Below are 72,089 nucleotides of genomic sequence, written 5' to 3' on the forward strand. Positions count from 1 at the left end.
GTCTGATAACCTCTTTGTCCTGACACCATCTCCCTTTCCTGGCCAGCTAAGGAGGACACTAGGGCTAAATGCACAAAATGTTCCTATACATATTTTATTCAAAAGTCTCCCATGTGCCTGATTGTGGAACCTGTCCTCCTGGAATCATGGGTCAAAGTACATAGTGGTTACTCTAGGAGCTGCTTGAAGTTTTTTAGTGAACACATTATTTGATGAGCCAGGTGAGCACTGGCTAACTGCATTGACCTCATTCTTGAACCTGGTTGAAAACCAGGATAAGTTAGTTGCAACAGGGGCAACAGTTCATTTGCATGGCTATCCAACCAAGTTGTTATTTACACTGGAGGCTGCAGAACTTTAGGTGAGGGTTTTCATAAGATTCCATTCACAGAGTGATATCAAAAGTTATGCTTTCTTCTCTTTAATCAAAGTACTTTTCTCAGAGCATGCATCCTTTCCAGCATATACAATATTAAATTCCAGTGGGGACACATTTTCAATCAACTTGAGGGGTTTAAGGATGGCAGAAGATACAGTTTTGTTCAGAAGTTCATGCGCCGGTGAGCAATGGTGGAAGTGAGTAACTATTGTAATACGTTTAGTTATCCAGGACTGCACTAACTCAAGAAATGAAATTGGCTTCATTTGTATTCCACCCATCCTGTTTTGCAGGAGGAAAAATGAGGTTTGACTTGAGTTCAAGAGTCTGACAGGCAGTCACACTTAAGTGCTTAAGCTGTGCAGCAGAATAGATCAGAATTGTTATATTTGCATCTGGACAGGTAGTGGTGGAAGCAGAGAAACATGTGAAACCTTCCTCTTTTGTATTCTACAAACCTGGGTGAATAATACTAAGAAAAAGTCATCTGTTGCTGAAAAGGAAGGTCTACAGAAAGGATAAGGGTGGAAACTTTCAATATTTAGGAACAGAGTACTTGAAAAATGTTTAACAGAAAAAATAAATGGCTTTTTCTTCACTCTTACTATCGCTTTAATAGCATTTGATGCCACCTTGCTGTGAGTCCTGGATGACCTGCTCTCTGCCTTGCAGGCCTTTTCCACCTGGCCTGGGAGGACAGGGCCCTGACTGACTCCAGCTACAAAAAGCTGAGGTAGCTGAACAGATGCTTGGTATTGTTTACGGGGGTTCATTGGGGGTTTCTGATGCTGTTTTTATTGCCCTAACTGTTCAATAATAACAATAAGTATGGTTCTATTACTCTGCAGAAAGTTCCGGTACAACCTTTCCTTGCATATTTCAATTTCTCTCTGATCTGCAAGACCTGGAAAACTGATAATCATAAATTACAGTCTGATCAGCTAACCTGTGCAAGGCTTGACCATACTGACTGGATCTCACAGATCTTATCTTACCATAATAGTAGATAATAGTTACCATAAATACCAAAATAATTTATAACGGCATCTGCAGCCAAGTCACCTGTCCACTTCTTAGCACTGGCAACCTGCCATCTTCAAATTGGCTACCTAAATGCTGATTTAAAGCAGATTCTACTCTAGAAGAATACTTAGAACGGCCAAGCGACTGGCACTGTGAACAAAGCTGTTAAGACAGCATCAGTTTTAAAGCAGTTCTGAAAAGACTTTGATTTTCAAATGTGTCACTTACATTTATCCTTTTTTAAAAAAGTAAACTGGAGTACTTTTAACCTCAGCTTTTTGATTACAGTGGTACCTCAGGTTACGAACAGAATCTGTTCTGGAGGTCCATTCGTAACCGGAAACCGCTCATAACATGAGGCGCGCTTTCGCTAATGGCATCTCCCGCCGCGTGCAGGCCTCTGGCACGCAACTTCCGCTCGCATCCTGGGGCAAAGTTCGCAACCAGGAGCGGCTACTTCCGAGTTAGTGGAGCTCATAACCCGCAGCGTGCACAACCAGAGTTGTTCGCAAGCAGAGGTACCACTGTAATCCTGCAATGCACGGAGAATACTGTTAAAATAGCATATTAATTATTAGATGCATTGTTTCCAATGCATTGTGCAATTCAGCAACTCTCCATCACAGCCCCCGCATACTATCATTGTTATTAAACCCACCAGCTGCCCAACTCAGAAAAGTCTATTTTCATTCTGTGGGTAACATGTATCCCAGTCCTTCCTGGAAACTCAGCTTAGTCACAGAGCAACGTGGCAGATTGTTCATTAGCATTCCCATGTGTCCATAGCAGATACAGTAACACAGACAAGATCTGTGTGAAACAAAGAATCTAATACAACATCCCACTACTCGGTTAGCAGATAAATACTTTTAAAAGGCCTTGAAACCAAGATTGCTATCAAATTCTCCTCTAGCACATATCAGGGCTGTATTTAGAAGGTTTGTGTTGAATAGTGTGTGTGCGCTTTCAAGGGCACTCATCAGAATCTGCAATGAGCTCTAGAAGGTGCTGGTACAGTTTCCCAAAATTGTGAGATTCTACTTCCAACACTGGCACTGGAGAATGCCTATAGGTTAAACAAATGGATGAAAGGAACCAGTGTAGGGTTTTAGTTAGAGTGCTGGACTAGGGCCTGGGAAACAAGGGTTTGAATTCTCATTCAGCCACCAAACTCAGTGAGTGACCTTGAGCCAGTCACAGTCTCTCAGCCTAACCTACCTCACAGGGTTGTTGTGAGGATAAAAACAGGGAGAGGGAGAACTATATACACCATTTTGAGCTCTTTGGAAGAAAAGTGGGTTAGAAATGTAAATAACTAAATCTTAGGCCACAATCAAATATGGCTAAAATAATAGGCTTAATAATATACACATCTGTGATATACTGTGTGCAAGTGTTGAATTGCAGTGGCTGTTATGGATAGCCATTTGTTCAGTGGTTGCTTACTGCAGTGTACCTTCACAGTAAACCAGTAGTCAGTACCATTCAGACACACCATTCAGAGGAACATTTTCATTCCATTAGGGTCCCTACTGCCTATTGGAAACATAGAAGAGGCACCATCTTCTTTGGTTGATTGAGGGGGCCTGGTGTGATATCCTGACACCACAAGGAGCCAGGGTGCAGATCTGAACACCCTCTAAACATTGAGGGGCCCTGGGCCCCTAAAAAAAAACTTGGGGGGGGGACAACAAAACTGCCTTGGCCTCCAAGAGCCGGCACCTATGAAACATAGGGATGCAGGGTTCTGGTAAATCTGTTACAAAGACATTGTCAGATGTAACAGACACCAAGTTAATCACGGGGTTACATGGGCACAACAGGATAGTTGTTTTAACTATCTCTGGCATACTTCTCAGTTTTGCACCCACTCATCTGTTGGTTTCTGCTTCCTCACTGAGCAGCGACTGCATGTCACAAGACATTGTTTTGCATTCCACAGTCCAAGTTACTGTTGGGTTCCCATGGGAATGGGAGACTGGATGTGACGTACACTGGTTTCCTGTTTTTCAGTGTTCTCTCGGTTTCTTTGTTAGAGACGGGTGTTGCTTCTCTGCCGTCACAGAGGCAGGATGGATGTCTGTATGCTCTCAGCATAGCTTGTAAATAAACTTCAGAATGTAGCACCCACACCCACTGATGAAGGTCCTGATTCTGAGTCTGAGTCTGAATCAGATGATTCAGAGGATTTCAAGAGTGCGAAAGCCTCTATGAGACCCTCTGAAGGCTCTGATCAAGAATTGGAGGAACCGACTAAGGTACTTTCAAGAATGTATAACTTGCTGCTTAAATGGAACACTCAGGATGAGACAGTCAAATCAGCCATGATAAAATGGGCTCAGGATATTGGGTATAACATCATGTTTGAGGACTGGGAAAGGTTATGGACCACCGGAATGAAATTCACGGCATGTAATGCCTTGAAAGAAAATATTATGAAAATGATATATAGGTGGTACATGACCCCAGTCAAGCTTGCAAAAATATATCACCTGTCTGATAATAAATGTTGGAAATGTAAGGAGGCTGAAGGGACATTCTTTCACCTCTGGTGGACCTGTCCAAAAGTGAAGGCCTTCTGGGAAATGATTTATAATGAGTTAAAAAAGGTATTTAAGTATACCTTTCTTAAGAAACCAGAGGCCTTCCTCTTGGGCATTGTTGGCCAGAAAGTGTTAAAGAAGGATAGAACTTTCTTTATGTATGCAACTACAGCAGCAAGAATACTTATCGCAAAATATTGGAAGACACAAGATTTGCCCACACTGGAAGAGTGGCAGACGCAATTGATGGACTACATGGAACTGGCTGAAATGACTGGCAGAATCCGAGATTTGGGAGAAGAAACAACGGAAGAGGAATGGAAAAAATTTAAGGACTATTTACAAAAACAATATAAGTTGTATGAATGTTAAAAATTTACACGATTCGGAAACTATAGCTTCAGCAATTAAAACTGGGAAATAGGAAATTATATTTTAAGTAAGAAAAGGTTAAAATCTAAGGTAATACTATGTTTAGTTTAAGATATAAGTAATTGATGAAAAGTATGCTAAAATTAGAGGTATAGTATTTGAAAAGTACAAAATAAGGTATGAAACAAGGTAATAATTTGCTGATATCTTTATTATAAAGAATGCAGGGTAAGGGAGATGTGAGGAAGTCCAGTTGGTTATATAAAAAAAAATGTGTTGAATGGTTGGTTTTTATTCTTTATTCTTTTTTTCTTTTTTCTGTTCTTTTACTTTTTTCTTCATTGTATGTTTCTAACTTTGTATTTGAAAACTTAATAAAATATTTATTTTAAAAAAAAAGAATTGGAGGAACCATTGTTCACAATAGGTCACTTTTCTCCTAAGAAAGAAGAGGAGAGTGTTGAAGACCTACGGCTAATTCGCAGGTCACAAAGAGCAACGAAAGGTAGACCTCCAAAGAGATTTGCTGATGAATTTGCCAAAACAGCAGTGGCAGCTGTTAAAAGCTCCAAGAAGGTATTTGAACCTTCAAGTTTCCAAGAAATCCAGGATTTGGATTCAAAGGATGCTGAGCCATGGTTAAATGCCATGAAGGCTGAGCTTGATTCCTTAGAGAGGAACAAAACATGGGAGCTAGTTCCAGTAGTTCCAGGAATGAAACTACTTGGAAGCAAATGGGTCTTCAAAACGAAGACAGATCAGAATGGCAAGATAGTCAGACACAAAGCCAGATTGGTAGCCAGAGGTTTTTCACAGGTACCAGGTGAAGACTATCACGAGACCTACTCACCCACCATGAGGTATGAGAGCATTAGGCTTATGTTCAAGCTTGCTGCAGAGGAGAATCTACACGTTTCTCACCACGATGTGAATACAGCATTTTTGTACGGATCTCTAGGTGAATCTCTTTATATGCTTCCACCTGATGGTGTACAGGTAAAACAGAGATTTGTTTGTGCTCTGAAGAAGTCCCTTTATGGTCTCAAACAAAGTGCACAGTGCTGGCACACTAAACTCACTGAGGTATTGTTTTCTCTAGGTTTTCAGCAAAGGAAAGCTGATCCATGTGTATTTGTCAAAGAGGAAGGGCAAAAGAAGCTGTTTTGCTTATTTTATGTTGATGATATTCTGTTCTTTTGGAAAGATCTCAAAATGTACAATAACGCCCTAGCTCAACTGAAAGAGCACTTTGACATGAAAGATCTTGGTGAGGTAACCAACTACCTATCTCTGGAAATAGAGAGAGATCAAGATGGTAACATTCTAGTACACCAGTCACACCGATGACAACAGGTTATCAGGTAGATGACACTGAAGAAGCATTTTCTGACACTACACTGTACAGAAGTGTGCTAGGCAAACTAAACTTCATTGCCAGATGTTCAAGACCTGACATTGCTGTTAGCTGTAATTTGCTAAGCAGACAAGTCAACAATCCTACTGTTAAGGACTGGAAAGCTCTGAAATGCATAGCTCGCTATTTGAAAGGCACTATGCATTACAGACTGAGATTTAACAATCAGAAATCTGGTGGTCTTGAGATATTTGCAGATGCAAGTTTTGGAAGTGACACTACAGACAGGAAAAGTACGTCTGGAGTTTGCTACATGTACAATCAGGGTCTATTTGATTGGTCATGCAAGAAGCAAACAACAGTTAGCTTAAGTACTTGTGCAGCTGAACTGAATGCACTGTCTTATTCACTTAAGGATTGTGAATGGTTGTTACAATTGTGCAAAGACATGAAAATTCCTGTCAAATGTCCAATCCAGGTTTATCAAGACAACAAAGCATGTTTGGCTTTGCTGAATTCTGAAGGTTGTAAGCAAAGCACAAAGCACTTGCAATTGAAACTGCAACATGCTAGGGAATGTGTTCAGAAGGGACTCGTAACAGTGTCCTATATGCCAGGTAGTGAAATTCCTGCTGATGTATTGTCCAAGGTTGTATCAAGGGATCTACACTGTACCTATGTACAGAAGTTGGGTTTGTACTGATATTGTACGAACATGCTGCCCAGTGATGTTCACAGAAAGGGGGAGGATGTTGGTTTCTGCTTCCTCACTGAGCAGCGGATGCATGTCACAAGACATTGTTTTGCATTCCACAGTCCAAGTTACTGTTGGGTTCCCACGGGAATGGGAGACTGGATGTGACGTACACTGGTTTCCTGTTTTTCAGTGTTCTCTCGGTTTCTTTGTTAGAGACGGGTGTTGCTTCTCTGCCCTCACAGAGGCAGGATGGATGTCTGTATGCTCTCAGCATAGCTTGTAAATAAACTTCAGAATGTAGCACATTTACCTGCTTATCCTTCTGCTGTGTGACGACGCTCTGCTTGGGCTCAAGATAAGACGAGCCTGTATCAGCTTCAGATGGGCTGAAGCTGGTCAAAATCTCACATCATCTTGATACCCTGTGGGGGAGAACCACCTACACCACCCTAAATCTGGTGGCTTTGGGTGGTATCCAACTAATGTGTCCCATCAGCGCAAGGATTTGTGCTTGTGCAACAAAATTCATTCCCTCTCCTTTCACTGCAGTCCCCTAAATATGTTCTACAGGTTCTCCAATCACCCCAAGCAAATTTTGATTGGGCACACAATGGGAGAAGATGGGGGGGAAGTTCCATTGTGCAACCATAAATCCTACTTTATTTCTGGTATACGGTGTAGAAAGTAATTTGTGACAAGCAAGGGAAGTGACCTTTGCAAGTGTAGAAGATAACAGGAAATGGTCTATAAAACTATAAGTAATGATTTTTTTTTAAAAAAAAAACTCAGTTAAGAATTGGTATGATATGGGGGTGGGGGAGCCTTGGGTTAAACGTCCTTGCATTCAAATATTTATTATTATTATGAAATATTAGGCATCTGGGACACACATTTACCTGGGAGTAAGCCCTATTGAACACAATAGGATTTACTTCTAAGTAAGCATGCATAGGACTGGGCAGTGAAACTCCAGATCTTTTCCTGCAGTATGAAATATACATAAGCTAGTGGTAGCCTTCCTTATCCGTTGGTGTGATTTGATACTGGCAAACACTAACAATTTGTATCACAGGTTTCAGCATATGGTTGATTTTGAGCAAAAAATTATATGATGCGATTAAAAAACCTGGAAAGTAAAGATAATATCCCCCCCCCCCTAGTGATGAGCTCAGGAATGCACTTCTAAACAAATCATCACAGATCATTTTGATTCTTAAACTCACCAAGTAGCATCAATTAATGTCACATAGGTGTCATTTTCTGCAGCTACCCACCAATTCCCATTTTCTTAAAGTGCAAAGCAGACGCTGACTCTTAATAATTTGTTGACTTTGCAAATCTGCATAACCATAGCCTACTAAGTCAGTCTGGTGGCATTTCTAATTCAAGTACCGTGGAGCAGAAAAGCAATTTGCTGTTATAGGACGTGGGTGGGAAAAGCAAGGAAGCGTGTTGTCTGATAGAGCTGAGAAACATTTGTAAGTGAAGAGTTAAATGTCTACATTTACCATTGAATAAGTCTTTCTCCCCCCCCCCCCCATGCACATCTCTTAAATAGGGCTCAGAATGGCACATTACAAATCTGTTACCTGTTTGGATCCCCATGTAGCCAAGACTGCATTGTAATGCACTTCAAGGGAGAAAATTACTGCAGTTTGCCAGTTGGGGAGACAAGGCTGTTTTTCTGTCCTGTTTTACTGTATACTTTTTAGCTTGTTAGCCCTGAATAAGTGGGCAAAAGCTTTGGAGAAATGTGTCCAATATCCTGTGCTTTTGATTCTAGCCCATTCTGGCTAATAAATTCAAGACGGCTGAGGGGCTAATAAATGTGTCCAAGAAGCAGTTATGCCTTTGACACTAAAAAGAGGCCATAATATGTGCGGTGGGCCTTTTCCATTTCAGTTCCTGCCCTATGAAATGCCTTGCCAAGCAAGGTCCATCAAGTCCCTTCATTATACTTCAGAAGATGGAGAACCCATGGCCCTGCACTACAAATTCATCCCTTGCTTTGGGCATGCTGGCTAAGGCTGATGGGAGGTGGAGTCTTACAACATCTGGAGAGTCATGGGTTCCCCATCCCTGCTATTGTACAGCACAGAAGGGCACATGGTTGCAAACAGGTAGTTCCTCTTATGCTATGACTTTTTCCACAGGAGGAGTAATGGAAGGAGTAGTATCACACCTGGGATTTCCAAAGCAATGCTTGTGTCTGCTGAGTGATTTAAAAGCATTTCTGGCATCTCTCACACCTGCCCTGGGAATTACTGCAGAGCCATCTAACTGGAAATGTTAGGCACAAATTTATTTCTGCCCCAGTGTTTCTTTTTCAAGCCAAATTCAACATAGTGGTGGGGTTTAGTTGATAGATATTGGCTCCAGGGGAGTGTTCGGGTCTCTTGAGGGATACTTTTGAGACCTGACAGCTTGAACTTCATGGTTTTCCTTGCTAAGTGAGCTGCAGTCTTCATGCTAATAGATTAAACTGTAGTACTTTTTTGTCAGGTGCTTGTTTTCACTGTAAAACCTCCTGTAAACTGGAGGAAATGAAATTGCTAGCTGCTGCACACAGATAGACTAGGTCATCACCTATTGAATTTCTAGATCAGGTAGGTAATTTTCTAATCCATAAATTAATTTATATACACATCCCTACATAAATCAAAGGAATAGCTGCCTAATAGTGTCATAAAGCCTATCTGTCGTACACAGAAACTTAAATGCTATTCAACATTTCAGTGACTGTGAGGATCCTGACAGCACATTGTTTCTTTCAAAAACTGTTTAATCCTGCTACATATCTTCTTAAGCCTTTGCAATATGGTGGGCTTTATGACTCAGTAAATATATACATAAGCATGTCCAAAGCTATCACAGATATACAGCTACAAAGTGTGTGTGTGTGATTATTCATGCAAAGCAAGCCATAGAAACGTGTGCATGCATGATTCAGAGGTGAGGATTTCTTTCAATGGTTGTGATGTTCTTTACTGGGGTGTTAACATCTTTTGTGTAAATTAGCTTTGACATCTGAGACATCATGTCATGTTTCTTATCAGGGACACCGGATGTTTGTTGTTTTCCCTGAGATCACTTTTCTCTTCCCCTCTGCAGGAGCTCACTATATGATTGATGAGTTGGCAGGAATAATCAAATGGTGACATTTTTAAGCTCCACAAGAAAACAGTAATTCTTTCAAGTCACACTGCGCTGAAAAAACACTTTCTTAAAAACATTAATCTACTGCTTGCCTTTTGCTCCAAGAAAAGCAATTTGAATATTACTTTAACTCAACTACAACAGGATCTGCAACAGAATCAAAACAAAGCCTTCTTATATCATATGGAAAGAGAGGTACTCTTAAACAGAGTTATATTGAATACCCCTGACATCATGCATGCTTGCTCTGCTACTTGTGATTGGAATCACAGAAATAGAAGACATTAAATGATTCAACTATACATTTTACACATAAGTACCAAATCAACCCTAACCTTCTAGTCACCTTGAAGTAAGAATTAGTTTTAACCATTGACCTTTCTGGGATGCTTCAACAGGTATTGATATTTGCTTCATTGTATTTTTCAGAGTCAACAGCTGCCAGAAAGCCCTATACCTTTTGAGGGGCACACACACACAAAAAGGAAGGAAGAAGCAAAGTAAACTTTCTAATTCATTTGAAAGTTATTGTGGTTATTTAATTTCCATTACTGATATTTCCTTGTGAACTCACTCATGATTCTTCTTCCCAAGGCTGGGACAGAAACAGAGGATTACCTGGGTACCAAATCAATTTGCATCATTTAGGTTGCAGTCCTAGGCCCCATCTGCACTATCTATTTAAAGCAGTATCATACCACTTTAGAGAGTCATGACTTTCCCCAAATAATTATGGGAAATGTAGGATATTTGGGGACTTTCTTTGTGTTTGCCATAACAGTCCAAGGAACATATCCTGCAGCTTTCAGCTTTTTGTTCTAAATATCCAGGTTGAGAACAAATTCACTGAACTAATATAATACGTATTTACATACACAAAATATTGCTGTTTATAGCTATTGATGAAAGAAACTTTAATTAGTTTTGAATGTATATAGTACTATTGAACTTTAATGTCTATCTTTTTAATAAAAAATACTCATATAGTTAAGGATTCTTTTTATGTACCGTGCATAAAAGTTAAAGTGATTTTTCAAAATGGTGCTCAGTATAATGACAGACCCTTTTCCAAACATTGCACAATCTTCCACTGCACAATGATGTTACTGTGCCACATGTCATTGTTAGCTGCTCACTTCTATTTTGTCCCCACACTTCTCTTCTGTCACTTATGGAGCAATCCTGTAACAAGATCTCCCAGGACGAGCAGGTTATGATCCAGTGGTTCTCCAACTGAGCTATGCTGGCATAACTCCCTCATTCAGTCAAAGACACGCCAACATATTCCTCGCATCCCAGCTCAGTCAGGCCCCTGCTACCTGAGCCAAGCCTAGCAGATCTGAAGCTGGTATAAGCCATCAAACATGGGTATTCTGGGGAGTGGAGTGGATGGGACCAGAGAGCAGGGGCTGAGGTTCAATTCTAAGCGCATTCAGCTGAATTACATGACAGTAAGAGCTGTTCAACACTGGAATGAACTACTTTGCAAGGTGGTGGAATCTCCTTCATTGAAGGTTTTTAAACAGAAGGACCTGCCAGGGAATCTTTAATTGTGATTCCTGCAGTGCAAGGGGTTCAACCAGATGACCCTTAGGGTCCCTTTCGACTCTACAGTTCTATGATTCTACGACCTGGAAACCCAGCATAAGTTAAACCAGAAAAAGCTCGCGTAACTCAAACACTATTTTAAAGACTTGTTTTCCCTCTGTGGTATCTCTCTCTGTGGTAAAAGTGGAAAGGGATAAATATCATAATTACGTACCTGATACAAAATATGAATTTGTCAAACTCGTAATGTTCTGATTTATGTCAGGTGCTTTGTAGATGCATGCCCAGAAGTTATTTATTCTATGATGAACAAAAAGCAAGTTATAAAAATGGAACCCAGTTTAATTACTCCAGGAAAAATGGCGCTCCAAACATTACCTTGGTATTTAAGGGAGGGGATTATATAAAGTGAGAACTCTGTAACCATATGTTTGTCAGCTTGCAGGTGTGGAGGTTAAGTAACTTGTTCAAGGTCACCAAGGGAGCTTTAAATCATTTTGGCTGAGCCTAACTGAACATATTTAGGCCTTTCCCCTCATGTCTCAGAGATTAATCTTTGCTGCTTTTACAGAGCCCAAGGTCATTACAAAACATTTTCCGAGACTTATTTAATGAATTGCAAATTGGGGACATTGTTGTATGTTTGAGGTTGAAAGGATCCCTTGCTCATTCATACCTGAACAGCAGCAAGTAGGGACTGCATGAAAAAGAAGGAATGGGAGCTATTTCAAGACACTGTAATGTACAAGTTAATATGAGTAGGGAAATGTCGTTGCAGCAGGTTCAGAATTAAAAGTAATAAGAGCATGAATGTGGTATTTGCTATGGTATGTGTAATTAAACAATGCGTAAGAGATTAGGAGGGAGGAATAGCAAATAGGAGCAAAATGAGAGTCGTCATAGTGGTCCACAGTTAAAAGTAGAAGTTGGCAAATGAGTCCTCTTTTTTGCTCTTCAAAATATGGCAACGCTAGACAATGAAGGACAACAAAAGTGGGTCCTGTAAGCCCGGGTTTCTGCAAAGAGACTAACATTTCAAGGTTGCAAGGATAAACACCCACCACCCATTACTCCATGGTCTGAAGAATTTACCGGCCTTTCTACACTGAATGTATAATTGTGAACCTTGTCTGGATATCTATTTGGGCATAAAGACTGCTTATATTAATATATTTTATTACAGATCTGGGGTAACAGAGTTTTAAGGTTCAAGGACAGTCATAACTGCTAGAGTTAGGGAATGTTAGAAGTTAATGAACATTAGAATTTAGATAACATCTAGAGTATTGCAGGGAAGATGCTAGACGTTTGATGTAAAATGCAGGATAAACCAGAAAATTGCTTGCCTGGGGAGAAGGGCTATGAAGGTGTGATTACCAGGCAATGGCCAGTCATTGACCCTCTGCCTGAGTAGCACTGGATACAACAAACCCAAAGCATGGAGATAGTGTTCCAACAGTGATCTTAGTAACCCTACAGGTAGCTTGCTGTCTTTCTCAGGGTCAAGATAGGACATAAAACTCAATGTATCATTTGGGAAAATGCCAAGTGATACATTTAGATTAATGTCCAGTTTGCTCCTCCAGATCTGACACTTCTGAAACACTGGAACATAAAGGGGGTCTGTTTCTTAGGCACAGGCTTAGGGACCAGGTTGTGGTGTGCTGGCAGATGGGAGGGGAAGAGGCTGTGCTAGATGCAAGAAATACAAGGATTCTGCTCAGCTAACCTCCCCACTGAATTCACAATGCCTGCTAGATACTCACTTTATTTCAGAAGGCTTTTAAACTGAATTCTAAAGTTTTTATCTTTATTATACTAAGTTGCTTGTATACCACTTAGAGACAATTGTAATTAAGAGGTATATAAAGTTGTCTAAATACAATAAAGTGACCATTTGTTTTAACAGGTGTCTGGTATTCTTCCTATAACTAATGTGTACAAACTGAGGACTTTAACAAGGGGCAGTGCATCCATGCAGAGGCACTTAAAAGGTTGTTGTCTTTTAACATTTGGTATCTTTAGCAACAATTCTATTTGTCATATTTAATTCTTGACTGAGAAGACTAGACAGTCATTGCTTCCACATTTTACGTTACTTTTTATCAAAATAAATGGAAACATTTATCTTTTCAAGGGAATATGTCACATTAACTTGTAAAATTATAATGGTGCCTTATCAAAATAATAATATAGCTTCTGGTAATGTATCACTCATTTCTGTTATTGTTGGCCCTGAAAGAGCCTTTTTATAAGTTCATTTATTTCATAACTTCCTAATGGTCCCTTAATAAATAGTTATACTCTACCCTTAGGGCTTAAGATCAATCATTAAAATGCCTGGTATTATTAGAGGTAATAACCAAATGTCACCATTTTGTGGGTGGATTTCTGTAATGGTCACATTTTTAGATTTATAGCGGTAATGAGCTATTAGGGACCCATCTATTTTCTCTTTAACGTCCTGGATGTGAAACTCGATGAAAGTTAAAGAGGGTTCAGAATGAATAAAAACAGAACTTTAAACTTACATTACCTAATCACCCTTTGCTTGTGCAAATAACAAAAAATGGAACTTAAGTCTCATGTAAGTGTTTAGAATCAAAGGCGGAGATTCAAAATGGCATGCCTATTGTGATCAGTTGGTCTTGGTAGCACATTTGCTGGATTGTGCTCAGAGTTTTAGGACATCAGGATTCAGGATGTGCAGTATGTGTAGTAAAACATCCCACCCACCACTGATATGGAAGCCACGGGTCAAATTTCATTTTTGGAGTTTGGCAACAGGAACAGAGGATACACAGGATACATTCAGCTGTGGAAACTATTGTGTTTGTTTTCCTGGTTATAATGCCAGCATTTCTGTCCTAGCTTCTAACATTCCTCTTACAATGCATTACCTATTGCGTTATAGAACTGTATATTTTTGATGGATATACCTCTATGTATGCACTTTCAATTTCATTCATACCAGTGGGTAGGATTTGACACAACAGTAGACAGCACTGAACACCCCTACACACACTATTTATGTGTTTGTGTGCATGATTCACCAATGAAAGCAGCGAGGGGGGGCTGCATGGCAAGTATACCATCCCCAATTTCATCCCACAATTTTCCAGATTAACAGGTTTGCAAACAGATTTTTTCAAGGAGCAATTAACATGGAAATGAGCACTAAACTTCCACTAAGATTTCCAGAAGTGGCCTTTATGTCAAGATCACATTAAACATGAAAGTGATCAGATAAGGAAACATTGGGGAAACGGAATAAAGTGCTGTCTGAATGCAACAACACTCTCCACACCTAACTACTCAGTAAGCTATTGGTACCATAAATGAAATGCTCAGTTTAGCTAGGACTCCGTACAATAACATTGAGGCAATGGGTCATCCAACCATAGATAGATTTAAACCTTTGGTATTCCTTCACATAAAATGTCAAAGGTCTAAACAGTCACCCATGCCCTGTGAATACAGTCATATGAAGGAAGCTCTACTACAGCAGCACACCAGCAACAGCCAACTTAACAACTAACACTAAACAATGTTTGGGGGGAAATGAAGCTTTTTCCAGTTTTTGTTACAAAAAAAAATTGGGGGGGAATAGATTTTCCCATATTTCAACCATTTTATGTTCCTGATTCTTTTCTTTTTCTAGTCTTTTGGAGGTGACAGCCATTTTGTGTTGGACCACATCACTGGTGGAGCCATTTTGTGACCCAAAAAGGTTGGCACATTGATATAAGCAATGAAGAGATGCATGCCACTGAATGGTGAAGGAAAAGGAGGAACTTGTACAGCATGTTCAATGTTGTGATCAAAATCATTAGGTGAAAAAGTTAATGGCTTCCCTTTTAGCTACTCATAATGATGACTGGGTAATAACTAAGATAGAAAACTAATAAATGTTCATAGGAAGAAACATATTTCTTCAAAAAATACATGAAACACCTCTCTTTTTCTCTTGAAAGTTAAAGATTTACTTGCTCTATTCAAGGCTAATTGTTTCAGTCAGATTGGTGTAATAGGTTCTTTGTCTCAAAAAGTTATTTATTTTCCCCAGGGCACAACTTTATTAGATCCAAGGTTTTATTCTGATTTAAACCTGATTTAAAGAGCTATTAAGGCTTATCGCAAGATAATTTATACACAGTTGTGAAAATGCATCCATGCAAGAGGTTTCATATGATGAATGAAGTAGGCACGATTTAACTTTGGAAAAAAGCCAAATATAAAACTTCTCCTTCAGAAAAGTCTAAGGGTTGATGCAGAAATTACAGCTGATCCACAAGACTCACTCAGACTTGCAATATGTCACCAAACAGAAAAGAATTCATATGCAGCAGCTGACAAACAGTTATCAGGTGAATTCCACTGCAATGCTATAGATTTTTTTCTTTATCTTGGAAACCGATCCACAATGTGATATGGTAACAGGGGTCTTGTGACTGAGCAAATGCTCAGTTGAAGTAACGTTTGTCAGATTTTGTTTTTAAGTATTTATTTAGGTATTTAACGAAACATAGTCTGTGCCTTTCTAAAAAGGTGTACTGTCCAGTTCTGCAGAGGAAATTAAGACTGCAACATCAGTGAAGTAGATCTCCTCCACCCCCAGCCCCTAAATTGGCGCTTTCCCCAGTAAAGAACTTCCTCTCCCCCACACCCACACCCTATTTTCTCCATTGGGGGATTCTTTAACATATATTGTGTGGAAAAATATTTGCAGATCTTTGTGGGAAGCCCAATATGCAAAATGCTCACCCTGTAAAATTAGCTCCTTGACAAGTTTGTACTGTAGCTAGTATAATCCAAGCACTGGCCCTAAAATAAGTGTCATATGATACTTCTTGGTTCAGTGCTACATGGCATTATTGGAACTCATGGGTTTTGTGAGGTTGCCTATTATTGAAATGATGTGAAAGGTGTGTGGGTTTGTAAGTGTACACATCCCATAACAGTGATGTCAAACAGGATCAAATTGGAGGGAAGGATAGGCTGTAGATGGAAAACACAGTCTTTGGGCAGGAGTGACAGAAGAGGGGACAAGATTCTGAGAAAGCATGAAATTGGATGGATTAAGAACATAAGAGCCCTCCTAGATCAGGCAAAGGGCCTATCTAGTCCAGATCTATTATCACAGCAGCCAACCAGATGCCTAGGAGAATCCCAAAGGCAGGACCTAAGCACAACAGCAATCCTCCCCTTCTCAGAAACTGATATTCAGATGAATACTGACAGTGGGCACAGAACTTAGCCATTGTGTCTCATAGCAACTGAGAGTTTATCAACTTAAACTAGACATTGAATAAGACTCGTGTGGAGCCCTTCCATTCATCCAAGCAGCTAGTATAGTATACATGGGTCTCCCTCCCACACACACACTTAACCTCATAACAACTGTGAAGTAGACTAGGTGGACAGAAAGTGACTAGCACAGATAATGTAATAAGCTAAATGGTCGGGTTGGAATTTAAACCTAAGTCATCCTCGCTCTAGCACAAAGCTTTTATCACAACATTTTTGAGGAATGAAAAAGACTAAGCTTCATTTCCCTCTTCTAAGAAATGTAATTTTACACACACACTGCATTTGGAGATGTAGTCTTAATATTAACTCACTCACATTCCAACATATCCATGGTGATTAAAAAGAACAGGTGCATCTTTGGATTGTTAGCCAAAGTGTCAAGAATCCCCCCCCCCCCCCCCGGCAAAAAAGATGGAGATGGTGTGAGGGCCCAAGCCCAGTAGAGCTGCAGGCAGTAGGCCTAAGGTGTGTTATAGTTCCAGAGGCAATAATTAACTCCCTCATCCCATCAGCATGACTCCCCCCCCCCACTCCTCCTACTTCTTGGGGATTAGGGGAACTTTAATGTTAAATGTTCGGGAAAAGTCAGAAGCCCAAGGCAGTATAAGTTCCTCAGCTACATTTATTCAACATTTGTCAGTGACAACAGCTCACTCACAGGAAAACAAGAACCAAACTGACTGGACAACACAATAATAATGCTGAGCATGAACTGACGGTTGACAGTTGACAGTTGAAAGTGCATGCGCTTACTTGCCATTAGAATGTTCGACTACCAACACTTATACGATTGGGTAGAATGCGCCGTGTAACATAAATTGTGTTAAACCCAATACATAACATGCAGCCTGACTGATTGTCTGACTGATGCTGCAGTCATCTGCAAGGGATTCCCACACGGTGGGGTTGATTTTGCCAGCCTTCATGTCACATTTGCAGACATGTTTATAGTGCGGAGTTGGTCTGCTAACAGATCTGGTACATGACGACATCATTGGGGATCCTGCCACCTTCCATTCTGTGGACACGAACAAGCTAGCTTAGACATCGCTGAGACAACAGTGTGAACATGCTGGGAAGGTGGGCTTAGGAGAGCACATCTTTGTTTAAGACTATTCCTGCCATGTGACAGGGATGTGAACACCTTTCCTCATATGAACTGACCTGGACCCTGCAAACGTCATCTGAGGTCCTTCTGCATGTGCCTTCTCCACAGGAGGGTGGCAACATAGGAATGGGCCTTTTCTGCAGGGGATCATCTCAAAACCACCATCAAAGGAAAGCTTCCATTGATATTCCTGCCTTTCAGGGAGTTGGACTAGATGCCCTTTGAGGTTCCTTCCAAGTCTATGATTCTATGGTTTCACTTGCCCTCCTGCTAGGACACATGTGCACTATAGTCATTTATCATTGTTTGCAATAAAAAGCAGCCTGCCATGCTGTTATTCTACTTTGTACATCTGCATAATGATCAATTACTCATTTACTCCAGAGAACCAATTTTATTTTATTTTATTTTATTTTTTATTTTTTTATTACATTTATATCCCACCTTTCCTCCAAGGAGCTCAAGGTGGTATACATAGCTTCTACCCATTCTATTCCCACAACAACTCTGTGAGGTAGGTTAGGTTGAGAGGCAGTGACTGGCCCAAAGTCACCCAGTGAGCTTCATACCTAAATAGGGATTTGAACCCAGGTCTCCCCCTAAACGCTACATCACAATGATAGCAGCAATATAGTTGTAAACATTATGCCTGAAGGACATCTTAGTGAGTATCCCTTGCTTGGCTGGGAAGAAAATTTATGTTGTGTTCCTTCTGCAACTCTTTGTGCTTAGACTCTTTCAGGTTGTGGTGACTCAGTTGTCAGAAGAGGTCCTATTCTGTGTCACCACAATGAGGCTCACCTGCAGGTAGGAGAACACTTCTTCTTTTGTTCCCACTCCTCTTTTCTCCAGGTTTCCCAAAGTTCACTGTACCTGAGCTGAGAGTCACCTGCATTTCAACTGTGCTGCTTTAGGTAAGTTCACATTCCACCTCTCAGTGGTCTTTGTTCAAAACAATGTTTTTCTGTATTGGTCTCTCCTTTTTCTCATTTTGTTTTCTGCTGGTCTCTTCACAGGTCTCTCCAAAAAGCTCTCCTTAACATCGTAAGGGTTTTTTTTTTTCCTGAGAGAACATTCGTAGAATGTTCCCTCAGATTTTGCTTTTCACCTTGTCGCATTGCTCCAGGAAAAAAACAAAAGACACTGGTGGTCGGCACTCCTGGTTCCCAGGATGGGGTTCAAATCCCTGTGGTGTCCTTACTAACTTCCAATGCAACCATCATGCCCCTCTATTTTTCCCTATATCCCTAACTTCCCAAAATATTAGCATGGGAGGATTTTGGGTAGGGATTTCAGTGAATAAGCTTGGTTCTGAACTCTGCCGAGGCATCAAAGGACCAAGTCAAGCAACCTTTGCACGGTGCCTGCTGCTCTAACGATGCTCCCCTGTGTTGGGATACTGCCAGGGAGACAAAGTCTATCATGGCCCCATGTCGCCTCCGGACGTCCATCAATCTCCCGTAGACACGCAGTATCAGCAATTAGCGACACGAGCTCCAGAAATAGCTTGCCACATTCCAGAGCTGATGCACGCTCTTATCAGCAGATAATGCACAGTGAAAGATGCACGCAGGAGAGCATTATTTATAAGTTTATTCTGTGTTAGTCAGAACAGAGAAAAAACATGACCACCTGCTTCAGCGTTCAGGCACTGAGAGTGAAAACGAAAGCAACAGAAAACATAAACTTCCTGTCAACAGAAATACGCAGACTCTGTGACTCACAAAGCCTGCTCCCTTTTAAGGTGGAACGGAAATATCCTAACACCCTGATGCACCACCGGCTGGATCATGTGGGTGCTGCCTATCCTAGCATCCCAGGTATGTATGTATGTATGTATGTATTTTATTTCTATACGGCTTTATATTTTTAAGAAAAATCTCAAAGCAGTTTACAGAATATTAAAATATCAGTAAAACAATCTGAAGAAAGTCAGATATAGAGTATATTCTGTCAGATTTTAAAAATGAGATGCTGACACGAATGCAAAAGCAGAATGAAAAAGTTGTAGCGGAATTGGGGAAGAACACAAAAATGGTCACAGAAATGTCTAGCAAATTAGAAGCTTTGGACATTTCTGTGTAAAACTTGGAAAAATTGAAAAAGAGAACAAAGAAATTAGAGGGTAACAAGAGATAATAAGGGGGGTATGAGAGGTTTAGCTGGCAGACAGGATCAATTTGAGGATTGTCTCGCGGTCTTAGAGATTAGACAAAAATCTAATGTTCTGCGAATAAGAGGCCTTTCAGAGGCAGGGGGGGAACAGATTCTTTAAAAATACATAGCCAAGACAATTGCGGATTGGTAGGGAGAGGAACAGGAGTATGTTGAAGGATCTATAGACAGTTGCTACAGGGTCCAGTCTAAAGGCTAAGAAACAGCCTGGAGACTGGTAATTTTTAACTCTAAGAAATTGAAGGACGCCATTGTGCAGAACAATTATGAAAAGAGACTCCAGGTAGAGGGAAACCCTGTGGCTATGTTTAGAGAGATACCTCTCCCTGTTTGCTTCAAAACGTCTTGATTAGAGTCAATATTAAATTTGGACAGGAATTCCCAGAAAAAAATTCCTTTACATACAAAGAAAAAAAGATATAGATTGGTAAATGAAGAGTAGGCACAGGAATTCCGGCTAAGACATAGCAGAGATTTTTGACAACCCATACACTCCGCAGGACCCAATGGGAGCAGTAGGAGGGGCAGGGGAAGGAGCAACGGGGGGTGTAGATAATTTAGATAACCAAGACAACACAAAACTTTAGACAAGACTTTAGGGGGGAAGACACAAGCAAACATAACGGCAGACTTAAAGGTACTGAGTTGGAATGTAAACGGTCTAAACAGTAAAGTAAAAAGGAATAATGTCATGAATACACCAGCTCCCAGGGAAGAAGTACAGGCAGAGGGAGAAGGCAGACAGGAAGAGAGGAGGTTAAATGCAGGACTAGATGAGTACAATCAGGAGTCCTGTCTCCTACCCTCAGGAATGTCGACTGGAAACAGCCCTGATGGCAGACAGACAGCCGTTTGCCAGCTGACCATTGGAGTTCAAATTACAGAGATGCATAGCAGCTGCAGCTCGGAGAGGGGGAACGAAGATGGAAGCTCCATGTCTGGGAATGAGGAAGGGGAGGGGGCTGACCCCCTTAGACCCCGCTCTCGTCAAATAGGCGGCCTTCAGGACAGATCACATCACAAGAGGAGGCTGGGCTGCTTTTGGTTTCGCCAGAAGAAGCCTCCTCAGTAGGAACATCTTCACTAAGGGATGGACAGCAGCGTTCACTGCTCCATGAACTCTGTTGGGGTTTTTTTTGCAGTAAATCTTCTTTCTAATTAACCACACTCATTTGTTTCCAAGACTACCTGACAAATAAAATTGAACATATAATTCTCAAACAAGATTTAGATGTAATTTGTCTTCAAGAAACACATATAGCGAGCAAACATAATGGGCAGGTTCCAATATGCCTTCATTACATATCTCTAGGTGCCAGGCAAAAACATTCCTCTTCTCCCAGGCCTTTGGCTCATTAAATAATCTATGACCTTTTCAGCTGGGGAGGTTAGAGCTACTCTGGTATGCATTTTTGTCTTTTTATATTGTAAACCACACTGTGATCTTCGAATGAAGGGCAGTATAGGAAGAAGAAGAAGAAGAAGAAGAAGAAGAAGAAGAAGAAGAAGAAGAAGAAGAAGAAGAAGAAGAATGCTCTGGTGTACATTCACTCTCGGTTTAGACAATGGCTGTCAGGGTTGGGAAGTGTATGATCAAACATTGGGGTGGGTCCAGAAGACTTACGATGAATAGTGTTGCCCTCATGCCAAACACCAGTGGAGGAAGTGGGAAGATCATTTTCAATTATTCCTAATTCCCCATGTATCCCCTGCCCTTGTGACAGGGCCGCCTTTTCCTGGGGGTGCTAGGGGTGCAATACCCCAGGGCGCCAAATTCTGTGGGGTGCCCGCCTCTGAAGCCGCCTAAGCTGTTAACCGCAACCCCTGGGTGATTGCGTTCGATGGCTCATTTCCGTTCTCTATTGCGAAATATCTGCACAATCAACATATCCAGGGGCGCCCCCTAGTGGTGTCTTTCATTTTAGCATGATTGCAAAAATGGAAAGGCGGAGGTATCACAGATTTTTTTACTTTTTTATGTTTGTGGTTCTTGCTGTCCCCCCCCCTCAAAAGCAAAAAACTCTGAGCTGCCCCTCTTAAAAAAAGCTGAACAACTTTGACCTGCCTCCCCTCCCCCCCAAAAATGGGGGCGCTGGGCGAATTTTTGCACCCTGGCGTCGCATATGCTAAAGACTGCGCTGATTATGTCTAAATTGATCTTGCAAGTGCATAGGTTTTCCAAGCTTAAACTCCTACAGAAGTGCGAAAGGATTTCCCTCCCCAACATTATTTTCACATGTGTGGTTTATAGTCACATCTCTTTCAGATACAAACTAGGAAAGGATCCGCTTCATTTACATTTGTGTTTTTTAAAAAAAAAAACAAAAAAACCCATGCCTGCTTACAAAAGGGTGTGATTTGAGACAGTTGTGGATATTTCTTCCTTCCCATGACTAGCTGGCAAACAATTCCTCTTTGCTACACCATGGTTGGTTGGTTTTTTTCCTGAAAGAAAATAATATGTTCCCAGTTGCATATCTCTGCTAGTGCAGTTGCTGTTTGCTTTAAACTATTTTCTTGAATTTCAGTTTTGCCTCATGTTTTCCTTTGGGACTGAGACACAAACAGGTTTGTGTGATTAAAAACCATTTGTATAAAGATAATCCCGGATTAAATTATATCTGATTTCTTCATATCTTATCAGCAGGGATTTAACCAAGTGCCACTCAATAGGATTATCAAAATATTTTAAAGATTCCAGGTATCCTTCATTCAACATCTGTGATGCAGGAGCTGTAAAATCTTCCCCCCTAGTGCTCAGTGCAGAAGCAAATATTTCAAATATAAAATAGATAATAGAATGAAATTAATTCCACACACCCCCCCAAAAAAAGACTTTTGTGTGGTTGTTCTCTGAATATTCTCTGTGAGTGCAAATTTGCTAAGCTATGAACACTTCAGTTGACAGAACCAGACGAGAATTTGCAAAGCCTCTGTATAACTGAAGCCTCTTCAGAATAGCTAAAATCTGAGCAGTACATTATTCAGCATAAAAGAGGTAGGATTAAATTCAACCTCCTCTCCCTCTTCCGTCTATGGTCAATGTAATTTCAACTTGTTTGAAAGGGCTCCACATGAGTATTGCCAACCAAAAAAGGGAAATCCCACAAAATCCCACATTTAACCTGCTTGGGTAAATGATTTTTAAGCAACTGGGAATATGTGCATTACTGATTGTTGCATGTCTGTGGCACTCCTAAATGGAATGGGGCATTTGTGTTATTTGACTGCAAACTGCATCTGCACCTATGTTTTGTGATCTCTGACAATAGCAATCAGTATTTGGGCAGCATATGACATGTAGCAATCAGCAGTTGACAGTTGGCAGCCAGCGTTTCACAGTATCTGACATGTTGTGATGGATAAAACTTGACATGGAATTTTGTTCAGCCATAATCGTGAATGTTTAATTTAGGTGTCAAAATTCAGTTCTACCATTCGAATCACAACATCAAATGTGGATGATCAAATTTTGACAAATGTTGAATTTCAAATTTTCAAAATTGGCTGACTTTTGAAATTTTGCAAGCTACTTCTGCCCTATTTTCAGCAATTCCACACACACTTCCAGTGCAACCCCCATTTCCATTCTGAAGAGAGACTTTTCAGCAGGTATAGTAGAAAAGAAGGGCTCAAGTTGAGAGAGAGAGAGAAAGACATGTTGCATGAGCAGCCTTCCATTCACATATAACATTTGGATATAATTCAGTGAAATGCCATTGTGTTTCTCTGTAACCAATAAAGGGGAAATGGCAAGTCCTGAATACTGATGCTCCGTTTCTACATGATAAATAGAAGGGCAGAGATAAATCCCATTTACAATGCACACAAACTATTTCATAGCCTATAAATGAAATATTGGTCTTCTTCCAACGTAGTTGAGCATGAAAAGTCATGTGTATTTTGCCAAGCAAATAATGTCATATTTCACCACAAAAATAACATCAAAACCTTATATCAAAGCATGCAGAATGTGAAAAGGAAATTCAATAGTCAATGTTTTATAATTTATTATTGCATTTCGTTATATGAAATGCAGCGCTCCTGATAGTAATAGGAAAATGGGGTGCTATTTACAGCTTTATTTCTTCAAGAGTTTCTTTTCAAGCCTTTGATCATAAAAAGCTTCTGATGAAACTATTTTATAACCATATTAAGATGTAATTAAACATTTCAGTTGATCAGCAATGATGGGAATGGGAAAATAATGAAACAATGGATATAATACAATCTGACAAAGGTTAGATATGTACCTTACTCACTGCACGTATGCTGGGAAGCTCTTATGGGCCTCCTGTAAATAGATCTATCTTCTTAAAGAGGCCATCCCACTGATCTAAGATACATTGGCACAATGATTCAGAATTGGCAACATGTCCTTCCTTTATGGGAGTGGTAGTCAGCTGGGTTTTGCTCAAAGTAAGGTAAAGATAAAGGGACTCCTGACCATTAGGTCCAGTTGTGACCGACTCTGGGGTTGCGGCGCTCATCTCGCTTTATTGGCCAAGGGAGCCGGCATACAGCTTCCAGGTCTTGTGGCAAGTATGACTAAGCTGCTTCTGGCGAACCAGAGCAGTGCACGGAAACACCGTTTACCTTCCCACTGGAGCGGTACCTATTTATCTACTTGCACTTTGACGTGCTTTCGAACTGCTAGGTTGGCAGGAGCAGGGACCAAGCAACAGGAGCTCAGCCCATCACGGGTATTCGAATCGCCGACCTTATAATCGGCAAGTCCTAGGCTCTGTGGTTTAACCCACAGTGCCACCCGCATCCCTTTTTTTTGCTCAAAGTAGGTCCACTGAAAGTAATCGTTTTAGGTCCATTAATTTTGGTAGGCCTACTCTGAGTACAACTCAGTTGAATACCACCCCATGGTCTCCCTCAAGCTGTTCCAGATTTAGAAAATACCATAGAAATGGATGCAAGCAAGCTTAGAAATGCAGTTCCTGTCCAAATGCATGACCAATTTGCAGATAAAGATCTTTTCCCACTCTCATCAACAATTACTAAGAATTCAGGTATATTATTATTCAATCTTTCAGAGATTCAGGCTATGATTAAAGCAAATCCTAGCCTCTCATTTCTTCTTATTTAACTGTAATGAGTGATTGACTTGAGTCAGAAGTTTCATATTTTTCTTTGATGTGGGCTATATTACTAAAATATGAAATTTAGGATTAATTTTATTAGACACCCCCCTGCAAGTTTTATAATTAAGGCAAAAGGCAGAGACATGGGGATACAACAGAAAGGTAGTACCAAATGCAGGCATGAATTACAGAGAAACAGCAAGAAATGAGCAAGCTTAGGAATTAAACTGAGTCATTTTTTCCGGAGACCCTGACTTCCAGTGTTCATGCTTTGAATCATTATCATGTAATGAATCGTTATCATGCAATATTAATATGACACATGGCTTTTTTACTTGTTAGGTGATGCAGTATTATAAACTTTTAATTATGGAAAAGGAAATTAAAGTTAATGACTTCTTAATGTAAAAGCCTTTAGTCAGAGAAGGAAGTTGCCATAAATGTTAATAAGTAATTTTTCGAGGCTCATGAGTCATCTAATCGGAAGGGAAGAAAATATACGTATGCATTCATTAAACCCATTTGTTTATAGAAACTCATGAAAGAACGTGGTCTCTACTGAGCCCTGGGAATATACTAAACATTTGGATTTAGCCATGTAATGCTGGTGTATGTATAGAGCTAAATCATACCTGTCTCCAGAATTAGAAACCAGGCAAAATGTTCAATGACGACAAAAGCTGTAAGGGCATTTTCCAGAAGAGCCAGCAGTTTGAGGCTGTTGAAATCCATTATTACAAAGGATTGTCTATGTCAATATCACTGTTAGGGGTTTCTCAGGTTAAGATCTGTGACTGACATCAAATAAAATTCAGAAGCAATCCTTAATGTAAGACATCTGCAATGATATATATAAAATAATAACAATAATAATAATTTATTATTTATACCCCGCCCATCTGGCTGGGTTTCCCCAGCCGCTCTGGGCGGCTTCCAACAAAATATTAAAATACATTAGTCCTTCAGATATTAAAAGCTTCCCTAAAGTCACTGTTCTTTCTGTAAATGTACTTTCCATACCTTTACATTATTCTGTTTTGTTCAAAATGCATCAGTAACATTGTTCAAATAAAAAACTTGGTGTCTCCTTGCCCAGGGCCAGAAATTCAGTATGTGGATGTATTTATCTGAATGGCAAATCATGTTAGCACCAACAATGTGTTCATTTCATTTTTTCAGTGCCAGGGCCTTGAAAAGTTATTATTGTCATGTCTATTGCCTAAGTGTACAGCATTCAAACATATCTATTATATCACTTTTTGACCTTCGAATATATGTATACAACCAGCAAAATGCTTACACCGAATAAAAAAGTAGACAACAGCATCACTTAAAAATGGTACTCATAAGACTACAAATTCATCATATATATATTGTATTGGGCATTGTCTCACAAATATCCAATCCTTGTATCTTGAAGCATCACCACTGGCAAAGTTCAATGCTGCGTTTCAGCTTCCACATGCAACAGAAATAAAAAACAACCTTCGCCTGCAGAATGAGTCCCTGCATGAACTGAGACCATGACAGTCAGATCTGCCAAATACAGCTGACATAACCAGTGCTAAACAAACATCTTAGGCGATCAATCAAAGTGTAGTCAGCAGGAAAGCCCCTGTTCCAGATGCCTAAAATCAAAAGTGAAAACCTAAACATGAGTGGGACGAAACAATTATTTTCAGTTACTGCCAAGTACGATCAGGACTTCGTTGGTTGCTTTCAAAGCTCAGGATGGAGCTTAATATAGATGGCATTCCCTGGGAAAATCTTGATCCACATTGTTGAGAACAATCTTCCACAACCTGCTCCCTTCTAGACGTGGTAGTCCACAACACCTGGAGGGTACCACATTGACCAGCCTTGGTTTAGTGTGATGGGCTACCAGGGTTTACTGATTCTTTGCCAGAACTTGCCCCTTTAAATAGGCCCCAATCTTCACCACCTGAGGGGACTCCACCCATGGGAGATGAAGGGGCCTAGATGCATTGCCTCAGGCAGACCAAAGAGTGGGGAGACAGGGAAGGTATAAAAACTCTCAAAGACAGTGAACAGGCTGGATGGAGAAGCCCCAAGGTGAGGAAGGGGAAAGACTGAACTAGCCAGCCCCCTGAGATGGGAGGGAGCTCAGCCCTCACTCCCATGCCACCTAAGCCCCAGTGGGTACGGCCAGAGAGGGAATTCCAGCATCTTGGGTTGACCCAGCCACTATCCTTCACAGGAAGGCACAGGGTTTCCAGACTTAAGCCTGCCCATGCCAACAGCCGGGAACCAGGGCATCCTTATGCCCTTTTACTGATGGTCTCCCCAACACCCCTGAGGTGACTCTGGGGGAATCTGAGGATTTGGGATTTAGGGTTGCTTTTTTTAGGAAACCCCCCAAGATTGTTGAGATTTTTCAGTTGACTTGCCTAAGAACCAGGACAATGTGCCGCCTTTGTAATGGTAATGTCCAGGATAATCTGGACGTATGGCAGCCCTAGATTTACTCTTGATAACAAGTGTGGCAGAGAGGGAATCAGAAGCCCTGGGGTAAGGGGTTGTGCTAAAGCAGCTATCCCAGGAGAGGCGGCCTACTGAAATACTTTACATGTTGCAGAAAGTCATCTGCTACATGGAATGAAGCAACATCCATGAAACAAAGCCTTATTTATAGTAGACCAGGCATAAATTCATGCCTTCCTTAAGCCCTTAATGAGATAGGGCCCATTGAAGACATGGTATATGCCTCCTTTGATGTGCCCCATTGGCTTGCTTTCGATCAACTCTTTACAATACAGCAGTTATTCTTGTAATTTGAGCTTATTTCAAATAAATACTGTAAGTGGATTTTGATGACAAATGTATACATAAAAACATTTATTTTTCTCAAAAGCAAACACTCTGCCACCCTTAAAAAATCACTCCTATGATAATTCTCAAGACAGGGCTCCCATACAACATGAGAAAATCTCATGAAAATTACTATGAAATTACTATGAGAATTACTATGAAAATTACATAGTAAAATTCCCTAGAACATAAATTTTACTTTCCTTCCTAGAATTAATGGTGCACAGCTTCCTAGCTATATACTCTTACTACAGTCCATTTTATAAGAATTCTGTCGGGGGAATCATTGCAAAATTAAATTGTCCCTTTACAGAAAACATGTTTTGTGTGAATGAGTCCCAAGAGGAGCTATGGAACTTCAGAATGGAGTACAATATTTCTCTGTTGTTTCCAATTTAATTTGGTTCAGAGTTGCTCAGAGAGAAGAGAATTAGATGAATTTCTAGCAGCTGTTCTGTTTTTCAAAACAGCCATGTATCTAAAAGATGAGATAGTGGTGAAAATAGTTGAGCCAAAAGGAAGCTTAGAGAATGTGGCTATAAGTCCTATCCAGGAGCTATTTGGGGGGATTCCAAAAGTGGTCCCGACACAAAAACATTACATCATAGAAGATATGACACTAACTGTTCATTTTCTATTTTATTACAGTGTTGTATTTTAATTGTTCTTGTAAGCCATCCTGAACAATATGGATGTTCTGGAAGGGCAGGATAGAAATATTTTTTAAAAATATATCATGACCTCAACTAGGACGAAAGGCTGTTTCCCCATCAAAAGGTCAACAAGCATTTAAATCTCTGAAGAAGAGATCCTAAATCTGGGGTGCTGAAATCTGTGGGGAAAAGTAACCAAGAAATTAGTGTGGATAGATTTTGACTCGGTATTAACTTTACATCAGCACTATGAAGATAAATAACAAAATCAGTATTATACTTTTGTTCTCTGTTGTATTTCTTTCCAGTTTTAATATATTCCATACCAAAACACTCACTAATAGTCTGTGATAGAAGAGGAATGTGGAATCGCAAGGGAGAAGTTCTCCATGTTCATAAAAAGTGTTGCAAACTAAAATACTCTTTCATTAGTTTACTAGGGGATAACATGTTCCACAGCATAATGTGAACAAGGTCTGAAAAGATGAAAGCAGAGAAGATAAGAAGGCCTCTAAGCTTTGAGAAGATGAGAAGGAAAATCTAGACATTATGTACAAAGGAGCATTAAGTACCCTCAAGGCAAATCTCCAATATATTTTGGATCAAGAATGAAGTACTTAAATGTATGAATTTCGAACACCACAGGGATGATTTGATTTTAAATATGCCTAAATTAAACTTTTAAAAAATCCTATACATGTTTTCTCAGACTTTCTAACCTTTATATTATATTTTAGGATAATTAGCTGGGGGTTCAGGGACTAAGCCAGAAACAACAGCTAGGGATTTAAAAACTCCCGCTGATTGTAATGGGATTAAAATCTAAATCATCTGATTTATATAAAGGATTTCCATAAATTTTCTAGTTGTGTAAAGCAGCTATCCTCCAAAATTAGATTTAGATAGAAATCAAGCATTAGGATGAATATTTAAAGCAGCATTCTCTGCCTCATTTAAAACCAACTTGCTAAAAACTATGATTACGACACACACAAAATTCAATATTTTAAGAAAGAAAGCTTGCCTTCTCAAGTGGTTACTTCATATCCTTTATCCTGTCTCTATGCTACTTTCTCCCGCATATGATGAGGCAAAGAGGGTACTTGAGATACTAAGAGAACTTTCTTTTCTGAGGGATCTTTTATATATATAATGATTCAATGAAGAACCTCTAAGGAGCTTCCAAGGGGAGCCCTGTGTCTTTCATATTCTAGGAAGCACATTCTAGGAAGCATTTTAGTTCATGTGGTGCACTAGTAAGCAGGAATGTTTTAGGAAGTTGGTTTCTTGGAATTCAGGGTCAAAACTACCCCATTTACTCACCTCTTTATTTATTGAAAGCTTTCGTATAAAATTTCAGGGTGATGTACAACTAATTATGTCACAGTACAAACAATATAAACAAATAAAAAAATGCAGCCATCTCTGATTGGCTCTTAGAAATGTCCCTGAGTTAGAAATGTCCCCCTCTCTAGCCACACCTCTTGATGATGGACACTTCCAACTGTCTGAGCTCTAAAATCATAGCCATTTTACCATAAGTCATCATTTGACTGGTCTCCCAGCAGCAACTTCATCAACAAAGTTTTCTAGCAGACTATACAACAGTCACCATTCTGGGCAGCAGCGGAAAGAAGCAGCCACTCACATCTTCAGTCATTCATCTGAACATACAGGAGTTGAAAGAGTTGGGGGCCCATATAAACAATCCACACTCTCAAAGTTTCTATTCATGCATACTGTCATGAATTGAGTCTGTGAAGGTCTGAAGGGTGTTTCTACACATGTTCAGCTGAACACACTAAGAACCCTTGCAGAATCAGGAATCCTTATCAGGATTCTCAATCACATGGAGACTAAGCTCCTCCAGTTGAACATGCATAGAAATCCCCTTCACAGCTAATTCATGAAGGTCTGAGAAGTATTCCCAAACATGGTCACATTGAGAACAGGGCTTGTGTGCACTCCCAACATGCACTCCACATACTTTTAACCCTTGCATGCTCAGGCAAATGTCAAAAGAGTGCTTGAGTCTTTTGAGTATTGGCACAGCGGAAACAAAAATTATCTTAGAGCAGTCATTGCTTTCATTCACTATTTTCCTATGTGGAAAAGGAAAGGCCTCTTTGTCCCGAAACTGAACTGTTAAGTGAAATATATTTGTCATTTGGATGCCCAGGTCTTCCTCTCTGGCATTTCTAACTCATTGTGCAATTTCGACTAGGTCAAAGATCCATCTGCTCCATCAGTTGGAAGGCAATATCTAATAAGAAACCAAAATCTACTTTGTTGCAATTATATTAACGCATTAAATGTTTCAGGACATTATCCTTTTTAATGGCTAATATTAGTTTAGCAATTAATTCTGGAACATATTTCCAACTTGTACTGTATAGGTGGGAACACATTGCAAGCTGTCAAGCAATCAGTGAGAAGATGACACATCCAACTTTTTAGATTGTTATTTAGTTACTGTTCTGGGTAATACTGTACAAAAAAAACCCAAACCTGTCCCATCTCTTTTCCACTGTTTTCCAACATTTAATATGGGGGAAAATGCATCCTGGTGAAATTATAATGGTGAGGTAAGGAATTTTTTTTTGTCATGCTTGCCTAAATTTTGAGGCGACCAAGGGGTGTTTTCATGCATCCTCTCATTCTTCAAATCATCCTAGAAGTGGTATTTCACATTGCCACTTTCCTGTGTGGCAACACTGCAATTAAAGCCCCAGGAAAGACAACCAAAGAATTCCCTCATGGGGGATTTTTTTTGGGGGGGGGGTTGGAGGAAGTGTGGGCAGCCATGGTTTATTTTGGAACCCTTCACACAACATGGAAAATAGAACGCAAATTTCTATGTGACACAAAGGATATGCAGACTGGTGTCCTTTTTTGTGAGTGGGTCCACAGAATATGTGTATTTAGCCCAGAAAATCTTCCGGCACCTGCTGCACAGCCCTCCTCAGCCTCCACTCTGGCCAGTGTAAACCAGCAGGACTTCGCAATCCACCACTACATTCCACCCACCCCAGAACTATAGAAATACTTGAGTGCACATAGCAGTGAAATATTTGTCTCCTTTCCCTCAGTATACTTTTGACCATCTTCCAGTATAAATCTATACACTTTTCCAACTGCATGTTCAGAATATTTATGCTAATACATTCATATTATTCTACAGTAATAAGTACTGATTACAAAAAAGACCCATAAAATGGACATCATGGATAGATTTTATTATACAGTTAACATCTTTTATCATTTGATGTATATCTTTTTCCTTGGGATTAGTTTTTATGTCTACAGACTTATGCTAAAATTGATGACTATAAGTGGTATAATTTACATGGCTATTGATCTAAATTGAAATCAGATTGTTTCCATCCTTTCCATCTGTTTCAGCCCACACACAGCATTGCTTTCTTGCCTTTTAAATCCTGAGATGGTTAATTTTCAAGAATTCTTAAACAAAACAAAGGTCATGTAAGCAAAAAGCATGCAAGCAAAAAGTGGACGTAACTTTAATAGATATGAACACTATATCTAAACCGTTTAAGCAACCACGGTGCCACAGTTGATGAATGTTTATTGAACATTCACCCTGATTTGTGTGTGAAGAGGTTAAACAATTAGTGTCAAGCAAGAGTTATCCCACACTTTCCAGTGCATTTTCCCAACACTTTCCTTACCAAAAAAAGGGCTCTTTTTAGGGGGAGGGTTTGTTACACTAGAGCTCAAAATCTAATTGTACAACCTGAACTGGTTGATCTATGATTAAAGGCCACTTGGAAATGGTAACAGTCTAGAAGCACCCTGTAGTCATGAGCAGAAGACAAAGACCTGAATGAGCTGGGACCAAGGTATCTCTGAAATCTCAGGAATCACATTCTCTCATGCAAACCCGTTGGAAATCCTGTTTCCAAAGCCTTTGTTGTGATGGATCAGTCCTCCCCAACCTGGTGTCCTCTAGTTGTGTTGAACTTCAGCTCCCATCACCCCTGACTGTTGGAAATGTTTGGCTAGAGCTGATGGGAGCTGCAGTCCAAAATATCTGGAAGGCATCAAGTTGGACAAGGCTGTCAAACAGAATACAAAAAAAAAAAAACCTGCCCTCTTGCAGGTCAAACAATTTGCCATCCTGTTACTGTTGCCTATTTTGACTGGCAACAAAAACATTATTATGTTGTAAGCCAGGCATAGGCAAACTTGGCCCTCCAGATCTTTTGGGACTACAACTCCCATCATCCCTAGCTAACAGGACCAGTGGTCAGGGATGATGGGAGTTGTAGTCCCAAAACATCTGGAGAGCCAAGTTTGCCTATGCCTGGTGTAAGCTGTTGTGGACCAACACTATGCTGAGTGATAACATGTTGCCCCAACTGCATTAGAGTAGAAACATAGGAAGTTGCCTTATATTGAGTCAAATAATTTGTCCATCTAGTTAAATACAGCTTGTACTGACTGGTTGTGGCTCTTCAGGGTTTCAGACCAGCAGCATTCTCAGCTCTGTCTGAAGATAATGGGGATTTAACCTGGGGCATTCTGCATTTAAAATAGATGCTTTGCTATTGAACTACAGCCATTCATGAGCTAGGCTAAGCTACATTGCCAGCTACAAAACCAAAATGGAGGTGTAGGGACAAAATTGAAATGCTTTAGCAACACAAAGGGCTTACTTCAGAGAAACACCTTTAAAATCAAGTGGGCATTTGCTGTCATTTTGTTTGACATGTGGAGTGCAGATGTGGGACAATGCACAGCAAATCTATGCTCATCTTCTCAAAGCCATTGTGCCATTTTGTGCTCTGGACATGGCATAAATAATAAATATTCCTTTTATATTCTTGTATTGGAATATTTATGGCACCATCATTTATACAATCCATATCATTGCCTCAGACAAAATTGCAATAATTGGACTTCTCTGCAAGTTTAAGTGTCAGCCTGGCACTTTTGACTTATTGATGGATCGACTATGCAAATGGTGCTCTCTGGAATAAAAGGAGAATTTGTAATGATGAAGCTAAAAGGAATCTTTTTATAACTTCAAGCAGCCTAAGGCAGTGGTAGCACTTGTCATCTGTCACTCTTGGGACAAGCATTACCAGGAACATTTAGCCACTATACATTTTGAATATGTCAAGGAGAAGTAGGAGTTGAAAGTAGGCAGACTTCAAATTTATCCGTGTTAGTCACTGTAGCTTTTGAGTAAAACAAGCAGCAGAACAGAAAAATTAATGTATAATAAAGCTATTAAGAGTCAATGCCTTTAACCTTTTAAATAGCCGTGGAACATTAAATGTTACCTTTTTTTACCCAAGGCTTGATTAAACACTATTGCTGATGAAATTGTAGGGGAGAGTCTGCCTCAGTAGGAGTATGCAAGGCTTTTTGTCAGCCAGAACATGCCAGAACTCAGTTCCAGCACCTCTCAAGTGGGCGCCATTGCCATTCAATGTGAGTTCTGGCACTTCTTTTTCTAAAAAAAAATAGCTTTGGGTACCAGGTAGAAGACATCATTCATCTAGAAGAGTAGAAATAGGGAATAGAAGGATAACCAGTAGGCAGCCATCTGGATGAACGTAAGCATGTACAGAAAAGTATTTTCATGTCTACAGCATTGGGTTGTTATGTTACTGCTTAGGTAAGAGTAGGGAGAACAGTAGGATCACAAACCCCAAACACAAGCTGGGTGCTGCAGACACATAGTGTTGTACTCATGGAAGTTGTCTCATCATTTTCTCCATTCTCCAAAAGGACTTACTCTCTTTTAACAACAGACAATGCAAGGAATTCTTCTGCTGCACTCATCATATTGATACAGCTTCTTCAGTACCTGATGTTCTATCATCCATCGCCAGCAGTTTCAAGTTATTCCCCTGTGAAAGCTGCTGCCTTATTTATTGTACTAGGATAGAGACTGTGAATTTACTAGCCTGGCAATGAGCATTACTGGGGGTTGGGTGATGTTCCTAAATAATGGTAGAGGACAATTGTTTTGTTTGCAGTAAAGTCTGCACTATCCGAACTGTACTCAGGGGAAAACAGATTTCAAATTAGACTGAAAAAAGTCTTCATAATAATAATACACATCATTCTAAAAATCTAGGATTTGTTGTATTTCATAACATACCTGTAGGTACAATACAGAACATTTGTCTGCCCAATACAGGAGCAATGGAAAGCACAATAAATTGCAGGAAAGGAAGACATTTTCTATTTAAAGGGCAACAAACAGAGTAGCAAGGTTACAGTGCATTTTATAAATTGCAAGTACAGAAAACTAGTTTCCAACTACACTTATAATGCCCTATTCTCATTTTCAGCAACCTGAACATAATATTATGACCTTTTCATTTTGACATTTAAAAAAGCTTAAGCAAACATTACATGTCTACTTCATGTTAGTTTTCAAACTGCCAAGGCTCCAATTTGAACAAGGACATAACTTCTTGGAGTAAAAGAAGTGTGAGTGTGGGTGTGTGCATAATTTCTCTTGTCAAGAAATTATTAGGAGGACATTCAGCTACGTTTTACTCAGGATAGAACCAAACTACTGAAATTAATGAACTCAGGCCCATTAATTTCAGTGGGTCTATTCTGAGTAAAACTCAGTTGAATGCCACCCTTTGATTCCTGATTTGTTCGCTTTTAATGCTCTCACATAATGTAATCTTTAAATCCAGGAGAAGAAATGAATCTTTAAAATCTGAGTTCCAGTTGGAATATTTTCTGTGTTATCAAACAGACAAAAAGGAAGATGTGTATTGCTTAACTCCTCTCCCCATCAAACACGCTACATTTGTATGTTAAAGAAGACCAACTTTAAAAGGGTGCTTACTTTCATATAAAGTAAGTCATATAAAGAAATCTTTGTCATTTTGACTTGAAGACAAGCATTAACAGTGCAATTCTATATATGTCTTCTCAGACATAAGTACTATTGGTTGAAATCCAATGTAATTTAAGTGGGTGTCCACTTGCACAATGGGGCTTCTTCCTCCCCTCACTCTTACAGTTTTCCAAGTTACCCCAAAATGAGCTCTAGGTGACTGGGGGATTTAAAAAACAAACTTACAGGATACTTTCCTTCTTGCCTGCTTTGCTGAGTGGATCTCGAATGTAGCTGGGAAAAGTTAATAGACCTTCGTAGACCCAAAAGGATAAGCCCTCTTCTCAACACAGGCCTCCTTCTCACATAATCCAGTGTAAGTGAAGATCTTTAATTGGAAAATTATCTCCCAATAAAAGGAAAATATTGCGTATAGCTGTCTATAATCTTAAATATTCGAAGGTTTAGTGTATCATTTACGTGCCCTTATGTATTAAAATTGCTGGCCATATAATACCTGTCTAGCCAGTTCATATTCATTAATTTGAAAGTGTTATTCATTTTGTGTAAAAGCGTTATTCACAGAGAAGCAGCTATTTAAATCACAGAAGCTTAAATGGCCAGTGAACTCTTTGCACTACCAAACACTCGAACTTCATTAAAAAATCTTATCATTAAAAAAACCCAATCTAGGATGAACATGGGGTCTTGAAATGAGGAGAAGCTGATGTCAAGGAATTCATCAGAGCAAAAAAATACAAATATGACAACTGTTTCCTGATTTGCAGTTCACATTCCACCAAGGTGTGCGAAACCCAGATTTTCAGATTATTTCAAAAGTGATTATTTACCTGTTGGATGTGTTTGGTGCTCAGAGATAAACTGATCATTTTGGGATATCAGCAGACAGCTTGACACGGCTGTAAAGATTTCCAATGTGCTTGTCTTATCTTATAAATCCTTGTTTAGCAGAACTTCAGGTCAAATGTCCTCATTAAAAAAAAAGCACCCTTCAGTTCCTGTTGAACATTTCCTCAACACCCCGTATTTTTTAAAGGAGTCGATTGCAGCAATCCTGCCACCACATGTGATAGATTAGCTGCTCTTTGTAATTATATCTTATTTCTACTGCTCTCACCACTTGCAGCAATATATTATAGTTCCACTACACTGAGACCAAATGTTAAAGTTGTCCTTTTATTGAAACCCACCACTGTGCTACTTTATGTAGTAAATGCTCGCATTATCCCTTATTTTTATGAGAACACTCCTTAAAGATAACTTTCTTCTACATATTAACTATATTGACTTTTGACAGGCAGGGTACATGTGCACTGTATTGCTTCACCTCAAGCTAAAGGTGATCTGGCAACCTTTTTACCTCCAAAACTTAACAGTTTGCCTACCAAATGTCCTTTAATGACAGCATGGGGAATCTTATTAGAACATTTACATAAGGTTTGGTAGCAGTTTTCTCTCAGGATTATATGGTTCTTTCACAGCCCATAAAATGGTTATCGGCTCAAATCTAAATTCAGACATAAACTCATGCAAGCTCCAAGCTGTGAGTTTCTTCTTCAGCTTACATTCACAGAAAAAGAAGACCACTCAATCTTCTCTATATATTCTTCACCATTTTGTAGTGGCTACCTTCTCCTCACCCCCTCCTACCACCCCATGCTTCAGAATGATGCTAGGGGGACAGTACACTGTAGAGGATATAAAATGGTGGCCAGACTGCCCAACATCAGGAAAAAGAAAAACTATGCTACTGCCGATAGGTCTCCATAAGAGGATATATTAATTACATTTAATTCTCTGCAGACCTATATGTGCGGGTTAGAAAAAAAGAAAAGAAAACCAGCTGGTGCTTGTTTTAAAAAATGCACGGCTTGCATATAAAGAGCCCCAGTAGCAGAGTTTCAATCCCATCATTAAGCAGATTTAGTGAAGCATAGGCATAGGCTTAGGCTTTTAAACCTTTGTTTAATATGTTCCAGCTAACTGAGCCAACTTTGACTCCTTTGACCCCTCCTGCAGAGAAACAGACCACACAACGAAGCAAGTTTAAAATAGACTTTACTTACAGTGATGCATTGTCCTTAGTAGCAATGTTAAAATGCAGGTAAATATTCTTAGTTGAAAAATACAGCCAGGGCAACCTCAGAGGCAGAGAGATGTGTTGAGGCATGTCTGCCTCTGTTGCATGCAGTGTGTGTGTGTGTGTGAGAGAGAGAGAGAGAGAGAGTGAGAGAGAGAGAGAGAGAGAGAGAGAGAGGAACAAGAAACAAGTCTTGCTAACATACTAACTAGCACAGTTAGGTTTGACTGCAAATTTCCCACAACTGCTATCCATAATGCTAAGCCCCAGTTCCAAGAAACTATTGAGGGAGAATTTTTCTTCCCCCAAGAATAAATGTGATACAATTGTTCCCTTCCCCACCATTTCTCTGCAAATAAATGTGGTAGAGAATTTTGAAATGCCATTTATACAAAGCTCTAGATATAGTTTTCCAATTAGCAAAACACAAGACAATAAACCAGTAACATAAATTTATAAGGATTACCATATTTACTCGAGTCTAATGTGCCATCAAATCTAATGTGCACCTGTTTGAAGAACTTTGAAACCAAAAATGTATTTGCTGGTGAATGTAAATATCCCATAGAATCTAATGCACACTTTAATTTTCACAACGTAATTTGGCCAAAAAAGGTGAGCAGTAGATTCAAGTAAATATGGTAATCCTTTTCGCCTATGCAACCCAAAGACAGAAGAAAATAATCTCTATATTGAACCTTACATATATTTCGAAAAGTAATGTAATTAACCAAATCCACTCAACTATCAAGTTCTGTTCTTTAAACTTTGTCAAGTTGATTGCCACCAATTCATTATCATTTTGAGAACTGGCAAGGCCAGATGTTTGGATTAATAACATGACATCCATTCACTGGCTGGTCTACTTAATATATTTTCTCTTTTAAAATTTATACTTGGGCAAGAGTGCAGGAAAGAATTGCATAGAAAAAGTGTTGGAAGCAGTGGTTTTAAGAAATGTCATATTAAACTTTTTACATTACAGTTTTAAAGTGGTGAAGTGATTGCAAGTACAAAAATGAAAAGAAAAAGAAGAATCTATGAAATAAGACGTAGGAAGTCGAACTTTACAATAAAAATAGAATATGCCCAGGCTTTGTACTTTTAAGTCAGTGTGCTTTAAAAGCATCAATATAATTACCTGTTTTATGGGAATCGTGCTTGCTTTGTGCTAGAAAACTGCTCTTATCTAGCAATCAGCCACAGAAAAATGAAAAAAACTCAACGAACAACTATTGCGCTTTAGGAATTAGCAATGACTCTGGCTGGGTGAAAAGGAATCATAACAACTTTATATCACATGGAGGTACAAAATGTCAATACTAAAAGATTGTTAAAGCCATGAGTGGAAATTAAGCTGCATCTTACCTGACATCTCTTATCAAACACTGGGGGGGGGGGGGGGGACCCTGACCCAGAAAATCCCTGTTTCAACTGCAGAACATATTTGATGCAGCATATTTCCTTATTTGCTTCTCAAGGTTAAGAAACAATGTTAGTAGCCTCCTTAGCATTCTAAAAAATTAAGGGTCATCGCTGTCAAAAACATGCTGAGGTCCAGAACTAACATCCCACTACTGCCACCCTGCTCTATCACTGAGACCTCCAGAGCCATGATGTGGTATTGCTGCTGCTTGCTGCTACTGCCTGTCACTCATCTCATCCTGTCCCCCCTGCAAATGTGTTTAAGCAGTGGTGCTCATTATGGGAGATGAACCAGTGTTCAGCTCCTTTTATCAGCACACTTCCAATAATTAGCACTAGCACAAGGTGATACTTTCCTCCCTCTGTGTACAACTCATGCCATCCTCACATCTGCTTTGGAAGGTGGGGGTACGGGGGGTACGGGGACTCAAGAACGGATTGAGGGGGTGTACAGGAGGGGAGAGTAGGAGAATGTTCCATTTCACAGGGAGAAATCCTTGTGCTGACAGAACATTCTGCTTAATGCCACTACAACTCTTAGTGCTCAATGTCAAGACTTTGCTCCCAGCTGTAGTCAACAATAAGGGAAGAGAAGACTCCCTGGAAAAGACCCTGATGTTGGGAAAGATGGAGGGCACAAAGAGAAGGGGATGACTGAGGACGAGATGGTTGGACAGTGTTCTCGAAGCTACCAGCATGAGTTTGACCAAACTGCAGGAGGCAGTGGAAGACAGGAGTGCCTGGTGTGCTCTGGTCCATGGGGTCACGAAGAGTCAGACACGACTAAACGACTAAACAACAACAACCCCCACACAGTCTCTTTTACCATGTCATAATTTGTGTCATCGTACCCAGCTCCTTCAACACCCCCAATTTATTAACTTTGCTCATAACTAGACAGGACCTATAGCCAAAACACACTTTTTCGAGGTATTTACACAACAGAGTGATGACAAGCTTAAAGGCAACCCAACAGATTTTTACTTCTCATCATTTGGATAGGATCCAACCTCCTTTGCATGGCTCCATAAAATGTACACCAAGCACGAAGGAATCCGGCTGAGAACAGATGCGCCATGTGGATCAAGCTCAGCTGACATCATTCCAAGCCCAAGACTTTAATAAAATGGCCATTATGGAAGACAGAGTTAATTAAAACATCTCCAAAGAATCCAATGCATTTAAAAGGCTTTTGTCAAAATTTTAAAGGTGTTGGATCGTCTTCCACATTTCAGCTCCTTGCCTCTGCTCTTGGCAGTGCTGTGACTTTCAACCACAGAAAGGTCATAGTTAATTGTAACTTCAGGGAACATTGTACCTTAATTGCATTACTTAGCATATCACTTCCCAATATCCAGATGCAGTCAGGAGAAGTTCAGCATCAGGTAAAATCGATAGAAATTTAAGTAAACTTCGGCCACTTAGGTATTTGTATTTGAATGTACCACTCGAAATAAACATGAAGAGTTACCTTCCAGCGTTGCTCTCAAGATGATATTAATGCTGAAAGCAGGGTTAGCCAAGGGGTTGCCCTCCAGATGTTCCACAGCATGGCTGATGGGAGCTGTAGTCCAGCAACACCTGGAAAGTAGATTCAAGCACATGAAGTCTTCTCACATTAGCCATAGCCACGTGTGTTTTGGGGGTAAAGTAATCATGTTACCAGGAGCCCCTCCTCCTCATTGTTTTACTTGCCTTCCATGGGTTGTTGAGTGACTGTGTGAAGCACACAGCCTTCTGTATCCACAGAGACTTCCCATGTGGTTTAATGCCTGTTTTTTTTCCCCCATTCTAAAACTCATAGGGAGCTTCCATGAATACTGGAGGCTTCCTGCTTCACACAGCCAGCCTCCAACTCATAGAAGACAGGTTGAATAACAAGGGGGGGGGGTTGGAGCCAGAGTACTCTGTCCTGGTTCCCACTCACAGATTTGGTACTCAGCTGTTAAGATTAAAAGCTTTATTCCAAGATTCACTACTATTCCCATATATAAGTTTGATTATAGAAGTCCATGGCTAGGTATTATCTGAGACCCAACATTTGAAATGGCCCCTGTGCCCACCCTACTCGACAGGAGAGCTCATTCATTCACACAGTTGGCACCCCAAGACTCAGGGCTGGGTAGGCAAGCAAGCAGTCCTCTGAGTAGGCTGAGCGTACAAAGTCTCTTTGTGCTGGCAGAGTCGCCTCTTGGTCCTTGGTGACAGAGACAGATGTCTGGGCTGGCTCTCTGTCATATTGGCCCCTGTGCCTTCCCTGAAGGGAGTGGCTCTTTGCTGGCAGGAGGCAGCACCAATTGTAGTGCCAGAGTTGCAACAACCAGCTAAGATGCTATACCCAGCATATCCAATGGCACTCTTGACAACCCACTCAGCCTTTCTACGACGCTCCTGACATGCTCATCCTCCTTGAAAACAGAATGTCCGAATGGAGTTGTTAAATCTACGTAGATGAGCGCCGCAACCCCAGAATCGGCCACGACTGGACCTAATGGTCAGGGGTCCCTTTACCTTTACTCCTTATATTTAAAATTGTCTTTAGACACAGGGTGGATCTCTACTGACAGGAAAACAGAAAGACGGCCAATATTTTGAGGCCATGATGTAGTGGACTCTTTTTAAAAGAGATTGAGCACATGACATAATGGGTTCCATGCTGAGAACTTTTTTTTTTTTTTTTTACAAATAAAATGAGTTGGCCTAAAATAATGCCACTGCAGAAGCAATCATATGCAAGGGCTTTCTGAACAATATAACTTTGCATGGTTCCCAGTTTTCTGCAATTCCAAAATGGAAACAAAAAAGAAACCCCACTGTGAAGTTCGAGTAAATATTAGCCATTTGATCGACCCACAGGTGCAATTCTGATGTAAGTTCTAAGATGTAACTGTCTACCCAAGACTATATAAATCATGGAGAAGTGGTGAAGAGCATTAACTGTGGAGCAGTCTGGAGACTATATATTATTTCAGTTGCATCATCTAAAACACCAGCACACGCACACCACTTGTAGTCAAATATATGTACTCCAAATTTCATTTTAAACCAGGATCTGCCCACAAACAGCATTGTGGTATGGGTGGGTAGTGTTGGACTTGGCCAAGGAAATCAACTAGGTTGTTATTGGCAAGATAATATATCCTAGTGTAACTCTATTTACAGTAGACTACCCACATAGGCCACTCTGAAGTTCTTGATGGAGAACTAAAAAGTATGATAGACAGAAATAAAGATGAGAACTCTTTGTTGGTCCTCAGGACACTGCTGTTTTGTTAGAAGATGTGCAAATTTCACACTGGGAAACCCTTACGGCAGTTCAATGTTCACATAAATTAATCTGGAAAACAAATTAGTTAATGTCTCCCCCATTATTCTTGCTATTTTTAAAGCAGCATGCTTTGCCTAGATCAGGCATAGGCAAACTCGGTCCTCCAGATGTTTTGGGACTACAACTCCCATCATCCCTAGCTAACAGGGGTGATGGGAATTGTAGTCTCAAAACATCTGGAGGGCCGAGTTTGCCTATGCCTGGCCTAGATGCCCTGCCTCTCATGTAAGGGAGAGGGGCACAGTGGATTTCTGCATAATATGAGGAGATAGGTATGACACATGGCTTAAACAGAAAAACGTGGATTTTTTTAAAAAGAAAGAATGACACCATACCTCAACCCCTGAGAATGGACTGAAGACAAGTGCTAAGCATGGATTCTGATCTGCAAGTTGATGGGAAACCCAGCCAGATGGGTGGGGTATAAATAATGAAATTATTTATTATTTATTTAAGAAGAAAGGAAGAGTCTTGCTGGATCAAGCCAAAGGCCCATCTAGTCTACCATTCTGTTCTCACAACCTCCATGAGCAGCCTCCGTGTTCTGCTTTTACATATTCTACTAATACATAATTTCTAAATGCTATGCAATCAAGGGCACCAAAAAGATATTTAAACTATGTATTAATCCTCTTTCCCTTTCCCTTTGGGGAGACATCAGTCTGTTATCTATGTTGTTTGTTCTGCACCAGTTCATTTCTCTATTGTTACATTCCTGTTCCTCCTCTGAAAGTTTGCTGTGCGTTGTTAACACAATTTCTCTCTCTTTCTTTTTTTAAAAAAATACCCAATAGGGAGCTTTCCAGATGGGTTCCAGTGTCCTCTCCTCCTATTTCAAAGTCACCCAACTGGACACCCTTTGCATTATTCTGATAGATCTTGATTTGTCAGTTTGATCAAGCTGTTGCTTGCAGGTGCATGCTATTAGTGCATCTTAATTGTCATTTCATGATCAAACTTCAACCGTGCTCTTTTCTTTGATATTTCAGAAGACACATACTATGAAGAGATGGTACACTACCTTACATAACCACTGCAATATTCAATAAATATATTCCACCTAAACAGTAATTGCTGTATGCCATTAGATTCACTATAGAATACAGTGGGTACAGATATGAAAAGCAGGTGTAAGGAAAGACTTGAACGCTATTCCCACAGTGAGAAAGTAGACCTTATTCACCACCACCATGTTAAACAGTGGAGAATCTGGTAATGTCCAAAACTGTATCACAAACATTCTGAAAATTAGAAAATAGCAATGGTCCAAGAGGCAAGATTATGTTGGGGGGAAAGTTTCAGGTGAATATAAAGCTGTTGCATTGATAAATAAAATGTGGCTGCAACTTTTCATCATCAGAGGCCCTTTCACTGAGGTCCAGAGCCAAGGGCCTTCTGGTGGTTCCCTCACTGCGAGAAGTGAGGTTACAGGGAACCAGGCAGAGGGCCTTCTTGGTAGTGGAACCCACCCTGTGGAACGCCCTCCCATCTGATGTCAAGGAAATAAACAACTATCCGACTTTTAGAAGACATCTGAAGGCAGCCCTCTTTAGGGAAGTTTTAATGTTTGAAGTTTTATTCTGTTTTTAAAGTTCTGTTGAAAGCCGCCCAGAGTGGATGGGGAGAAATAATAAAATTAATAATAATAATAGTAGTAGTAGTAGTAGTAATAATAATAGTAATAATTATTATTATTATTCATGTGCTTCATCCACAAGAGTTCCTGAGGGCAGAAACATAAGAACAGGCCTTTTCTGTGGTGGCTCCCCACTTCTTGCTCTCCTCAGGGAATCTCACCTGACGCATTCACTACATATCTTTAAGTAACAGGCAAAAACATTCCTCTTCTTCTGGGCCTTTGGCTTATTAAACAATCTATGGCCTTTTACACTGTGGAGAAGTATTCTTTGTATTTTTATATTGTAAATTTCCCTGTGATCTTCAGATGTTTGTAACAACAACAACAACAACAACAACAACAACAACAACATAATAATAATAATAATAATAATAATAATAATAATAATAATAATAATAATACACTTGTACCTCGGGTTACAAACACTTTGGGTTACAAACGCTTCGGGTTACAGACTCCGCTAACCCGGAAGTAGTACCTCGGGTTAAGAACTTTACCTCAGGATCAGAACAGAAATCGCGCAGCGGCAGTGGGAGGCCCCATTAGCTAAAGCGGTACCTCAGGTTAAGAACGGTTTCAGGTTAAAAACAGACCTCCGGAACAAATTAAGTTTGTAACCAGAGGTACCACTGTAATAACTTAAAATAATCAATGTTACATAATGGAATCTAATAGGTTTACAGAGCAGGAAATAAGTAGCCCACACTGAATTTCAGCCTACTCCTTCCTTATCACAAGTGTTTTAACCAATGAACTTGCTTGCTGTTATGACATTTAGGGATATCTTTTTTAAAGATTAGTAAACTGCTCATTCAAACCCTTTAGAAAATAATAACACTAGTGCTGAATGATTATCTTTAAAAAGTGTGAATAAGATGCAATGATACTATAATACATTATGACTCAGACACTGTTGTGAGTCATGGCTACAGTTGCAAAAGGACAATTACTGCATGGTTTCCCCATAAAAATAAAAAGAAAGCCTTGCACAGCATAGAAACAAATAAAAATGAGCTGTATTTAGTCCAATTATCTTGAGTGCGCTCTTCCTGTGTAGGTGACATTTGTTCTTAAATTCAGTGCAGCTTTTATTTCATGCATTTTTTCGTGTGTCATTCTCTCTGCTGGTTAAATAAGGACCTTGGTTGGAGTTAATGTCAGAAACCCAAACTACAACTATCAAGGACACAGTGTCTCTAGCATTCATTCTAATGATAAAACAGAGGCTAACATCTCATTGGAGCCCAATTCAAGATATTCCAGTGAGTTTCTTCTTTCTCCCAAACACATTTTTAAAGAAATCTGGGATGGCTTGGGTATTAGCATGCACATCTCAATTCTCAGAAATCCCTAGGATTGGTTGACCACCTATGTCACATTGGCAGGTAGAGAAGGAGGTTGGGGTTAACACTGATGGCTTTTAATACTCAGAACATGTTTTATTAAACCCCTGGTGTTTAAAAGCCACTGTGAAGCTCAGCAGAAGGACACTGAAAAAGGAAAGGAAAGCATAACTACATTTGTATCCTGGGCTAACTTTTGTAAGGATTTCCAGGAAGATTATCCTACTGTATTCTCACAACAGATCCGAGAGATTGATAGTGATGAGTTCGTGTGAAAGAGGGATTGGTCCAAGGTCACCAAATGAGCCTCATGGCAGAGCAGGAATTTGGTCCACTTCCAGAATTTTATCTACTACAACACTGTGATTTATTTCCCACCTAAATGTGGATGAAACCACTTACTTCTGTGGACCTCCTACCACTGCAGAGTCAGATTTACATTTCTTATAACCAGTAATGCAATCCTATACAGCTCCCGCTGCCCCAGCTTTTAGCAGCCCTTTATCCCAGGTAATAATCCCTGGACCTAATGGTCAGGGGTCCCTTTACCTTTAATCCCAGGTAACCATGTACAGTGGTACCTCAGGTTACATATGCTTCAGGTTACAGACTCTGCTAACCCAGAAATAGTGCTTCAGGTTAAGAACTCTGCTTCAGGATAAGAACAGAAATCATGCTCCGGTGGCGCGGCGGCAGCAGGAGGCCCCATTATCTAAAGTGGTGCTTCAGGTTAAGAACAGTTTCAGGTTAAGAATGGACCTCCAGAACGAATTAAGTACTTAACCTGAGGTACCACTGTATAGGATTACAGCCAAAGTTAACAAAACGAGGCTCAGACTGGGAAACTTTTGAATACTGGATGTACCTGTTGTTGTTGTTGTATGAATCCATCTGTTTCAGGAGACAATGGAGGGGTGCACTGTTGTATGAATCCGTCTGTTTCAGGAGACAATGGAGGGGTGTGCCTTTGGAAGCAAAGTCAAAGCACTGGAGAGTTACAGTGCCTGCTGTAGCGACCAATACAGGAGAGACATGTTTTGTTGCAGCTGAGGCAGATGAAAGCATCCAGTTATGCTGCTGCAGATGCACCATGGCATTTCTTCTCACTGCACTCCTCCCAGTGATCATTCTTCCTATGTTCACTGTTGTGGATGAACAACCTGTTTCCAAGCAAAAAAGGTAGGGTAGCATAATGGTTAATTCCAGCAGGGGAAGGTGAGATTTCACTGACCTTATCAAAGAATATAGGTCTTGCTTTGTGACACTTGACCAAATTCCTACTCAAGTTCTTTAATCCTTTCTGTCTCCCATAAAATATGCCTGAGCATGCAAAATTTCTTTTTAAAGGAATGTGATGGTATAGCAGGGTTATCATTAAAATACTGTACTTTGCCCCCAGGTGGAGTCCATCTCTTGACTTCACAAAAGTTAGACAGGGAAAGTCAACTTGTTCCCTTTTGGAGGTTCAGAAGGAAGGATGGACATTTCTCATTGCAGGTCTTCAAATAAGAAGTAGAGTAATAAAGTGAGCAGAACATGCTGGAGGCAGGTATAAAGGGAAACTATTCCTTTCATGCCCTGCTTATAAGTTTCCAGAGACATCTGATTGGCTACCTTTGGAAATAAAATGGTGGACCAGTCGGATCTCTCTCTAATTCAGCAGGGCAATTCTTGTGGGCATAAACATTTTAATGAAGTCTCAGTGTCAGCTCCAGGCCACTTTCAGGGGCCCCTGAGCAATTCCCGATCAGGCATTCCCCTCTTTCAGGGTCAGCTGCCTGTCACTGGGAGCCTTCCTCACGCCCACCACTTTGAGCTTTTGCCAGATAAAAAGGAATCCGTGAGCAGTTAGGTGGTAGCAGCTGTTGCTTTTCCAACTGCTGCTGTCATTCACCTTCTCACCTCTTCTGGACCAGAGGAAAGGGGAGAATGAGCAAGCAGGTGGCAGTGGTGAGGATGGTAAGGAGTGGGAATACAGGTGCAGGGCACTCTTCATGGTGGCCCTCTGCTGGGACATAGGCAGGTGCTGACCCCCAACACCAGTCCTCTGTAATATAACTGGGGAAAGCAAAGGCATTTGAAAACTTCTGGACAGAAAAATACTGCATCTGCAATGCCACCTGCTACTTATGCAGTCAAATAATATACAGAGTAGCTAAGGAAAAATGACTGTGGAGATCAAGAAAGCAGTAGTTGAGAAGAAACAAAGACTAGCTCAGATTATAGTGAGCTGATGGAGATCACATGATAGGGTGAGGGGGAAAGTCCATGCACCTCCACATGATAAATTGAACCTGAGCAGAGGGTTCACTCTGAGCAAGATCAAGGTTCAATAGGAATATTTTCCCCAGTCCTACTAGCACTATAGATCTTCAAAGAACACAGCATCAATATTGATAAGTTCCCACCACAGCGCTTCAAAACTTTTCTCGTTTCTATTTTATTTCAGAGAACAAAAAGAGAGGGAAAGCTAACTATAATATCAACATGCCAAGAACTGCTCCACCTACTAAGAAAAAGGTGCCATTGCCATGGGGAGGGATGTTATTGCTCAATTGCACTAAGTAAGGTTTACAAGGTGGATTTACAAGTGAGAATGTATTACATTTCTATCCTGCCTTTCCTCCAAAGACCACAAAGCAGTGTGCATGGTTTTCCTCAATTTTATTCTTGCAGCAATCCTATGAGCTGGGTTAGACGTAAAGATAACTAGCCCAAGGTCTCCAGGTAAGCTTTGCCAGGAAACTAATGTCGGGATTTGAGCCTATGCCTTCCCAGTCCTAGTCCAACAGTCTTAACCACTTCTTCTTGCTGACTCTTGCTTTAGACATACCTTAGGGTGCTTTCATAGAATCTTAAAAAATAGGATCCTGTTGACTCTGCCCACTAGCCAATAATGAAAACACTGGAATCACCACTCAAAGTGTTCTTCCCTGGCACATCAAACCTCAAAGTCTTATGCTACTTGTATCTCAAGCATAATACAGTGGTACCGCTGGTTAAGAACTTAATTTGTTCCGGAGGTCTGTTCTTAACCTGAAACCATTCTTAACCTGAGGTACCACTTTAGCTAATGGGGCCTCCCGCCGCCGCCACTGCACGATTTCTGTTCTCATCCTGAGGTAAAGTTCTTAACCCGAGGTACTACTTCCGGGTTTGCAGAGTTTGTAACCTGAAGCGTTTGTAACCCGAGGAACCACTGTACCTGAACTATTTCCAGGGTGACCTAAAATCTGGAAATTCAGATGCATCAAACTATATATCAGGTTGGCACTATTTTGAGTTAAATCACATAATGGTTGTGCAAGTGCAACTGATTTGGTTTTCTTGTGCAGCTAGTTTAAAAAACCGAAAAAACTGGACTATTTGTCATAAGGAAAATGATCAGAAAATGTACTAGAAATGGTGGGGGGGATGAATGAATTCCTAGGCTCTACAAATAACCCAGAGATGCATTTTAAATAAAAGGACATTCTACTCATGTAAAAACACGATGATTTCTGGACCATCCATGGGCCAGATTTAGAAGGTGATTGGGCCGGATCCAGCCCCCAGGCCTTAGTTTGCCTACCCATGGTTTAATGTAACATCATCTACCTCCCCATTAAAAAAAAAACAGAACAAATGATCAGTAAGTAGACAGGATCCCCTAACCCCCTTGCCCACAATCCATTGAAGCAGCAGTCAAGTGTTCAATTTAAGATAGAAACCAGATAATGCAACCCTAAACCCAAGAGTATATGTATTTTAACGAAGACATCACTCATTATCTGTTAAACCTTCCCCTTATATATAGATCCAGGAGATTGCTTTCTGAAACCTTTGTTTGCACAAGCAGGTACAACTCGGCAGAAATGGCTGTTTCTTTTGAGAGACAATAATAGCTTTGTAAAACATAGAGTGACCCTCTAGGCACTGGGTGGGGAAAAAACCCACACAGGAAAAATGAGTTAAATAAATTCACTGTAAATTGTTTTGGTGATTCGGAGGTTTAATCTGAAATCAAGCTGGATTTGAGCTTGTTTGTGTATCTGGAGTATGATTGGTGTTCAGCAGGTATTATCTGTCACTATTTATATTGATGATAAAGTTTTAAATAGGCTTATGATTAACGTGTTGCTTTATTTTGTTAGTCACCCTGTGCTCCTTTTTTGGAGGGAGAGAAGGAAAGATATGACGACAAATAAGTAAATATAAATAATATTTTGCTTGAAGTCAACCTTGCCAACACACTTTTTCTTCACTCCATTGCTGTGAGTCGATGTTCATGCTTCTGCACATTGTAAGACCATTTTTTCAACCCTGGCTTGAAAAGACAACGCCTAAATCAGCAGTGCTTCGTTGATACCAGTTGAGAGCTTTAGGATACTAACCAGCAGAGTCCAGATCTGCTGAATGGAAAAGGTCAGAATGAGGTGGAGATGTCACCCCACTGGGAAGAGTGTCACATCCAACAGAGATCCAGTGCATGATCTTATAATTTATATACATTTTGTTACTTGTAAATGTTCACTCAAAACCTGCTAATGAGTTCAGTAAAGAGTCTATGCTTTTCCTTTGGCAAATCTTGCCCTAAATTTCCTAACATTTTTTTTGTTTTGTTTTGTTTTAACAAAAGTTATCTGAAACATTTTTTCATTTCATTATGTATCATTTCCCAATAATTTTTAACTATTTTACAATTCCATCATAGATGATAAAAAGTGCTATCCTTCTCGTTACATTGCCAACATTTATTGGAGCTTAATCTATACATTTTGGCCATTTTCATTGGTGTGATGTACCAACAAAAAAAAGGAACATATTGACCCTCTACACCTCTTGCTCTGGCTGGTGCAAGAAGACAAGTTGTGGATCAGGCTCCTTATGCTATGGCTGGGTGTGATGTGATTGGCTACATAATACTAAGTGCAGGGGGTAGTCTTTGGTCTTTCAAATTTCAGCCGCGCTCTGTGAGGGGCAAAAATTCAGTGTGTGCTCACCCCCACCTCTGACCTTCCATTCTGCTGAATTTACTCTGTCATAGCAGTGATGCCTTGTGACACCCCCTAGGCTCGGCACCCAGTGCAGAGGAACCAATCACGCTGCCCTAAGTGCTTCAATGTGTGATTATCCCTGGCCACACACGAGCTGTCATTATTCCTATCATTTCCCCCTTGGTGGGGCTCAAACCTGCCCTACTTGTTTCCCAGTCTAGTGCTCATCCCTTTCCCTCCCTGGGAAAGACATATCCCACCCATATGGGTATTGTTCCCCCAGAAAGATTTAAACCCTTTTCCCAGCAAACCTCCTTCCTTCCATTCTTTCTTGGTATGTATGCCCTGGTGATGGCAGCCCTTTACTCCAGACAGCCCTACCAGTTAATGGATGCAATTACACACACCACACACACCCCAACATTGTCTTCCCTCTCCTTAGCTGCAGAATGACTCCACATGCTGACGAAGCCACTTGTACAGTGAGGGCTACAAAGGACCTCTGTAGAGAACAGAGAAATCAGTGGTCATCAGCATTCCAGACTTCTGGAACTGCTGTTGCTGCCACCTTCACTTCCTTTTTGTCCCCTCCAGTCACCAAAATGACTGCTCGGTTTTGTAGCCTAAAAACAGTGGGCGTGGCACTGAAATTGAGAGATTTTCTTTTTCTTAGTCCTGTTACAGGCACCACAATCAGTTGCTCATGGGGGGGGGTGTCACTCTTTCCAGTGGACCACTCTTAAGCTGAAATACCTCTTTGGATCCCAGCCGCCATTTGTAATTAAAAGGAATATTTCCCCTTCTTTGCAGAGATGTAGCCTCAGTGATGAGACATCTTGAAATATCTTCATTTGAATGTAAGAGGAGGAGGCTTCATCATTCAACTATAAGAGACTTTTGTCTCCATCTGATCAGGAGCATCAATAATCCAGAGCCTCTAATCAAAGTCAGTGTGAGAAGAAACTGTTTCTTTTCATTTAACAGCATGCCTATTCCTGCAGATTTGTCACATTCATGCCTTTTCATTATAGCTGCATAAAGACCTAGCGTCAAGCCATAATAATGGGCACTGCATATGACAGAGGAATAAAGGAAAAGGAAAATCTACGTGATTTCTCTGAAACCTGAAGTGTCTGCTCGGTTAGAATGTCAAGAAATGTGGCCCAAACGATCTGAGAGCCATTTCATCTCGCACTCTCTTGTCTTCCATCCTGCTACAAGCCATGGTTTCCATAGAAGCACCAGCCCTTATTTGACATGGTTATACAGAGTCGATTAAAGCAGAAGCACTGGAATATTTATACCTTTGGATTTAAGCCATATAGGTTAGCTAAAGGTGCAGGAGCTCCACTTCGAGAGCAGATTCCCCTGCAGCTCTTGTGATGCTAATCTGAAAACGAGAATAATCTGGTTGGCTGGCTCTGCTTTTCCCTGGATGCCATCACTTTTGCGGCCGAGCTAGGTGTGCCGTTTGCTCTGCATGGATACACAGGAACATAGAAAGCTGCCTTATACTAAGTCAGACCATTGCCCATGTAGCTCAGTTTGATTGGCAGCTACTCCCCAGGGCTTCAGGCAAGAGTCTCTCTCAACCTTACCTGGAGATGGCAGGCATTGAACCTGGGACTTTCTACAAGCAAAGCAGATTATCTCCCACTGAGCTATGGCCCCATTCTCAGTCCTTACTAAATTTGGGGTTATAAAGGTGGGGTAAGGGTGCTTGAGTAGTCCATGCCCACAGCCATAGCACGTTCAAACTGACTGAGAGGCAACAGAAAGACAGTGGGACCACCACAATACATGAGCCTAGAAAAAGAAGGCCACTTTGCAGGTGTTTTCTTCTTTAATACTCTCAAACTTTTTTTTGTGGAGGCCACCATTACTCACCCTCCCACACCCAATGCCCAGGAAGGTCTGGGGCATTCTGGAGGATGGAAAACAGTGTTTGGGCTGCCAACATAGAAAAAAATAGGGAGGAAAGACTGTGAAAGTGGTAAGCCTCCATCCTTGGAACCTGTGGAGAAATTTCTCACTCTCCACCAAAGAAATTCAGTCCCTTAACTTCTCTGCCCACAAATACGGTGGAAAAAAATTAGAGGCCACTTATGCACTGCTCTAGTGGGGATACAATACCTTGTTACAGGTCTAATTTTATGTATCATCTTTTAAGTATTTCACACAAGGCGCAAAAATGCCTTGGGCAACCTTGGCATAAATCTCCCCAAAGAACCAGCCTGTATTTCATTTAAAGCCCCTTGTTCTTCATCCAGTGCTTATTTATAACTTGGGGGTGGCTGTTATGATAATGCCCAGAGCCTGTGCACAGACAATTTCCACAGAGAACTGTTATCCACTGAACCAATCTGTGTGTTGTCTCGCAACTGCTTCATCTATTTAAAAGCGTCAAACTACATTTTATCAGCCTTATTAGATGTGCCCCTGGCATCACTTACATTTGGACACTGAGGCATTTGAATTCTTGAGCGCAGTTGTTTCAGAGGGTGCCTTTTAACATTTTCAGTTTTATGGATGAATGGTCACTGTATATTAAGGTTTCGAGCCTGTTATTCATCCATGATTAGATTGGCACAAACTCCCCACAAGTAAAATGGAATCACTTGAAAATGAGAATTCCCTTCAGGGCAGACAAGGATGCAGTGAAACGGCAGGATATCCAGGCATTGCATTATTTCCCTGCAGGGTTTTTGATGTTGTTGTTGATACCGCAAGGTGCCCACACTGCTTTCTAAAACAACATGCTCAGCTGTGGCCAGTGCAATTAACTTAGCAATAGCTTCCATTAGGATTTCTGCTCTTTCATTTACAACCAGAAATGAATTGTGTGTTTTCATCAAAGCTTTGTTGTTTTTACTATTATTATTCCATACCAATGAAGCAGTAGAATATAAGGTGCTACATGAAAATATTTCTTAACTACTTAAGAAGATTAAATTTGAGTTTCGCTGTGCCTTGATTGTATGACTGATTGGAATGTTTTGATTTCAATTAATAGGAGTTCTCACACAAATCATTATTGTGCCTTAAGGCTGTTTGTATCTGTGTGTGTCTCTATTTGCAGGAAAAAAGTAATTATGCTATGGAATCCTAAGCAATTCAGTTTGAATGTGCATGTAACCACCCCTACTGCTTTAGAACTGCAAGTTACTTATCAGACCTGTCTGGCATCTCATTGTGGTTTCCCACATCCATGTTGTTTTTACAGTTCATCTTCCTAGTGAATATTTCATGTGTTAAATCAGCAAAACAATTTATTCAATATATATCACACAGTGTCTGGAATGATTGCTCAGTCCTGACCCTACATTAAGCGAGAGGCATCTCTTTTCAAGCCCCACAGTATCAAGTCTGGACACACGCACTTTGCTATTCGACACAGGCAGGCAAAACAATTAACAAGGACTGATAGCATTAATTAGCGTGATTAATGTTTAGGAGCTTTCTTCTGAAAAGGAGAGCCGTGAGGAAACCTGGCTACATAAAGAAAAAGTCCACCAACCCGAGAAGAGGCAGAGAAAATACCATCAGAGGGATCAGAGCACAATACATTTACAGGCCTCAGGGTTGATGGGATACATGGACTGTTTTGACACCAAGCAAGAGATCCTCCCCTGAAGCTATACCCTCGACCCCTGATGATTCACGCTACTCTGGGAACACATTTCAATACAGTCATACCCTGATCGTCAAACACCCTGAAACTCATACGTTTTGGGAAACAAGAGGAGCTACCTACGATAGAAGAATGGAGAATGAAAATGACGGATTACGCAGAGTTGGATAGAATGACGGGAAGGATCCGAAATCGACGAGATCAGAGATTGGGAAAATTTTATTGAATATATGCAAAAATTAAGTGATAATCAGATAACGTTTGTTAGTTTTAATGAAGCTTTGTGAGGAAAAATGTTAAAATAATTACAAAAAAATAGGGTTTAATATATATAATAAGTTAGAAATGTGGAAGAAGTAAAACTATGAAGGATTTTCAGACAAGTTGAGGGAAGTCAAAAGTAAGAGAAATGGGATGTAATTAAGATGAATGGATTGTATAACACTGTATTGGAAAATGAATAAAAAATATTATTTTAAAAAAAGAAACTCATACGTTTTGGCTCCCGAATGCCGCAAACCCAGAAGTGATTGTTCCAGTTTGCGAATGTTCTTTGGGAACCTGAACATCTGACGGGGCTTCTGTAGCTTCTGATTGGCTGCAGGAGCTTCCTGCAGCCAATCAGAAGCCACATTTTGGTTTTTGAATGTTTTGGAAGTCGAACAGACTTCCAGAACAGATTCCATTCAACTTCCAAGGTACGACTGTATAGTGCTCCCAACTCATTCTCCACTATCCTGGATAGCAACCTATTGCATGCCTGGGATCCCTGTTGATATGCCTACCTCAGATAATGCCACAATAAAGCCCTACTACAGCAAAGTTCCCAACATCAGGGACTCCCTGGAAAAGACCCTGATGTTGGGAAAGATGGAGGGCACAAGGAGAAGGGGACAACAGAGGACGAGATGGTTGGATAGTGTTCTCGAAGCTACCAGCATGAGTTTGACCAAACTGTGGGAGGCAGTGGAAGACAGGAGTGCCTGGCGTGGTCTGGTCCATGGGGTCACAAAGAGTCGGACACGACTAAACAACTAAACAACAATAACACAGCAAAGTTCAAACATGTTTTTTATTACATTTATATAATAAAATGTATCTACGCTATTATATAACCTCTTTTATATAATGGGGACATAACCATTTCAAAATCCAGCTTAAACCTTAAATCAGGATTTAAGTAACCTCTGATCAGTTGATTAAGTTTTAGAATAGTGTGATACCTTTAAGAAGACTTATAAATATGAAGCTTTCAGTAGTATTATTCTCAAAAATAGTCACCAATCCCATATTATCGCTCCAAGAAAGTTTATGTGAGGGGAAGGCTCCTATAAGAAATGGGGTGGAAGAAACAAGGAGAAATAGATTAGGAACAAAAGGGTGTGGCCAGCTTATGAAAAGAAGTCCGACAGAACAGGCTGGAAGGCTAACCAAGATGGAAGTGTTTTGTACTAAAGTTTAATAAAGTGTTGCTCTTACACCAACAATTGCTTGCAATCCTAAACACATTTAGGGAGCAATCCCATGCACAAGAAGATAGCATAAGGCACACTGATGTAAGTTAAACTGGTGTAAAGTTATACCAGATCCAAACCACATTTAGCAATGGGACAGCAGCTACTCTGGCTAACCCTGGCAGAGGAAAAAGAGGCCTTTAAAATAGTGGTCTATGTCCGGCTGCCACATGACCAAGCTGAATGAGTGGAAAATCCAGCCTAATTCCTTGCTCTCTGGTCCCAGCCCCACCATGCCCAGTACACCGGATGAACCCATTTTGGCACCTGAGGCAAACCACAGAATGCCCCTACCTATCAGAAAAGAAGAGGGGAGTGAAGAGCTACATCAGAAAAAGGGGGGAAATAAAGATCAACATCAGGTACAGGGGTTGGGAGGAGGCAACATTGGGGGGGGCTCTGCTGAGGAGGAGGTAGACCCAGCCTCCAAAGAGGCAGCAGCCACTGCTGTGGGCACCATGAAGCAGCAGGTGGTGAGACATTCCTTGGAGGCTGGATCAGCCACAACTGTGTATCCTGCCAACCAAGGCAGCCACCTTGTCTCTTGAGTGTGCTGGCCCTGCCTGAACACCAGGATGAGCACAGATTGAACCTGGCTGAGTCAGAAACCAACTACCTATGCTGGTGGATCTTGACATAGGATTTCCCTCTTAGAAGGAAAGAAACACCTTTGAACACAGGAGGAAGGACTTTCAGAGGACATTTGAGGGATTCCTCTTTTTGAAAGTCCAAGTCCAATTTTAAGATAAAAGAACCGTAAAAATGGAGAGCAAAGGACTTGAAATTTCCCATCAACAGCACAAAAAAAGTGGGGAAAAGTGAGAAAGCAGTGCCACACAGCTCACCTGATCACAGTCTTCCCCACTAAAGTGAGATGCACTGTATTTCTATCTATTAACATATACATTTATTTATTTTTGCATATCTATGCTCTCTTTTGTAGGGGGGCACATGAGCCATCCTAACTTGCTTTCAAACCTAGGATTGCATTGCCTAGCGTGCTTTTTCAAATTAGTAGAAATAATGGTGGTTCAAAACATGAAAGCCCAACCTTCATCGCCCTTCTTTTTTAATGGAAGTATAACAAAAATAATTATGAATTCAGCTTTGTGTTTTGTTTTGTTTTGTTTTGTTTTGTTTTGGGGTGGGTGGGTGGGTGTTTTAAACAATCTTGGAATCAATCCAGGTATATCCCTTCTCCTGTGCCCCAAACTGCTTATTTCTTTATAAATGGGAGTGGCCATTTTATGACACCTTACATTGCAATGGACAGAGTCATTGTGAACATCTCAAAACAAGGTCAGTGTGCTACTGGCTTTGCAATGCTATTTAGCTAATGGATGAGACACATGTCAAAACAGCTTCTGGTTCATTTAATATTATCTGCATTCTTGTTCTGAGCTAGCACCGGGGAACGATGTTTTGAAGTCTTTACCAACACTCCAAAGCAAACAGGAAGACAAATTGTTTATCTGGTTGGTTACCACTTGTTCTGCATATATGCCATCAATTATATTATGTCATAAAGAAGGCAGAGCATTAGAACCATGCCAGGCAGCACATTGCTATGAGCTTGGTGCTAAAGTGTCCGTTCAGGAAGGAAGGAAGGAATCAGTCGCCTGCTGTCTAATTTCAAGCTACTGATGGTAGCAGCGGATCCAGATTTTGAAGGGAGGAGGAAAATCCATTTTGGTGTTCATGTCATATTCTCTAAATTTCCTTTTTATAAGCTGCTGAGTAATTCTCTTGATTCATCTTGATTTCAGTTATGGGGCTGTGAAGCTTTTGGCAAAAACTAGCCATTAGCAATGAGGCAGAGGCTAGAATTGCATTACTTCCCCAAAGCTAGTTGTGCTCTGAACTTTCCCAATGTGTCCATTATTGTCCAGAAGCTTTTATAAGCATCATTACCCAGGGCCCTTTTAAAACTGTCTAATGCAAGGTTAAATTCAGTCTCGCTGCTGTATTCAATCTCATTTAAGCAGCCTTATTGTTATTACACTTGCCTCACTGCTATACTAGCCCCATTTGTCCAACTACAATTAAACCTGAGCTGCAGTTGCCTTGGCAGATCCTACAGTGAATATATTTGTAACGGGCCGTGTTTGTTTTTCTGTTCTCCCCTCCCCTGAAATTAACATCTGAGGAATTATGTCAGACTTAGTCTGTGCAAAGAAAAGAAGAAGAAACAGGGTTTTTTCCTTGTGTGAATGTGATAAACAATCTCTCTTACACATACACACACATTTTTCTGTCTCTTCATCTTCCTTGTTACGTGTGCAACTCAGCTGTGTCTACAACCATGAGATGTAAATGAGATATAGTCAAACAAATCAATGATGGGGGCATATCCAGAATAGGGAGAGTTCAAGAGCATAATTTCCTGTCTGGGAATGGGAAGTATCATTTCCTCTGTTTCCCCATTAAATCTGAACAGCAGAGGAAACTGCAAATCCCATGGTTCTCCTTCCTGTTTCAGCACTACAATTCCCCAATTGAGAAGTTAGCAAGCTTTCTCCTGTCTTTAATACACCACTCTCACTGCTGGCTTAGCACCTCACCCCAGCTCATGGCTCTGCCAACCCAGATTTCATATTTTGGCTTGGGAAGTGGGGGACTGCAGGCATGAGAGACATGCTTTGGCCATCTGTGATCACTCAACTTTCTCAGCAAAAATAGACAGGAAGTATGTTTTAGTGATGGGTTTTTTCCTGTTTTGTTTTCCAGGAAATCATGGATTCATGACATGAATAAATTCTGAGATGTGAGTCAGGGAGTTTGTATGCACCAAGTAAAAGACAAAACACTTTGAAAATCAGGTTGGGGCTGTGAAAATTAGATTTCAGGGTAGGAAATGTCTTCAATTTGGAAAAAAGACTGCAATATAATCGGGTTTTAGAGCATACCATTTGAGTTTCAGGAAGTGAAATGCCCCCATCTCCCCTTGTAAATTGTGTATGTGTTAGTTAGTTTGTTAGTTAGTTAAGATGGTCTTTGGAAACACCAGTGCTTCAATGCAAAGGAGAAATGTGATTGCTGACAGAGGGCTGTAAATGTGTTCTCCTAGGCCTGATTGCAGAGCTGTGGAATTAAGCACATTCATCACTCTATTGATGTGAGACAACCATTAAACATTACATGTTTACATGCCACCTGAAAAACAATGGTTGCAAATGCACAGCGTTTGCACGTTCTGTAGATATTCAGAGCAATCAGCCATGATTGATATGTTACTGAGCGGCACGCAGTGGTACAGAGAAGGAAGGAAATGAAGAGGGGGAAAGGTCTTAAGGCTCCTGCACCCAGCTTGCAACCACATTCCTTCAAACTAGTAAAGCCATTCACCTAAGGCTAAACTGATGATTAAAGATACATCCACACCATATATTTTAAGCATTCTTATACCACTTTAACAGTCATTGAGAATCCTGGGAACTGGGAGACTTCCGGGTTGGTGCCTCCGGTAATGGCGGAATTCCTCTGATCGGGAGGAATTTGCCCCGTGGGAATTTGGGTCTGGCCGCCACGGCGAAGGCAGAGACCCGTAAAAAATCACAGGCGGGAGAAGCCTGTGAGCGTGGGATTCGGCGGGCACCTTTTGTGCCTCCCCTACTCGTGGAGAAACCTGGTTTCGGGGATCCGAGGCGACGTGGGGTGAGCGGCATGGTGCTTCGAATCGTCTGCTTCTTTCACGGAGCAAAGCCGCATAGCTGTTGCCGGAGAGCACTGACTTTTTTCTGTGGACAATTTGACTTCAAAGTAATTACCCGTGAGTAGAGCTGAAGTGGAGAATTGTATTTTTAAATGTTTAATTTGGCATCGAAACGGGGAGGTTCAATACAGGAAGTCCGCCTCCCCCTTTTGTAAAAAGACTGAGGCAATGAGGTTGCAAGCTGAAGTCTTGGAAAGCCTTTTGTAAAGGACTGAATTTCCATCGGCAAAGAACATTGAACCACCCCCTTGGAGACAGGAGAAGAGGGGGGAAGTGGTGGACTGAATATGCCTGTAGGAGAGAGTGAAGAGAGTTAAAATACCGCCACTCTGACCCTGGAAATGGGTTGCTAGCAGGATTGATGTCTTTTGGAACGTTCATTGACAGATAGCTAAACAAGAGAATACATTGTTTCTACCGTCTCCGGCTGTTTTTTTTAAAAAAGGAGTAAAAGTAACTGAAAATTGAAACTAACTTTGGATTATTGGAACTGTGTTTAAAAGAGGACACTACTGACTAATACAAATAGAAACTGTTTCCCCCTAGTGGAAGCTTTTGAAGCTGGCTGCTTTACAAGAGCTGAGCTAGGGGAATTTCCAGCTGCAAGATAAAAAACTGTGAGACTCTGGGATTGACCTTGAATCTCTTAAGTGTTATGGCAAATGGCTGCTGCTTCTGTACCAGTACACTCAAAACCAAGAGGAATGTCGACAGAAGAGGCCCTAGCGGTTGCACTAGTGAAGATAAACGATTCGCTGGAACAGTTTCACAAGAAAACAGACATGATAAATGTGAAAGTGGATGCTGTAAATATTAAAATCGACTTAATTGTAGAAAGTACAAATAATCTGGGACAAAAGGTGAATACCAATACAGAAACCATCCAGAAACTGATACAGGAATCTACTTTGAGACGGCAAACTGCGGATGAAGCCAGGGAGAAAGTTGTTGTTGCTGAATGTAAAGCAACACAACTGGAGAGAGAGAGAGTCCCAGCCCTACAGAGGCAATTTGATGAACATGAGTTGATGCTTGCTATGATTGAACTTAAAGAAAAACAGACGAATTTGAGGACCAGAGCCCTACTTGAATTGGAGAAGGAAAGCTTGACAGAGCTTCAGGAGGAGACAGGACTAACATTGGTTGAGAAAGTGAGGTGTTTGGGGGTTAGCGTGACTGCCAAAAATGTGAATCTATTTAAGGATAATTGTGAAGGACATTGGATTGAAGCGAAGGGGGATTTGGAAATATGGACAAATTTGAAGTTGTCATTGTTGGGCCAAGTTGCTGTGGTGGGGATGAGTGTTGCTATGTTGCCGGGGATGCTGCTTTTCTTTCAAACATTGCAAGTTTCGGATGGGATGGACTGTTTCAGGAGGTGGCAGAGGGATGTTTTCAGATTTGTTTGGCAGGGCAAGAAGCCTCGAGTAAAATTTAAGATATTGACTGATGCCAAAGAAGGAGGTGGATCTGCCCTGCCAGACCTTAAATTATGTTGTGAACCAGCTGCTTTTTGCTGACAGAGAATGGCTGCTTCTTGAAAACATTGAAGTGTTGGATAATGGCAGATGAAGTTGATGGACTATATGGAATTGGCGGAAATGACTTGCAAAATCCGAGACCAGGGAGAAGAGTCGGTGGAAGAAGACTGGAAAAAGTTTAAAGACTATTTATAGAAATATTGTAAAATTAATGAATGTTAGAAGAATGTTGGAATGAAGTTATATGGCTTTAGTAGAAATGTTATAAGGAATTAAGTATAAATAGATTACAGTGGTGCCCCGCAAGACGAATGCCTCGCAAGACGGAAAACCCGCTAGACGAAAGGGTTTTCCGTTTTGGAGGTGCTTCGCAAAACAAATTTCCTATGGGCTTGCTTCACAAGACGACAATGCCTTGCGAGTTCCTGCGGGGTATTTTTCCTTCCCCCCCCTTTTTCTAAGCCGCTAAGCCGCTTATCAGCTGATCCGATCAGCAGATAAGCCGCTAAAAGCCGCTAAAAGCTGCTAAAAGCCGCTAATAGCGCTAATCTGTCAATGGGCTTGCTTCGCAAGACGAAAAAAACCGCTAGACGAAGAGAATCACAAAACGGATTCTTTTCGTCTTGTGAGGCACCACTGTAATAGAATGTTAAAGGAAAAAATAAGGCTAGACTGTGTTAAGATAATTATAGGATAGAAAACAGAGGAAGATGGAAAGGAATTGCTATAACAACTAATAGAAGTGGAATACAAAAAGGGAGGTGTGAGGAGGTCGTGGAAATAAGTGAATGAAAGATAAGATACTGAAATTGTTTGATGTGTTTTAAACTGTCTTTGTTTGGTTATGTTAGTTTAATGTGTCAGTGTTATGTAGTGTTTTTGTATTGTATTGTATTGTATTGTATTGTTCTGTTCTTTTTCTTTCTTTTTCTTTTGTAGTGTTGTGTTTAAATTGTTGGAAAAGTAATAAATATCATTTTTTTAAAAAAAGAGAATCCTGGGAACTGTAATTTATTAAGGGTGCTGTAGCTATGTGATGTCAGCACTCTTAATCAACTACAGTTCCTAGGATTATTTCAGGGAAGCCAGGATTCTTTGGGGAAAGTGGTTTGAGTGTTTCAAATGTATAGTGTAGATGTGACCAATACTTTGAAAAAGGAATACTGGAAGATGAGTGGGAGGAATCTCTCAAGCTGCCTATAGTACAATCACTCAAAATATTATCTAATATTCGGAGGGTCTCTTGTGCAGTTACGGAAGCAGCACGTGCCTAGTATGCTAGCTGAAAATCTAGCCAATTGATACAAAATGCTGACAGAAACCCTGTTCCAGACTAATCAGTTCAGACAGCCCAACTAAACGGGAATGCCTAGTCACCCGACAGTTACATGATTCATTTACCAGGCAATTGCTATGACCACTTTCCCCTCATTAACTTTTCTCCGCCTGATGGTCCAGTGCACAGCCAACTGATGAAAGAGCATTGGGCTGGAAACTGGGCTCAACCATTAGCAGCAAAGGGCTATGTTGAAAAGCACACATCATAGGTACTGCAAGCTTGTAAAACAGAAGTGTGTGTTTGTGTGTGTTTAACTTTAAGCCATAGGTCTAATATGAGAATGACTAAGTCACCTAGAGAAGAAGAAGAAGAGGAGTTTGGATTTGATATCCCACTTTATCACTACCCGAAGGAGTCACAAAGCGGCTAACATTCTCCTTTCCCTTCCTCCCCCACAACAAACACTCTGTGAGGTGAGTGGGGCTGAGAGACTTCAGAGAAGTGTGACTGGCCCAAGGTCACCCAGCAGCTGCATGTGGAGGAGCGGAGACGCAAACCTGGTTCCCCAAATTACGAGGCTACCGCTCTTAACCACTACACCACACTGGCTCTCGCACTAGAGAAAGAGTGATGTTAAACACAAGTGACAAAACAAGAAACCTTTTGAGGTGGAAGTTTGAGGTGGAAGTTGCACTCTTGCCTTCTTCACATGATCCATGGGGGGGGGTGAACATCGCATAGGGGCCCCAAATGTATGCAGAAAGCTTGAGATGCACAACATGGTTTCTTATTTTTGCAGGGTCTCTCACCACATGGACATTTTGTACACATGGACATACTTCAGGTGTATAAATAATAAGCACCATTTGGATAGAATATGGTTCATAAAATCGTAAGAGTTGGAAGGGACCACGAGGGTCATCTAGTCCAACCCCCTGCAATACAGGAATATTTTGCCCAACGTAGGGCTTGAACCCATGACACCGAGATTAAGAGTCTCATGTTCTACCGACTGAGCTACGTAACTATTTTTTCTTTATGCCCACCTTGTTTTCCAGGGATACTACTATCACTAACTAGTAGTAGTAGCTGCAATAATAGTGGAAGTGATTATTTATGATGATGATGATGGTACAGCAATGAATATTGAACTGGACGAAAGTACATCTGAAAGTGTCAGAGAGCATCCTATTTCTTTTCCTTAAGCAGTTAGTGTGAGATTTTGACCAGCTTCAGCCCATCTGAAGCTGATACAGGCTCGTCTTATCTTGAGCCCAGAGTAGTCCACACAGCAGAAGGATAAGCAGGTAAATGTGCTACATTGCTAAAGTTTATTTTATTTACACTCTATGCTGAGAGAATACAAACATGCATCCTGGCTCTGTGAGAGCAGAGAAGCAACTGTCTCTCTAACAAAGAAACCGAGAGAACAGTGAAAAACAGGAAACCAGTGAACGTCACATCCAGTCTCCCATTCCTGTGGGAATCCAACAATAACTCTGACTGTGGAATGCAAAACAATGTCTTGTGACTGCAGTTGCTGCTCAGTGAGGGAAATAGAAACCAACATCCTCCCCCTTTCTGTGAACATCACTGGGCAGTTAGTATTGCTTTAGTAAATTATTGTTGCAATGGTGTCTATTTTGTTTTGTATTTTTTAACAGATCCACTCCGACTTTTTGTGTGTTCTTAACTGTTTCAGCTGTTTATTATACATCGCATTGAGATGCTTGTGTAGAAAGTTTTAATAAATGAATGATAATATCAACCACAATGAAGGCAACCTTCTGTGATGGCCTGGGATTCCGATTCGGAGGATGAAACAGAGGAATCCCAGCCTGCACAAGAGTCCCCGCCTCCAGGGCCGGCTGAACTGGGGCAAGGCCTAGATGCTGAAGAACCTGCACCTGTGGCAGTGCATCAGGAGCTGGCCCCAGGTGAAACCCTTCTGGCCCCAGAGAGGCTTGACGACTCAGTGGCCACAGGTGAGCCTCCTCCAGGGCCCAGTAACCCTTCGGCCTCTCCTGATCTGCAGAGGCTTAGGGCAGAGAGGCGAAGGGAACTGGTTGCCCCCAGGAGGAGTGCTCGCCTTAAGGCCAGAGGAGGCGGGGCTCCTGGGGGCCGGGACCGCCCCTGGCCTTAGAAGAGGATAAAAGCCCAGTCAGCCCGGCCCCAGGTTGCGGGAGCAACGTCGTTGTTGGCTTCGGACCTTCCTGTGCTCCTGATCCCTGCTCGGCCTCCTGTTCCTGACTATCCGGTACTCCTGTTCCCTGCTCGGCTTCCTGTTCCTGACTATCCGGTACTCCTGTTCCCTGCTCGGCCTCCTGTTCCCGACCATCCGGTGTTCCTGTTCCCTGCACAGCCTCCTGTTCCAGCGTACCTGTTCCCCGCCCGGCTCTCTGCCTCGGACCTTGCCCCTCTTCGTGTGGACTCTGCTACACCCAAGGTACCTTACCCCCGGGACCAGCACACCTTCACTGTATAATTTGTAGTCTTGAAGCTGAATTGTTCTGAAACTATGAAATGCAGGCAGCATTGGGAATATACTCACAGCTGAATAAATTGAAAACATCCTTGAAAATTACCTCAGCTACTGTGACAGACACATTGAAGGAGTTTCAAGTCAAGGTGATAACCCCTCAGCACAGAGATTTGAGACAATGGAGTTGTCATCGTTCTGACTTGATACAGATAGAGAACAAAACTGCCAAATCAGGTCAAATTCTGAAAAAACAAACTGGATTCCAAAAAGACAGGTTTTTTTAAAAGTGACCAACAGAAAATAGCAAGTCAAACTTTGGCATCCTCATATAACACTAGATAAGATTTGGTGGACTGTGGAAGTGTGTTGTATCTCAGCTAACATCATCAGCTTGTGACAGTACAGTATAGAAAATCATGAATATGCAGTGTGACAAGTCAATGTTCTAGCTCACTATGGGAGAGAGGCACCTCAGAGAACATAGTTACGGTCTGGCAACAAGACTTGACCTCTCCAAATCTCTACACTTTTCAGTTAAGTGACATGGTTAAGGGACCCATCTCATTACCACTGCTTGTGGTATAACTCTCAAAGTCTTTTTTCATGTCTCGGGCCTCATTCAGGCAGCAGTTTATTCCATTTTCCCAGTGTTTCTTTGCCTGATAATTTGCTTTACCTTAAAATGTAAAGTGTAAATGCCACTTCTGGAGTTCTAGGAGAATACAGTAGATGTTTAGCACTCATTTCTGTGTTAATTGCTTCCAGGAAAGAAACCCGTTTGCAACTCTCATTAACCAATGAGATCGCAGGGGATGAAATTTGGGGCAGGATACAGGCATACAGTTCTTACCCATTGTTTTCATGGGTGAATCCTGGGGGTCACAAAAGTGTGTATGCGTGGAAATGGTGGGCGAGTCGTGACAAGTCCAACAATGTGGTGTCACACCACACCCACTGGTGTGAATGAAATTTAGCATGACTAGCTAAAGTCACAGTTCCATAATGCTCCTACCAACTGCAGTACCTCCTCTTTACACAAGATTAGATCGTGAAAGGTCAGGCTGATTACAAAAGGCTGTTTACTTTTGTGTCACAGATTGAGTCAGGCCACAGACCATTCGGAGATGATACTTTTATCCGTCTGGGGAAAGTGTGAAGGATAGGTTGTCTCTTGAACCAGTCAGGGCCATTCACAGAGCGCAGTGGTGTCTCTCAGTTGCAATATTACCATATTTACTTGCATTTAATGCACCATCAAATCTAATAAGCACCTCGGTTTTCAGAACCTTGAAACCAAAAAAAGTATTTGCTGGCAAATGTAAATGTGCCATCAGATCTAATATGCACCTTAATTTCTGCAGCATAATTTGGCCAAAAAGGGTTAGCATTAGATTCAAGTAAATATGGTTTTAGACCAACCACATTAGTAAGAGTGATCATGATTAAGACTTTAATTTTTGCTATGCCCTATTCATTCTCCACCTGTTGCTATAACTTCACACATGAAGAAAACACCTTCTGTGTATGCAATTCTTTTTTAGTCAGTCCCCATCCTTTGCCTTAAAGTCTTGCTGCATGTTCACTCTTATTAATCATCTCGCAGGTTTGGCTTCAAGTTGGCTCCCAGAGCTACACAGAGGTTGCCCTAATGTTCAGAAGGAGTTTCTGTGCTGGCTTGGCCAATGCCTGGCTGATCTCTGAGCTGTCATTAAAGTGTTCTGGTTGCGAGGCTCTGTCAAGGGCAGACATCCAGCTCTCTCAGCAAAGGTCATTCTGCTGTAGGGATTGTGAAGTATTAAAGAGCTTAAAAGGAGGAAAAGATAATGACAAAATCCAGTGTTTTAACCCCCACCTTCACCCTCCACATCCCCACAAATCCGAGTAATGAACTTTACATGTTCTCATGCTGACATTTTTTAAAGCAATAAAGCACTGTAAGAACACTGTGAAAATGAACAAAATATATATATCACCTATTTATGTAATTGCCAGAGTATGCCAGACTTTTGAACATATATTGATCTTCAAAACAAAATAGCAGGCATGGTCTTGGTAATAGAGGAAGCTACCTAATATTCAGGGCTTTTTTCAGCCAGAACTCACCAGGACTCAGTTCCAGCTCCGCTCAGGTGGGCACCACTGCCATTTTAAGAGAATGAGGGAGTTGCTCACGGCGAGTTCTGGCACCTCTTTTTCTAGAAAAACAGCACTGCTTATGCTGAGTCAGCCCACTCATCTATCTCACTCAGTATTATCTACACTGATGGCAGCAGTTCTCCGGGGGTTACAGACAGGAGACAGTCCCAGCCCTGTGTAAGACATGAAGAGGAATGAACCTGGGATCGTCTGCCTGCAAAGTAGATGCTCGAACACTCCGCTACAGCCCTTCCCTATCAAAATAATCAGCCAGGCATCCAGTTCACAGAAAGCTTCTTCATATCCTTAGCAACATTTCTGCCAGCTCACCCCCTGTCCTTGAGCACTTGCAATATGAACTAACACTATAGAATAAAAGCCAACTCCTAGGGGCAGAGGTCCCTTCAGCTGCCCCACTAAAATATTTGAGGGGCCCCCAAAGTTGATGGGCATTGGCATTCAAATGGTGTCCATGTCATGTGATCAGTTATCCAGGGTAGGGCTTACTTGCCCCCCCCCCCAATGTTTTATTCAAGATGGCACCCCTGCACTGTAGCAATACCAACAGCTTAGCAGTACCAACTGACCTGCGGTAGGCACACAGATGGACACATCCAAATTGCGAACTGGGTCACAGCATTTTCCAACATTGCATTTGTCATGGAACTGCTTATTATATCTGCCAATTCCAGGTTTGTACATTTGCCCACATAAGCAGTAATCCAGGAACAGTCAGAATCGCTCATGTGGACACACACACACACACACACAAATTTTATATATATTTCTACAAACCAACTCATAAAACGATGTCACCATTACTAACAAGGCTTAACTCATTTGCTCTGGATAAGACTTAATGATAGAGTTGCCATGCACTGTCACAAAGGAGAATTTGCATCACAAAAAAAGATAAAAGACGACATCAATTTGCATAACATTTGCATACGATATTGTATATGTATAGGTGCAAATTTAGAAATTATTATTGTAGTTTTGATAGAAATACACATCTTGCTATATAGTGGGGGAAGACACCAGGCAACTTGTATGCCTGCTCGGTCTACAGACCACGTGCTGCTAACCATCAATGGACAACTTCAAGGCTTCCTTTTATGGTTCCTTATCGTTAAACCAGACTTGGATTGGACAGTCCTCAAACAGAAGACACCTTCAAAGAGAGGGCAGTCCTCTGTAAAGGAGGACACATGGCCACCCTGCTTAATGGCATTTCTTGAAATGTTCAGGAATAGGAGACGTTGTTGACAGCAGCATATATACTGAAGGGCAAGTTTGAGCATAACTGAAGTGGATCATTCAGATTCCAGATGGAATACTTTGGAGCTGAAAGCCACAATCTTCAAAGCGTCCTGCCTGGGGGAATGCCCTAATGAGGTCAAACCATCTGAAATTCACTGCAGCTGTAGCGGGTAACTGATAAAACGCCTGCATCGCTGGCGAATCAAACACTGTTTGCCAACTGCCACGATCGCTTGCAAATTACAGGGCATGTTTCCAAGCTCCATAAGGAATTAGTCCCAGGGTATTAAAAACATGACTTTCAGTGTTACTGACAATTAATTGCTGTATATGGCAGACTAGATACCAGGGGGTTGTATAGAGCTGTAGCTGCAAAATTACGTTGTGGGGATTCTCCGTTGTACCTCCCACTTTCCAAGGAACAAGCTACTGGACGAATTGAGTTAAGATAAGAATAATAAGGGTCAAATGAACAGGGTGTGAAGTTGAGGCCTTGGCCTTCGCAATTCCAGATGGTAAGCAGTACTGCCAGCTCAGCTTTTAATAATAATATTTTTTTAAACAAACAAAAAAAAGCCCTACCATCCTGACAATTCAGAACTGCAGATATCAAGGCTTTAACCTCTATTACCAGTCTGCCTGCCCCTTCCCTGCTGATTTAGCAAGCAAAAAAGAAGATTGATACATTTTTGAGCAAGGCAGATTCAGCAAAAACTAGATTACATGACAGCTCCGTAGCTCATTCAAATGCCCAAAGACCTGTACACTTTTTTTCTGCAGAAATTTGCCTGCTGTTGAGCGTTTGGGGTTCATATTTTCCTCTGCTTATTCAGTGTGCTAGTTAGGCAAGAAACCCCCTCTTGATTTGAGAGTTTGCTCTGATATTTTTAGCTCATGAAACTAAAACTTCGGTTTAGCTTGCAAGGTTGAAGGTTTACATTTCAATTAACCTATTTTATTCAGAAAATATCTTCCCCTACTATTTGTTTTGTTAATATTTTGGACCCTCTCCCCCCCCATACTCACACAATAGAGCATTTTCTGAAATCAACACAATACAAAAATGTTCTTGTGATGTATAATGTGGAATTGTGGAATTATTTACCCTTTGGAGGCTCAGCAAAGCTTGAACAAAGTAGATAAAAAGTGTCTGCAATTAGGACACAACCAAAGCATGGCGGGTGAGGAAGAGAATAGTTCACCTGACATTTAACCCTCACCTATTTCCCACTATTGAAAGAGAGAAAGGGGGTTTACTTGCCCACCGCACCCTCTCTATCAAATTCCTGGCAGACCCATGAATTGGAGCTGAACATCTCAGCTGGCCCTACTCACAGAAGCTCCCCACACAAACCCTATTCACGGGGAGATCCCAGAAGCAGAGGTGGCTTGCCACATCCTATTTTCACCCTCAATTGCATGGAGGATGCTGAAACGAGGCCATTGGGAATGAGACTTGAGGGGAGAGGAGTTGGCAACACAACTCTTATTTCAAAATTGGATTTGTTTACTATCTTATAATCTTACATACTCTCTTGTGTTTAATACAGTAACACACACACACATACCGACTTTCTTCTCTCCCTCTTTACCTATTGTTTTTGCAAGATGATTAAATTTGTGCACATCACCCATTCCATCAAACCAAGAAGTCATAGCTGTGGTTCCCAGGATCAGCTCTATGTGTTGAAATATTTTCTGGTGGCAAATAGAGAAAGAAAGGGAAAAACCACTCCCACAAACATCTAATCATTGAAAAGAAGATGATGAACTGTTCTGTAGTTTGCTCCGCTTCCTCCTGGCCCTTGCACACTGCGGTCAGGCCTAGGGCTAGCAGCTCCAAGTTTACGTCAGCCCTTGGACAATAGTTTTTTAGCAGGCCACTATGGTCCTAGACATGTGGAAAAAAGGCTATGCCCTTGAAAGTATATCCCAGGCAATCTCAAAACACCTGAAATGAAGACAATAAGCTTCTAGGGCCATTACTTCCACTCATTTCTAAAAAGGCCTTCCTCCTCCTCCATTCGGGACAGCCAGACCATTGCAGATACTGACAGAATCCAAGAACCCATGGTACCCACCTTCCCTTTCTCCTCACAGCAAAGTAGGGTAGAATGAGAGAGAGACTAGCTCCAGTTCACCTCAGTCACCTACATGGCTGAGCAGAAATTTGAACTTTTCTGGTTTTAGTCAGACATCCTACTAACTAGTACGCCATACTGTCTATTCTTAACTTACGTGTCCTACATCATAACCTAAACTTCAATTTTCTGCTTTATTGGACAGTTAATCTTTACCACCACTGCAATCCAGAGCCAATCTACAGTACATAATCAGTGACATTTTTCTGACGACTACTTGCCATATACAGTAGAAGACTGTAAGCTGGGGGCGTCCTATAAATATTAATTTTAAGTGCATAAGCAAACTACCCTGCGCACATTGCGGATCATTCACATTCATGAAAAATTAAGAGGTTTGCCTTAGTGTGGATTTTTTAAGAACAGCAGGAGGCTTTTGCTTCAATATTTGCCTAAACGTAGGTGTGTGTATGTGTGTTTGTGTTAATTAAAGAGAATTGGGATGTACCGTGGGCAGGCTGCAAGGGAATCATGCTAAAAAAGTGCAAAGACTTGAAGGAGAATGGGAAGCAAAGGGAAGAAAATAAGCTGAAATACGCTCAAGGTTATAATTTTTTTTTAAAAAAAAAATCTATATAGGGGCACTTTTATGGTTTTGTAGAAACCTTAACTACCGTATTTTTCACTCTATAAGACACACTTTTCCCCTACTAAAAAGTAAGGGGAAATGTGTGTGTGTGTTATGGAGCGAATGAAGGCTGCGAGGCTATCCCAGAAGCCAAAACAGCGAGAGGGAGTGCTGCGCAGCATTCCCTCTCACTATTCTAGCTTCTGCCTTAACCGTGCGAAGTCTCCGCAGGGCAGTGGGGAGCCTTCATCCCGCTCCCCTGCAGAGGCTTTGCGGGCTATCCCAGAAGCCAGAACAGCGAAAGTATTTTAAAAGGAGGGGTTTTTTGGGGGGGAACTCTTCACATTGCTAGGCAGAAATTACTAAACGTAGCAAGGTATGGAATTCATGTGACGTTACATCTTACTTGTGATTGGATCCAATGTTCAAGAACAGTTTGGCTTTTCTTTAAACTAAGGACTAAACTAGACATGACAGGAGAGATCTGCCTTTGGATCTTTCCTACAATTTCTTCCATTGCTTAAAAAACAGTTACTTTGAGAACAAGCTATTTGGTCCCAAACTGAAGGATGGAGCTTTAGCCCTTTCCTCACATAGAGAAAAGGAAAAAGAGCCAATTCATATGATTGTTTTAACTGTCACTACATGTCTTTTTAATCAGTGTTTATGTGGGAAGCCATCAAATTACCACCATATTCTGATAATTATTAAATAATGCTACCATTCTGAGAGGAACCAACCATCTGTGATCCAGTTGCTCCATTTAATTAATTAATCTGATGGAAGGACTCTGTGTATTAAATTAGGAGACATACAACTTAACGTTATGAAAGTCTTCCTTTTGTGACACGTTTCTAGGCACAGGTCTGAAATGCAAAGCTCCATATCCAAGTGCCTTTTTTTACAACAACAACAAAATCTGCTCTTTACCACTAAAAACAATTCCACAGAAAACCTGAATTGTTGTTTGTTCTGCTTCAGTATTAAAGAGTAAGTTTTCCTGGGTAAAGCAGCAAGGCGAAAATAATAATAATAATAATAAATAGTGCTTGGACATGGACTGCGGAAGTGTGGACCTGTGCCTGGAAAGGTTGGGGTTAAAGGTATGTCTGAATGAGCCCTAAATTATTTCACTGGATTATCAACGGGACTCAGTCAGAAGCCTAAAATGCACAGCTAACCTGCACAGAAGAAGGGTTAGCTTTGTGTTTTCTGATCTCCGTGGAAATGAATGTGTTGAAAGTAATTACATACTGAATTCATCCTCTGCACTTTAAACCAGGTAAGCAACTGCATCTTTTTTATCCTTGTTTTTTATAAAATCAATTGCCTTTCACACTGCAGCTTGGTCATCATCCCCTTATTCAGCCCACAAAGGACTCTTGCAATTGCCTATTCACTCTGCTATGTAAGAAAACCAATAAATTCAAGCAAACAAACATTCCTTCTGGTAAACCATCTCAATCTCACAGCTGCCAAGCTTTAGGCAGGTCATTTTTGGCTCAAAATAAATTATGCAGACATTTTAAACTGGGATTTAATGGAAGGACAGAAGTTTATATTGACTGATTGCATTCTCCACACAACTGCCGAACAGCAAGGCAGCCCAATCCCCATACGAATCTACAGCTATTTAAATATATCAATGCCATTTGCTAAACAGGCATGCAGGCATCAGAAAAAAGGAAGATTATAACGATCAAAATGGCTTCAGTAGGATTACACATGGTGGCATAGAATATTTAGTTTAATCCTGTTTATAGGTTACCCATGGGAATAATTTTATAAAGAAAAGCAATCTAAATTGGAATTATCAGCAGAAAACAAAACAAGAATCACACTTCCATTGGCTAGCCCCATTTCTAATACTACTGAAATGTTATGCATATTTATATCTTATGTAAGATAGGCTATACTTTTGAGCAACAAATCGTATGGAATTGTAGGCACCTAAGGCAAGTATCCAATGACAGGCCCCATCAGCACAATGGAAAGCTGCTT

At 40.9% G+C, this 72,089-nt stretch overlaps 2 long non-coding RNA genes across 2 annotated transcripts; one reads left to right on the top strand and one right to left on the bottom strand.

Annotated features, from left to right (window-relative positions):
- The first annotated feature begins 19,256 nt into the window (after window positions 1–19,256).
- On the top strand, window positions 19,257–20,832 carry LOC310714010. Its single transcript, XR_014529512.1, has 2 exons — window positions 19,257–19,310; window positions 20,475–20,832. It is a non-coding gene; the product is annotated as an uncharacterized lncRNA (long non-coding RNA).
- A 10,787-nt stretch (window positions 20,833–31,619) lies between these two features.
- LOC310714034 lies at window positions 31,620–53,617 on the bottom strand. The gene is made up of 3 exons (XR_014529538.1): window positions 53,581–53,617; window positions 40,070–40,179; window positions 31,620–31,702 (listed from the first exon to the last, which is right to left on the bottom strand). It is a non-coding gene; the product is annotated as an uncharacterized lncRNA (long non-coding RNA).
- Between the last annotated feature and the right edge of the window lie 18,472 nt (window positions 53,618–72,089).

The sequence above is a fragment of the Podarcis liolepis genome (assembly GCF_965112155.1).
Source record: "Podarcis liolepis genome assembly, chromosome: 8".
Taxonomy (NCBI): domain Eukaryota; kingdom Metazoa; phylum Chordata; class Lepidosauria; order Squamata; family Lacertidae; genus Podarcis; species Podarcis liolepis.